Source organism: Mandrillus leucophaeus, unplaced genomic scaffold (genome assembly GCF_000951045.1).
Source record: "Mandrillus leucophaeus isolate KB7577 unplaced genomic scaffold, Mleu.le_1.0 Scaffold1297, whole genome shotgun sequence".
In the NCBI taxonomy this organism is placed as follows: domain Eukaryota; kingdom Metazoa; phylum Chordata; class Mammalia; order Primates; family Cercopithecidae; genus Mandrillus; species Mandrillus leucophaeus.
This window is the reverse complement of record NW_012101251.1, coordinates 480,343-552,083: the sequence shown is the minus strand read 5'-3', so window position 1 is coordinate 552,083 and position 71,741 is coordinate 480,343. Positions and strand designations below refer to the sequence as shown.

Genomic DNA, 71,741 nt, shown 5'->3' with positions numbered 1-71,741 from the left:
TGGTATACGCTAGAGAAGTATTTGCTAATTAAACAAGAATAAGTGTATAAATACAGTACAAACAACGTACTTTCTATAGAGGCCACTACAGCCTTAAGTGAAGTGCCCTAGGCCCTCTCCGATGTGCTGCCCTCCAACCCCTTTCTGATTGTCATATAAATGTTGCCCAGGAGCAGGAAGACATGTGCTTGGGAACTTTGGTTTGGGCCTGGCTCTGCCACATTCCTTGCTCTGTGAACTTGGCCAAGTTATTTTACCTCTGAGCCATAGTTTTGTTATTTGTGAAATGAGACTAATTTCCTCCCGGAGTTGTTCTGAACATTCAATCAGATAGTGTCTGGCAAGAGGTGATGAGGGCCTGAACTGGATAGAGGTCATATATCATCAAAATCACCTTCTTCTTTATCTGAGTTGTTTCTGGTAAACATCGTTGCTCTACATTAATGAGAATTACTAACATTTATGGAACACTTACCCTGGCCTTGTGCTATGTACATCATTTTATTTAGTCCTCAAAATAAACCTAAGCCTCTGAGAGATTAAGTAACATGTTCAAGAAGATCACACTGTCAGTCAGTGGCTGAGCCAGGATCCAAGTCGGGACTATCTGATTCCCAAGTCCATGCTAATAACCCACCATGCTACATGCAGGCCTCCAACTCCAGCTTGGCTCATAGGACCCAGGGAATGTGTGTTATATTTCTTTAGCACCCTTCCCCCATCCATATATACACTCTCTCCAGTCACCCACCAGCACCAGGCATAGTAGGTGCTCCATACACATTTACTGAATGAGTGAAAATAAGTCACTATGACATCCTTTTATAGTGATAAAAGTCCTTTTCTTCTTGAGCTGTCCCTGGTGGGAATAAAAGCAGCTGGTGACCCTCCTTCCCACCCCCTAGCATCCTTTCTGATAAATGATAATGTGGGATGCCTCCCTCCTTTCCCCATGGGAGAGTTAGGCTTCTTGGCATCAGATATCCACAATAGACACAGTGATGACTCATCTTCAGTGTGCATTTGGAGCAATGTCAGGACCCCTGGAGCTTTTTAGGGCTCTGTTAATATGCATCAGTAGGGTGATTTCCAAATAATGACGTTGGATAGATGTATTTGCTGGGGGTGCCCTAACAAAATACCACAAACTGGGTGGCTTAAAACAGCCCAAGTTTAATCTCTTACAGTTTAGGAGGCCATAAGTCTGAAATCAAGATGTCATTAGGGTTGGTTCCTTCTTGGGGCATCAGGGGGAAAATCTGTTCCATGCCTCTCTCCCAGTTTCTGATGGCTGCCAGCAATCCTTGGCACCCCTTGGTTTGTGGATGTGTCACTCCAATCTCTGCCTCTGTTGCCACATGGCGTTCTCTCTGTGTGTCTGTATCCCAATTTACCTCTTCTTGTAAAGACACCAGTCATAGTATTAGGGCCCACACCAATCCAGTGTGATTTTGTCTTAACTTGATTACATTTGCAAAGACCCTATTTCCGGATTAGGTCACAGTCACAGGGACTGGGGGCTAGTCTCTGTGAATATCCTTTGAACATATCCTTTTGGGGGACATAACTCACAATAATATGTTTGGGGTAGAGTGGAGAGGAGATGGAAAATGAAGGGAGGGAATGAAGAGAAAGGAGAGGTTGTTCATGAGGGGCAGATCACATGAACAGAATGAACTGTGACCAAGGGTTCCTCAAGAATGGGCCAGACTTTTTCTTCTAGGCCAATTCCATTCTTTCCCAAAGAAGTCTCTAGCTCACAGACTTACAATACCAGTGCTGAAAGGGACGTTGGGGAGTCATTCATTCACTCAACAAATAATTATCAAATATTCTTTGAGGAGCTGGGCAGAGAGAAAATATGTGGTCTGAAGAAACTGTGGCCCAGAAGGTGGATGTGAATTGTCTAAGATCACACATCAAGTTAGAATACAGCCAGGAACAGAACAAGGTATGTCAAACAGGGTATGTCAAACAAGGTATGTCAAAGTCCAGACCTGAGCCCTTTTGATGACTACTAGGAAGGTTATCAGTCCCTCTGGACCTGAACCTTTGGTGCGTAGACAGATCTAAGTTTTTAAAAGATGTTTGTGTTCTGAGGTGCATGACCAACTTCCCCGAGCTTCCATAGGTTGGTCCAGTATTTGAGAGTCGTTGGAGCCTTGGACAAAGTTAGAAACACACCCTCTCTAAAAGTGCAATTCTTCTCATTGGTCTAATTAATTGCCTAATCCTTGAAACATCATCTCTGGGTGCAACAGCAAAATTGGGTATAATGGAACTCCTTGGGGCAGAGACAACATCTTGTTCATCTTTTCTGTCCCCAGTGCTAATACAGAAACCATGGTGGAATCAGCCCTCAATAACCATTTGTTCAATGAATGAAAGAGCATTGCTCCAGTTAGTACCAAGGGCTATTTATGTCTTACTGTTTCTATATCCCATGCTCAGTGGCAGTGCTGAGTTGGTTTAAGATACCTGAATTCCACTCTCAAAGTCACAGTTGTTTTGACGTGAATATTCCATTTACTGCTACATCATTAGAAGAGATGGTATTTTGATTCCATTATTGGCTGATACAAATATTATCCTGCCTCGAGCTGTCATGATGTGAGATATCAGTCTGGAGCAGTGAGCCTGAAAACTGGGGCAGGCCAGGGTCAGAGATGGGGTCAACCCAGCAGGAGTTGTCAGATCAGAGCAGGGGTGAGAAGGAGGTCAGACTGGAGATCAAAGTCCAGGAACTAGGGCAGGTACTGTCAGTCCTGACTCTCCCAAGGACGGGGGCCTGCTAGCCAGAGCCCCTTGGGAAAGCGGCTCATAAGCAGGTCCTCTGAGCAGGCTTTCTGTTTGAAGGTCCTCAGAGGGTTCTTTGTAATTGATCTGGGTTTGAGGTCCCCCCTCACAAGGGGGATATAATCAGTCAACATTATTCCGCAGACCTTATGTTCACATAATCAGATAAACTTTAAAAACCTGGAAACAACCTTGTTTATTCTGGCCATATGGCTCTGGGCTTACTGCTGATTTTTAGATGCACAGTTTTAGGTCTGATTCTGGCTGTGCATCAGAATCACCTGTGAAATTTGTTAAAATACGGATTTTCAGGTTCCACCCCCAGAGATTCTGATTCCCTAAATCTGGGACGGGCTGCTCACATCTTGAGAGGCAGTGATACAGTGGCTGAGTGTGGACACTCGGGCCCGGCTGCTTAGGTTTTTGATGTTTTTCTCACTAGACCAGTGAACTTGAGTGAATTTCTTAATGCTTCTATGCCTCAGTATCTTATCTATTAAAGGGAATAATAATAATATTCAGCTCCTTGGTTTGATGTGAAGATTAATGATTTAATACCTGCAAAGTTTTGGAATACTAAGTGCTCAATAAATAATGCTTACTATTGTTATTTTTCTTTTTTACCAGGCTCTACAAATGACTTAGAAGCACAGTCCTTCCTTCACTCATTCATTCATTTGTTCTAGAACTAAATACTGAGTACTCCTACCTGCCAGGACCCAGGCTAGATATACATAATTCTCCCCAGCTTTTTGTTTCATTTTATTTTTGGAGACAAAGTCTTGCTCTGTCACCCAGGCTGGAGTGCAGTGGTGCAATCTCAGCTCACTGCAACCTCGACTTTCCGCGCTTAGATGATCCTCCTGCCTCAGCCTCCTGAGTAGCTGGGACTACAGGTGCACACTATCATGTCTGGCTCATGTTTTGTATTTTTTGTAGAGATGGGGTTTCACCATATTGCCCAGACTGGGCTTAAGCCACCTGCCTGTCTCAGCCTCCCAAAGTGCTAGGATTACTGGGTGAGCCACTATGTCCAGCCTCTCCCCAGTTTATGGCCTACCTGGGAAGTCAGTATTGGGAAGCACTGTTTTACTCATTACCTTTAGCTCTCCAAACGCTTATTGGATTCTGAGGCTCTGGGCTTCACCTCTGGTGTCCCTTAGGCACAATGACCTTCATTTTATAATCTTGAAATAGAGCAAAGTGGAAAAAACATAAGAATCTATTGGACTTGGTGTTGCATTTTCTAGTTGCATGGCACTGAGCAAATCATATGCAAAAGACCTTCTGTCTCCTGCCTTCCCTGAATCCCTGTTCTAGAAATGGCCTTGCTCCTCTTGTATCTAGAAGGCTGGGAGAACAGTCAAATACACCTGTGCTTCCACCCCTCACCCCAGGCCACAGATGATTGGTCAAAGTGGACACCTGACCCAAACTAAACCAATCATATCCCATCTCTAGGCCCCTGAAGCCATTCTGCCTGACTCTGGTTGCTCTCTGGAAAGGAGGTGGTATAAATGCAGGAGCCGTTGGCTGCAGACATTTTCCACCATGCATACCAGAAAATAGAGCCAGTCAGTCTTCAGTGAGAAAGAAAAGTCAATGCTTGGGTTTTTCAGGGTGCTAAGGTTCCAGATTGCTTCCCTAACCCGGGGCCCAGCACCATCTCCAGCCTTGAATTCTGTGACTCGTCAATTGCCCTTATAGTAGTTCCTCTTTGTGCTTAAGTCTGATGTAGGGGGCATAACTTGTTTTTACCTGATGCCTGGAAGTCAGGCTTTATCCCCAACAGCTGGTCCTCCCATGCTCAAGATGTCTGTTTCCCAAGGGCTGCTTAAGGGAGAAGTAAATTCAGGGATCCTGGTCTGGAGTCTCGAGACCAAAAAGCCCTAGACCAGCTCTGGGCCTCTGTTGCTGTTTTAATAAGCTTTTGGGCCAGGGATCTTTAAGCACAGAGAGGAGGAAAGGGCCGGCCTGAGGTCTTGAATACTAGTTGGGTGTCTGGCCAGGCTTCATGGAGGGGATTCTTATTTCTAACATTCCCTGTCCAAAGAAGAATCTTGTGAAGAGCCATAGTCTCTTCTGCTGCCTGTCATGCCCAGGGCCTGTTCTGATTCTTCATACTCACAATTCCTCAGACACTGATACCCTTTCCAAATTGAGCTGGATTTCCCATACACACCTGGAATTGGTGCTTAGGACTTATCTATCTCTCTTGTGACTGGGGGCTAAGACGTGGAGCAGGAAGGTGAAGTGCAGCTGTTTCCATCCCACTATTAGGTAAGCTTCTGGTGTTTTCCTTATTTTAGGCCTGCCTCTCCTAGCATGTCACGGAGCTGATTTATGTTATCTCCTCCAGCACCTCTTTTGATCAGTTACATATCAGTTCCTCCATTTTCCAGACAAAGCTGACATTTAGCTGGTTTGCACCAGTATAGCCTCAGGTGCTTGTGAGTAGCAAAATATTTTTCTATTGATTGCTGCTCTAAGCCCTCTAAGCGCCCAACTCCAACCTTCCCTGACACTCCCAGTTCCTCCCCCAGGATCCCTCAGACCTCTGCAGCTTCCAGCAACTAAAGAGTTAATAACTGGCACAGCAGGGACCTCCAGGGTCTCTACAACTTTGTCTTGGACACTTCGCCTGCTTTCTGATCCATTCCTGTCCTGCCTTACTTGTCAGATATTTTAAATATCCTTATTTACAGATAAGGTTAAGAGAAGTTAACTTAATTCATTCTTTCACATGGTCATTCATTCATTCAGCACATTTTTGTTGAGTGACAGCTTTCTGCCAGCCCTGAGCTAAGTGTCGAGGATACAATGCTGAACCAAAGTGTCATGGAAGAGTCCAGCTTGGTGCAGAGACAGATGAAAAATTAGGAGCTAAGTAGACAAACATATACTAACAAACTGACTAGTGCTCCAAAGAGAAAGCATGGACAGAATCATGTAGAGACTCGCTTTTAGACGAGAGACCTTTGAAGGACTTTAGAAATTAACCAGACAAACAAAGGGCAGAGCTGTTCGGGCACAGAGGGCACAGCAGATATGAAGAATATGGCATTAGGTGAACTTGCCCAAGATTACCCGGCAGAGAAGGGAAGGGCTTGGTTCTGGGTCCTGGTCTTCCTGGCTCTGAAGTCTCTGTTCTTTCTGTCCTCCTGGGTTGTTTTGCCTCTGCCCATTCAGCCCCCTTTCCTCAATCCTTGGGTGTGGACCTCAGATCTGCAAATCACTACTGTACTACCTATACCATAAAAAGTTACCCTTGGCCAGATGCAGTGGCTCACGCCTGTAATCCCAGCACTTTGGGAGGTTGAGGCAGGAGGATCATCTGAGGTCAGGAGTTCCTGACCAATATGGTGAAACCCCATCTCTACTAAAACTATAAAAATTAGCTAGGCGTGGTGGTGCATGCCTGTAATCCCAGCTACTTGGGAGGCTGAGGCAGGAGAATCACTTGAACCTGGGAGGCGGAGGTTGCAGTGAGCCGAGATTGCACCACTGAACTCCAGCCTGGGTGACAAAGTTAGACTCTGTCAAACAAACAAACAAACAACAGTAACAAAAACTACCATTGTAATATATAGCACAGCCGTGCCTCAGCCAGAGGCCTCCTGCTACCTCAAGCAGGTACATATTTCACCTAATTGAGCCATCCAATCTCCAGAGGTACAAAAGAATGTTAGAAAAGTTACACAAGGACAGCTGTCTACAAAGCTAAACGCTGGTAGGGGTGGAAGAAGGCACTTTCACTCCCCCACATAGTGCCTGCTCTGGCACCAATTCTGCCCACAGCTCCTCTGAAGGCAGTTTTATGCATGATCCTGATCCACCTTCTCCACCCCTGGGCAGAGCTGAGTAGCCCAAGTGTGGGTACCAGGCCCCAGGGCAGGCAATCTACAGGCACGGAAGAAGCAAGAACAGATGAGCTAACCTCACAAATCTGAACCAAAGGAAGACTGCTCGCAGAGCAGAAAGTGAGGGCGTGGAGCAGGAGGGAGAGAAGGCAGCAGAGGCACCAAGGAAACATGGCCTGACTTTCGGCAGACACTGCTGATTGCCTCCCAGTATCTATTATCCTCAGTGCTGACAAGTGTTTAACAATGGGCTCTTGGTGTGTGGAGGGTGTGGCAGGGGCGGAGCCCAGATCTGTAGTGTTTGCCAATTTCTGTGGTGTAAGTATTCCTATCAAGGCTGATTTCAAGTCATGACAATGAATGCAGAAATGGGGGAAAAATGCATGCCATTGCCTTTCATGAGCCTATGACAGCCAGCTCCAGGACAGAAGACACCATTGAATTTCCTCCTCCTTCTCCTCCTCTTCCTCCTTCTTCTTCTCCTCCTCCTTTTCTTTCTTTCCTCCCCTTCTTCCTCTTTCTCTTCCTTCTTCCTTCTCATTCCTCCTCCTTCCTCCTCTTTTTTCCTCTTTCTTCCTCTTCTGTTCTCCCCCGATCTTTCTCCTTCTTCTTCCTTCTTTCTTCTTTTTCTAATGGGAAGCCTTCTTCTAGTTTCATCAGGGCATGTGGCTACTTGGCTAGAAACTACATTTCCCAGCCTCCTTATATTATGTATGGCCATGTAAGTATGATTTGGGGAATGAGCTGTGAGCAGAAATGATATGGGCAACTTCTCTGTCACATCCTTCAAAGGATCACTGGGGGCCCTACTTACTTCCTTTCCCCCTTCCTGAGGGTGGAATGCAGACATGGCATAAGAGAGGACAGACCCAGAGGGGATAGCAGGAGCAATAAGTTAGAGAGAACCTAGGTTTTTGGACAACCTCATGGGGTAGAGCTTCCTAACAACCTCTGTACCATTTCATGAGAGAGAGGTATTTGTGTGCCTTACTAAGACTCATATTAGATTGGTGCAAAAGTAATTGCGAGTTTTGCCATTGCAAGTAATGACAAAAACTGAGATGGCTTTTGCACCAACCTATTTTGGAGCCTCTTTATTATGGCAGCTTACCCTGAACACCAACTAGTACTTAGCTCTAGAGCTACCTGGGGTTTGATGCATTTTAGGGATATCTTCACCACAAACCCCACCTTCTCTTTTAAAGTGTTCCAAATGATTCGTTTATATTATAACCAAGGGTTATTAGTCAGCATTTGCTAATCTGTGCTACAGAAACCACCCCAAAATCTCAATGACTGACAACCACAAAGATTTTCTTCCCACTTATGTTAATAACAGCTGCAGATTATTTAAACTTCTGCTGTACGCATCCTCATATTCTAGGTCTCAGACTGAAGGAGCAGCTCCTATGTCAGTCTGAAGACAGCAGGAAAAATGCAATAATTGAATCTTGCAATGGCTCTTAAAGCTTCTTTGGGACCAGTGAAGTATATACCCTCCATAGAGAGACACTGCACATCTTATTGCAGTGGGCAGGGACGGGCAATCCCTTTTCTGAAAGTCCAATGAATAGTTGGGAATAATAATACTATCTACCACAAGAGTCTAAAATGAAACTCAGGCATCCCATGTTAGGGCAGGTGCTTTTATTATTGCCATTTTACAGGTGAGGAAACTGAGGCTTAGAGAGGATAAGGACCACACAGTTATATAGTTTTACACTTGCTTTTAGAACAGGATGTTTCTGAGAGGTTCACCTCAGTTTTCTGCAATGGATCCAATTGTTATTTAAAACAAAACCAAACAACCTTGTAGAGACTAGAATACCCTCTGCTTTCTAAAGTTTATGTTTGGGAGCCAAGCTCAGGGTTCTGTAAAGAGCTTACATCAGCTCAGCATGTAGAAAGAGAGGAAAAGGCCACAGAATATGAAGTTAGGGTCATTGGGGGCCGGTTCAGGGTCTCTGCCACTGTATCCCTCTTCAAACTCAGAAAGTTGTTTAACCTCTCTGATCTAAGTGTCTATACATGGAAAGGCTCAGAGCATGCAATTAGTAAGGTCTTTCCTGGCTGTAAGATGCTAATGTCTAATTTCACCATTCCGAGTGAATTCTTTATTTTAAAACTACCTTGAAAGATAATTGTGATAAACTGCCAATTTCTGGTCATCTGCTCATTCAATTTAGCTGTTCAATCAAAAGTTGATAGTGTGCTGTCTGTGCCAGGCTGTGCTCTAGGCACTGGGGGTAGAGGAATGAGTCAGACCTGGTCTTTTGCTTCCAGGAGTTCATAGTCTGTTGGAGGAGACAGACAAGTATATGGATAATGGTAAACCTGAGATATATATCTTAATTACAAAACAGAGTGATCAGAGCTATAAAGAAGATGTACAAGATGCTGTATCAAACTAGGAGGAAGTGGCTTCCTCGGGCTGGATGTGGTGCTAACCAGTGAGGGAAGATACAGGGAGAACAGCAGGTAGAGGGATGAAGATGATGAGTTCAGGCTGGGAACTGGGGGACATAAGGGAGGAGGTGCCTGGCAGTCCAGTGGATAGCTGAGACTGAGGTTGGAGGAAGGTGTAGGTTCAGGATGTGGATTGGGGTCATTTGCAAATAGGTGGTCACTGAAGTCACAATAGCACATGAGATTGTGATTTTCCTTCTGTACATTATCCCTGGATGTTGAGCTAAGAACAGGGTCCTGAACTCCCAGCGGCCTGACCTCACAAGGTGGCCACACATACCAGTATTTCCCAGGGAGGGCCCTGAAAGGGATTGACCTAAGCTGGGTACAACAGTGTACATGTTGGCCCTGAAGGAACAAACGTGCAGCACCAATTCTGTTTTATGGCCTTGTCTGATGCTGGAACACGTAGAGAGGGCACCAGGTCATCCTCGGTGCAACAGGGACATAAATCAGGCAGCGTCCTGCTTCCTGTGGCCCCAGCCAAGGAGGACAGGACCTACCCAGCCCTAACTGGGATCAATTACAGGCCATTCCTCGGCCAACCCGAGCTTACTTCCACAGAGCTATGCAGGCCTGGCCCCAGGAGGCCCTGTGGAGAAGCAGCTCTTAGACTGTGTCTGTGACAGGATGCAGAGCTCTAACTTGGGCAGGGCAAAGGAGACAGAGTTTCTGCCTAAGTGAAAAGGGTAAAAATGATAATCAAACAATGATGTCTCCTTCCATTGATGTGATGGGCCAGGTACATGCCAAATACTTTACATTAATTTCATTTTAAACTCAATAACCTTCTAAAGTGGGTTTTATTGCTGAAATCATTTTACAGATGAATAAACAGGCTCAGTGAGATGGAGTGATTTGCCCAAAGCTACCCATTAGGAAGTGTTGGAGCCCCCAATTCATACCCGGGTCTGTCTGCCTCCAGAGACTGAGTTTAAAAAATGACAAAGAGACAGCAGGCCTAGGCAACCTGTTTTTTTGAGTCAAATAGGTTTGGATTCAAATCCTGACTTTGCCATTTTCTAACTTTGTGATCTGAAGCAAGTCAATGTCCTTCTGAAGCCTCAGTTTTTTTCTTCTATGAAGTAGGGAGAGCAGAACCTAGCTGGCAACATTATTATAAAGATTAAGAATAATGTATATAAGATGTATATGAATGCTTGATAAATGGTAATGTTACTATCACCATCACCATCCTTATTCTTGCCTGTTATCTTTGCTTACCATGTTCAAGTAGATGACAGAGTGCATGCAAAGCTTGCAAGCATGAGAGAGGCAGCATTTTTGGAGAGCTGAATCCAGCCTTACTTGATTATGAGAAAGAGGGGTGCACTCTTGCAAGTCCAGGGAAAGGTGGTGTATTTTAGGGATAATTGTGGATCCTATCTGATATGGTTTGGCTGTGTCCCCCACCCAAATCTCACCTTGAATTGTAATAATCCCCATGTGTCAAAGGCAGGGCCAGGTGGAGATAATGGAATCATGGGGGTGGTTTCCCCCATACTGTTCTCGTGGCAGTGAATAAGTTTCACAAGACCTGATGGCTTTATAAATGAGAGTTCCCCTGCACAAGCTGTCTTGCCTGCTGCCGTGTAAGACATGACTTTGCTCCCCATTCACCTTTCACCATGATTGTGAGGTCTCCCCAGCCACGTGGAACTGTGAGTCAATTAAACTGCTTTCCTTTATAAATATTACCTAGTCTCAGGTATGTTTTTATTAGCATCGTGAGAACAGACTAATATGCTATCTATGGAAAGCCAAGAGCAGAGACTGGAGCCTGGAGGTGGCACTGGACCCAAGGTGGTTCTGGGTCCTCTGCAGGCTGGATGCACGGTTCACCTCAGATGCAGTGAGCCTGCACATCACGTGCTGCTTCAGTCTTTCCTGCTGGAACCTGCAGGAAGTTTTGGTTTCCCTAGCACTTGGGCATGCATGTGGTCCATTGTAGCTTCATTAGCTCTCTCTACATTGTAAACTTCAGTCTTAGATCCTCTCGGTAAGTGGCTCATTATTTGTTACTTTAGTTCAGAATCTACGAGAGAGAACCTAATTGGTCTAAGCTCACCATTTTATGCAGCACGAATCTGAATGAAGGAGGCATTCATACCTGAATAAAATCAGGCTTCTGTGGGGTAAAAAGAAAGTAAGGGGTGGAGGATAGTTGCTGGGAAGGCAATCACCAGTGACCACTACGTTATACAAATCATTATTGAATCACAAATGGTGATAAGCACTTGGAAGAGGTACAGGGTGCTAAAAGAGAGGGTAACAGGAGGACCTAAATTATACTGGGTGTCAGGGAGGAGGTTTCATAAGGCCTATAGATTGCCTTCCTTACAGCCAATACTCTATTACCTTGAGTACAGGTCAAGCTGCTATAACAAAAAAGTCCCCAAAGTATAATAGCTTAAATGAGATATGAATTTATTTTATAGTCCAGAGAGGAGCAGTCCATGGCTGCAGGGCCAGCTCTGCTCCAGGGTGTCTTCTGGGGACCTGGTTGGTGAGTTGATGCTACTACCCTTAACATGAGGCTCCCACCTCTGGCTCCACAGCACAAAGATGCTCACATCCTAGTGGCAAGAACTCAGGGTGTCATGCCCAGCTGCAGGGGAGGATGGGGAAGCTAGAGTACTACTGGACATCTGTATTCTCCAGTAAAACTCCGTAGGGGATGTTGAACAAAAGGAAGGGATGGAGGCTCATTGAGGGCAATCCCAAGCCTCTGCTATGGGTATCCTGCCCTTCGGGGAGGAGATGAAGAGCTCAAGGGCTTTGAAATAGTTAGATGCAGTAGGGAGGCCCAGTAAGATGAGGACAAAGGGAGCCCACTGGGCTTAGCGTTTAAGAGTTTCTATGGCCTCAAAGGGCAGGAGCCAGTCTGTAGGGTTGAGGGTGAGAAGTGAAGATATGGAGCTGGAAGAATTAGACAACTCTTTTGAGTCATTTGGAAGAGCAGGGAAGGAAAGAGAGACAGAAATAGCCAAATCTAGAGCAAAAGAACAAAGGAGGGCTTTCAAAAACCATTTGGGAGAACTTTGAGAATGTTTGCAGGCAAACAGAACTATTTTAGTAGAAAACAGTTTGAAGATGTGGGAAAGAGAGGAGTCAGTACCCCATCGAGGCAGCTCTCAGAGTAGGCAGGAGGGAATCAAGCACGAAGATGGAGAGAGAGAAACATTTCTTCTGAGATGAGAGGAAGGCAGTGAGGACAGATGGGGAAGTGGTTACATTTGTGGATATGGGGTGGGGAGGTGAGTCAAACAATCTCTGCCCCATAGCTCTTTTTTTCTGAGTAAACCAAGAGGGAGGGGATTCCTGGCATAGAAGGGGCAGAGGGTTAATCAGCAATGAAGAAATCTGTGCAGCCAGGCCTAGATTCAGTCGGGTTCAGGGTCATGTGACTTTGACTCACATATCCATAGTCTATCAAAGCCAGCTCAATCTAGCTTAGAGAAAAAGTATGAAGTTTTTTGTTTTTGTTTTTTGTGTTTGAGATGGAGTTTCACTCTTGTTGCCCAGGCTGAAGTGCAGCAGCGCCATCTCAGCTCACTGCAACCTCCTCCTCCTGGATTCAAGCAATTCTCCTGCCTCATCCTCCCGAGTAGCTGGGATTACAGGCATGCACCACCATGCCCAGCTAATTTTGTATTTTTAGTAGAGACAGGATTTCTCCATGTTGGTCAGGCTGGTCTCGAATTCCTGACCTCAGGTGATCCACCTGCCCCGGCCTCCCAAAGTGTTGGGATTACAGGCGTGAGCCATCGCACCCAGCCTGGAGTATCTTAATACCAAAGCCAGGAGGGCCTCTGGGCTTCAGGAAAAACCTGGATCCAGGAACTGGATAGTTCTATGCTCTCAGTGGGGTTCCATGGCATATGGGACAAGGAGGAAATGTGAAGAGTAGCCAAGCTTGAGATACCCCTGGGGATGCAGGAGTTCTAGAACCTTGAAAGGGAACTGAGTTTCTGCCCTGATTCAGGTGTGGGGTTGAAATACCAACATCTGAATCTAAATTACAGTATAGTTTCATTTGTAGCCATAAGCTGGGGAAGCTTGGAGGACATCTAAATTACATTTTGGGGAGCGTAACAGTAAGGATTCCAGCAGATAACAGTTGACACCCTCACACTGGGTAACCTGAGAAAAGTTTAATGAAGAGTCTTTACAAATATGTGAGCAGGATTTAGCAAAAGCACAAGAGACAGTGCAGAACCTAGGGCCGGTGACAGCAAAACTAGACCTGAAAGTGTGAGAGGAAAGATAAGTTGCTTGAACTCAGAGAGGCCTCTGTGGAAAGGGCCACCCGGCAGGAGCTGAGATCTTCCACTGAGGGATGCAGCAGCCCATGGCAGCCTCGCAGGGGCGTCAGAGGAGTCCATAGTTCACCCCTATCCTCCTCCCGCCCTCTAATCTCCTGCCAGTGCTCTCACTGACTAAGCCCAGCAGGAAGCCAGAGGATAAGAGAGCTCACTGATGTGGTTGGTTCCTAGAGTTTATGTGCTTGGCATCCAAAGCAAGGTGGAAAAAGACAGAGAGTGGGTCTAGAGGGGCAAATGGAAGAGCCCAGGAGGCTTATTAATGGTTGTGCTTTGCACATACACCATAGATGCATTATCCTTGTCTGAATGCCTGACTGTGGCTTGTGACACTAACAGGAAAGCTAGAGGCCTCACCTTTGAGGGTGAAGAGCTCTCCAATAAGAGAAGGGTTCTGGCCTGGATTTACAAGGTAGCAGAAGAGAAAGTTTCTGAGAAAGAACTTAAACTTTGTCCATGATTAGGGGTTAGTTACGAACAAGTATGTTGGGCCAACTGGGAGAGAAGGAGGCAGCGACAGAGGGCAAATTGGAAGAAAAACTGTGAGGTAGAATCCATTCAACTGGATATGCAGTGTGGTTGACAGAATAACGGCCCCCCAAAGATGCTCACTTCCTCATCCCTGAAACCCTTGAATACATGACTTTACACAGCAAAAGGGACTTTGCAGGTATAATTAACTTAGGATTTTTTAATGGAAAGATTACCCTGGATTATCCAGGTAGGCCCAGTGTGATCACAAGGGACCTTATAAGAAGAAGGCAGCAGCCTGGGTGACAGAGCAAGACTCCGTCTTAAAAAAAAAAAGAAGAAGGCAGGAGGGATAGAGTCATTGAAAGCGATATGAGAACAAAAGTAGAGACTGAACAATAATGGTGACACAATCTATCAAATCCTCTGGGATACAGCAAAAGCAGTGCTAAGAAGAAAGTTAATAGTGTTAAATGCCTACATCAAAAAGTCTGAAAGAGTACAAATAGACAATTTAAGGTCACACCCCAAGGAACTAGAGAAATAAGAACAAACCAAACCCAAACCCAGCAGAACAGAAATAACCAAATGAAATTGAAACAACAAAAACAATACAAAAGATAAATGAAACAAAAGGTGCATTCCTTGAAAAGATAAATAAAATTGATAGACCATTAGCGAGATTAACAGAGAAAAGAGAAGATCCAAATAAGTTCAATTAGAAATTAAATGGGAGCTATTACAACCAATGCCACAGAAATACAAAAGCTCATTCAAGGCTGCTATGGACATCTTTATGAGCACAAACTAGGAAACCTAGAGAAGATGGATAAATTCCTGGAAATATACAACCGTCCTAGATTAAACCTGGAAGAAATAGAAACTCTGAAAGACCAATAACAAGCAGCAAGATTGGAATGGTAATTAAAATGTTACCAACAAACAAAAGTCGAGGACCAGATGGATTCACAGCTGAATTTTATCAGGCATTCAAAGAAGAATTGGTACCAATCCTATTGACACTCTTCCAAAAGAGAGAAAGAGGGAATCCTCCCTAAATAATTCTATGAAGCCAGTATCACCCTAATACCAAAAGCAGGAATGAATATAACAAAAGAAGAAAACTACAGACAAATATCCCTGAGGAACATAGATGCAAAAATCCTCAATAAAATGCGAGCTAACCGAATCCAATAGCATATCAAAAAGATAATCCACTACGATCAAGTGGGTTTCATACCAGGGATGCAGGGATGCTTTAACATCCACAAGTCAATAAATGTGATACACCACATAAAGAGTAAACAGAATTAAAAACAAAAATCACGTGATCATCTCAATAGATGCAAAAAAGCATTTGACAAAATCCAGCATCTCTATAATTAAAACCCTCAGCAAAATTGTCATAGAAGGGACATACCTTAAGGTAATAAAAGCCATCTGTGACAAACTCACAGCCAACATTATACCAAATGGCGAAAAGTTGAAAGTATTCCCCCTGAGAACTGGAATAAGACAACGATGCCCACTTTCACTACTTCTATTCAACACAGTACTGGAAGTCCTAGCCAGAGCAATCAGACAAGAGAAAGAAATAAAGGGAATATAAATCTGTAAAGAGGAAGTCAAACTGTCGCTGTTCACTGTTGATATGATTGTATACCTAGAAAACCCTAAAGACTCATCCAAAAAGCTCCTAGAACTGATAAGTGAATTCAGCAAAGTTTCAGGATACAAAATTAATGTACACAAATCAGTAGCACTGCTATACACCAACAGTGACCAATCTGAAAATTAAATCAAGAACTCAGCTCCTTTTACAATAACTGCAAAATAAATGAATAAATAAATAAATAAATAAAATACTTACGAATATGACTAATCAAGGAAATGAAAGACCACTACAAGGAAAACTACCAAACACTGCTGAAAGAAATCATAGACAACACAAACAAATGGAAATACATCCCATGCACATGGATAAGTAGAATCAATATTGTGAAAATGACCATATTGCCAAAAGCAATCTACAAATTCAATGCAATTCACATAAAAATATCACCATAATTCTTCACAGAATTAGAAAAAACAACCCCCAAATTCATATAGAACCATAAAAAAGCCCACATAGCCAAAGGAAGACTAAGCAAAAAGAACAAATCTGGAGACATCACATTACTAAACTTCAAACTATATTATAAGGCCATAATCACCAAAACAGCATTGTACTGGTATAAAAATAGGCACAAAGACCAATAGAACAGAATAGAGAACCCAGAAATAAAGCCAAATACCTACAGCCAACTGATCTTTGACAAAACAAAAGCATAAAGTGGAGAAAGGACACCCTGTTCAACAAACGGTGCTGGGATAATTGGCAAGCCACATGTAGAAGAATGCAGGTGGATCCTCATCTCTCACCTTATACAAAAATCAACTCGAAGTGGATCAAAGACTTAAATCTAAGACTTGAAACCATAAAAGTTCTAGAAGATAACATCGGAGAAACCTTCTAGACATTTTGGCTTAGGCAAAGACTTCAGGACCAAGAACCCAAAAGCAAATGCAACAAAAACAAAGATAAATAGATGGGACTTAATTAAACTGAAAAGCTTCTGCACAGCAAAAGAAATAATCAGCAGAGTAAATAGACAACCCACAGAGTGAGAGAAAATCTTTGCAAATATGCATCTGACAAAAGACTAATATACAGAATCTACAAGAAACTCAAACAAATCAGCAAGAAAAAAAAAAAAACAAACAATCCCATCAAAAAGTGGGCTTAGGACATGAATAGTCAATTCTCCAAAGAAGATAAACAAATGGCCAACAAACATATGAAAAAATGCTCAGCATCACTAATGATCAGGGAAATGCAAATCAAAACCACTATGTGACACCACCTTACTCCTGCAAGAATGGCCATAATCAAAAAATAAAAAAATAATAGATGTTGCTGTGGATGTGGTGAAAAGGGAACACTTTTACACAGCTAGTGGGAATGTAAACTAGTACAACCACTGTGGAAAACAGTGTAGAGATGCCTTAAAGAACTAAAAGTAGATCTACCATTTGATCCAGCAATCCTGCTACTGGGTTTCTACCCAGGGGAAAAGGAGCCATTATATGAAAAAAATACTTGCATACTGTACACCTGTACAGATACACTGTACTCAGTGTGCAGTCTTTTATCCTTCATCCCGCTACCCTTTCCCCTGAGTCCCCAAAGTCCATTGTATCATTTGTATGGCTTTGTGTCCTCATAGCTTAGCTCCCACTTATGAGTGAGAACATGCAATATTTGGTTTTCCATTTCTGAGTTACTTCACTTAGAATAATGGTCTCCAATTCCATCCAGGTTACTGCGAATGCCATTAGTTCATTCCCTTTTCACCACATCCATGCCAACACCTATTATTATTATTATTATTATTTATTATGGTCATTCTTATAGCAGTAAAGTGGTATTACATTGCGGTCTTGATTTGTATTTCCCTGCTAATTAGTGATGCTGAGCATTTTTCATCTGGGTAATAGGTGCACTAAAATCTCAGAAATCACCACTGAAGAACTTATCCATGTAACCAAACACCATCTGTTCCCCCAGAAACTGTTGAAATAAAAACAAATAAAATATAAAAGAAAATCAAGTTTCCCAAATTTTCAAAAAAAATTTGGATTACAGAAAAGAAAGAAAAACCATAAACAACAAAAAAATAAAAATAAAAAGTTTCTGCATAGCAAAAGAAACCATCAACAAAGAGAAGAGACAAGCCAGAGAATGGCAGAAAATATTTGCGAACTACCCATCTGATAAGGGATTAATAACCAGAATATAGGAGGAGCTCAAACAACTTTATAAGAAAAAATCTAATAATCCAGTTAAAACATGGGCAAATTGTTTGGATAGACATTTCTCAAAAGAAGACATACAAATAGCAAACAGGCATATAAAAAGTGTCCAACGTCATTAATCATCAGAGGCACGGAAATCAAAACTACAATGAGATATTTCTCAGCCCAGTTAAAATGGCTTATATTCAAAGGACAAGCAGTAACAAATGCTGATGAGGATGTGGAGATAAAGGAACCCTCATACACTGTTGGTGGGAATGTAAATTAGTACAATCACTATGGAGAAACAGTTGGAGGTTCTTCAAAAAACTAAAAATTGAGCTACCATATGACTCAGCAATCCCACCGCTGGGTCTATACCCAAAAGAAAGGAAATCAGTGTATTGAAGAGATATCTGCATTCCTATGTTTGTTGCACCGTTCATAATAGCCAAGATTTGGAAGCAACTTAAGTGTCCATCAGCAAATGATTGAATAAAGAAAATGTGGTACTTATACACAATGGAGTGCCACTCAGCCATAAAATAGAATGAGATCCAGTCATTTGCAATGACACAGATGGAACTGGAGGTCATTATGCTAAGTGAAATAAGCCAGGCACAGAAAGACAAACATTGCATGTTCACACTTACTTTTGAGGTCTAAAAATCAAACAATTGAACTCATGGAGAGAGAGAATAGAAGGACAGTTACCAGAGGCTAGGGGGGTTGTGGAGGAGGTTGGGATGGTTAGTTCATACAAAAAAATAGGAGGAATGAATAAGACCTAGTGTTTGATAGCACAACAGGTGACTATAGTCAATAATAGTTTAATTGTATACTTTAAAATAACTAAAAGAGTATACTTGGCCAGGCGCAGTGGTTCATGCCTGTAATTCCAGCAGTTGGGGAGGTTGAGGCAGGCAGATCACTTGAGGTCAGGAGTTTGAGACTAGCCTGGCCAACGTGGTGAAACCCTGTCTCTACTAAAAATACAAAAATTAGCCAGGCATGGTGGCAGGCACCTGTAATCCCAGTTACTTGGGAGACTGAGGCAGGAGAATTGCTTGAACCCAGGAGGCAGAGGGTACAGTGAGCCGAGATTGTACCACTGCACTCCAGTCTGGGTGACAGAGGGAGACTCTGTCTCAAAAACAAACAAACAAACAACAAAAGAGTATACTTGGATTGTTTGTAACACAATGAATAAATACTTGAAGGGATGGATACCCCATTTTACAAGTTGTGATTACATATCACATGCCTGTATCAAAATATCTCATGTACCCCATAAATATATACACCTACTATGTACTCAAAAACATTAAAATAACAAAAAAGAAAAAAAAGAAAAAAAATAGAGGACAGAATGGGGCCACAAGCTGAGGAATATGAGGCCTCTAGAAGCTGAAAAAGCCAAGGAAGTGGATTCTCCCCTCAAGCCTCCAGAAGAATGCCCATTTTGGACTTTTGACCTCCAGGGCTGGGACAGAATACATTTATATTGCCTTTAGCCATTACATTTGTGGTAATTTGTTATAGCAGCAATAGCAAACTAATACATCCAGTTATTATTAGGTCTCTCAAACATATTAGGGAGTCAGTAAATAGTAGCTGAATGAATAAAGGAGTCTGGAATGAACAACAGAACTCAGCAGAGGATCTGAGGAATGGAGGTGGGTTGTGGCTCTGGGTCCAACATCTGTATGTATCTGTAGATGTGGGGAAAAATAGCCATCTTTCTTTCTTTCTTTCTTTCTTTTTTTTTTTTGAGACGGAGTCTCGCTCTGTCGCCCAGGCTGGAGTGCAGTGGCGCGATCTCGGCTCACTGCAAGCTCCGCCTCCCGGGCTCACGCCATTCTCCTGCCTCAGCCTCCCGAGTAGCTAGGACTACAGGCGCCTGCCACCATGCCCAGCTAATTTTTGTATTTTTAGTAGAGACGGGGTTTCACTGTGTTGGCCAGGATGGTCTCCATCTCCTGACCTTGTGATCCGCCCACCTCAGCCTCCCAAAGTGCTGAGATTACAGGCTTGAGCCACTGCACCCGGCCGCCATCTTTCTAGATAATGTACCACCTCAGGACTTAAGCAATTCTGCTGTGGTTCTCCTCTAAGGGGAGGCAGATCAGTTTCTCTATCCTTTTTGGAATAAAAAGGCAAGGTCCAGGATCAGGGTCCCAGGCATTGATTTGCGAGGGGTGGCAGGCAGCAGTCGTGTAGAACTTGAAGAGGCAGCCTAGAGCAAGTGGTGCCATATGAGCATCCACCACGTGGAGCACCAGAGTGAAGTCAAAGGCCAGCGTGGAGGAGGTGGTGCGAGCAGTGGCCCTGCCTGCCTCAGACAGTGCAGGAATCCCAAAGACACTGAGGAGCAAAGCAACCTCGTGATGGTTCTGAGTCCTGCAGTTACCTGGTTTGTGCACGTGGCAATACTGAGCTAGCACGATGTGTGTCCAAACGCTGTTGTGGCCTTGTTTGAATGAACGAGGTCTGTGGCCTCAAGATCAACCCTGTAATACAAAGGGAAGGAGCATGTTATGGATCATATTGTGTTCCCCCAAAAAAGATGTGTTGGAGTCCTGACTCCAGCACCTCAAAATGTGACCTTATTTGGAGGTAGAGTCTTTGTAGAGGCAATTACTTTAAAATGAAGTCATTAGGGTGGACCCTAATCCAATATGATCAGTGTCCTTATAAAAAGGGTCAATCTGAATCCAAAGCTAGGCCACATGGAGGGAAGACAATGTGAAGAGACACACGGAGAAGATGAACATTGACAAGCTAAGGAAAGAGGCCTGGAACAGAGCCTTTCCGCGCAGCCCCCAGAAGGAACTGACCCTTCTGACACCCTGATCTCACACTTCCAGCCTTCTGAACTGTGAGAGAATACATTTCTGTTGTTTAAGCCACCCAGGGAGTGGAACTTTGTTACAGCAGCCCTGGAAAACAAATGCAGAGCCATTCTCCCCTGTTGTGCTTCCTGGCACTGCACATCATCCTGGGGGCTCAGAAAGCTGTGAGGCCTGGCAGGTGAAGCACCAGGCACCCCATGGAGCAGCAGGAAGTGGCAGCTGTGCATGCCCTGCCCAGCAGCAGAGTGGGAGCAGCACACTGCCTGGGGTCCCTGGCAGCATGGCTGCAGGCATCTGCAGAGAGCAGCTGTGTGAAATCAGGCTCAGAAGGGTGGATAAGCTCCGCAGAGGAGTGTGGAGAGACCCTGGGGGTCAGCAATGCAGCAGTGCTACTGTGGGAATGGACTTGCTTTTAGCACAAGTGAGACCTGCCCTGGGAACCCATAAAACTTGGTAAGGGCTGGGTGTGGTGACTCGAGCCTGTAATTCCAGCACTTTGGGAGACCGAGGCGGGCAGATCATTTGAGTTCAGGAGTTCGAGACCAGCCTGGCCAACATGGTGAAACCCTGTCTCTACTAAAAAAAAAAAAAACACAAAGATTAGCCAGGCCTGGTGTCAGGTACCTGTAATCCCAGCCACTTGGGAGGCTGAGGCATGAGAATCACTTGAACCCAGGAGGCGGAGGTTGCAGTGAGCCAAGATCGCGCCGCTGCACTCCAGCCTGGGAGATAGAGCGAGACTCCGTCTCAAAAACAAAAAAACAAAAACACACAAAAAACAAAAAACAAAACTTGGTTGGGACACTTTCCAGGGGGCTGGAGATGATCTGATTACTGAAAATTGCTTTCACAAACTCCCACAGATTGTCCCGACCCCTCCTCCCCTCTCCTCCTCTCCTCCCTCTCCATCAGCCGCTGGAGGTAGCACCTCTCCTCCTCCTTCTCCCATATTCTGGGACTTCAGTGCTCAAAGTCACCGTGCCCTGCATATTTCTGGGAGTGCTCTCCCCCTACCCCTAGATCTCAAGCCTTTAGGGAAGTGGAAAGAAGCTCTTCCCACAAGAAGGTTTTGGATCCTGTTTTAGATGAGACTGGCTGAAGTGAGGCCCAGAGGAGAGGAAGGAGGTGCCTGGGAATTGAGGTTCTGGGGGGCCAGGGAGGAAAAAGTGGTTTAGACAGAAGGAACAGTATGAGAAAAGGCACAGAGGCGGAGTTGGATGCCGCATATTGAAGTTCAATGCTGTGGTAGCAAGGGATGCATGTGAGGATCTGACAGAAGATGGGCAGGAGGAAATAAGGGGCCAGATATGACTGTAGTGCCACCTGGTGCTGGAAGGAGTCAGAGCCTGGCCTGAGATGACATTCTGCTCTGGAAGAATTAACTGGAGTCACTAGTGAGTAGCTCAGGATGCCTACCAACTAATGATCCATTTCTGTAGCTGGCTTTCCAGTGTACAAACTGCTTTCGCAATTTCCCAGTGTTCTAGCTCCCTACCTCTGTATAACACACCAACCCCAAACAGCAACATCCATTTGCTCTCAGACCTGTAACCTGGGCAGGGCTTGGCAGGAGCATTTCATGTCTGTTCCATTTGGCATTTGCTGGGACAACTGGAATCACCTGAGGGCTGTCACTCACAAGTCTGGCAGTGGATGCTGGAACCTTAGCAGGGGCTGTGAGACAGAACATCTCCATGTGGCCTCTCCTTGTGGCCTGGGCTTTTTCACAACATAGTGACTGGGTTCCCAGGGCGAGTGTCCTCAGAGTGAGAGCCAGGAGGAAGTTTTCCTAAGTTGGCCTTTGAAGTCTTCTTGTACCACCTCTGCCGCATTCCACTCATTAGCAGCTGGTCACTAAGGCCTGCTTGTGTGCAAAGGGAGAGGAATTAGACATCACCATTTTTTAAGGGGAAAATCAAAAAATTGTGGACATGTTTTAAAAGCACCATGCCCTGTGAAGTAGGCGCTGTTATCTCTGTATTCCAGAGAGGCTGGGTGACTCACCAAGATCACACAGCCACCAAGAGGCGGCTGTAGTTCTAACCACAATATACATACATGCATGCACACATGCAATGTGCCACATAATGTATACACATACATACATGTGCACACAGGTATCAAGTGCCTCCTATGCCTAGCACTTTCCATCATTTGACGCAGTCACTTGGGTATATAATAGTCGTTTTGTTTTGTTTTGCTTATTTATTTTGAGACAGGGTCTCGCTCTGTCACCCAGGCTGGAGGGCAATGATGCAATCACAGCTCCCTGCAGCCTCTATCTCCTGGGCTCAAGTGATTCTCCCACCGCAGCCTCCTGAGTAGCTGGGACTACAGGCATGCACCACCACGCCCAGCAAATTTTTGTATTTTTTTTGTAGAGATAGGATTTCACCATGTTACTCAGGCTAGTCTCAAACTCCTGGGCTCAAGCAATTTACCTGCCTTGGCCTCACAAGATGCTGGGATTATAGGCATGAGGCACCACGCCTGGCCTATAACAGTCATTTTAAACTGAGTGCTTTAAAAGTTGAACTAATTCTTCTAAATCTGTTCTCCCACAGTCTTGGCATCATCCTTGGCTTCTCTTTCCTCACATCCCACGTCCAACTCATCAGCCAATGCTGTCAGTTCCGTCTTCAAAATATATCCAGAATTTAACCATGTCTTAACCCCTTAATCCCAAGTCTATCACCAGGGTTCAAGCCCACATTATCTCACACCTGATTTATTCCAACAGCTCCTCAATTATCCCTCTGCTTCTGTCCTCATGCAACCACCACTATCCCCAGCAATTCTGCTCTTATCATAGCAGCCTGAATGATTCTTTGATAGTATAAACAGGCTTCTGTCACTCCTCTGATGAAAACCCTATAATGACCCCATTTCTCATACAGAATAAAAGCCAGAGTCCTGACAACAGTCTTCTGGCCCCACCCTGAGTGGCTCTGACTTTATCTGCTATCCCTCTTCTGGCTCATTCCACTTTAGCTGCCCTGGCCTCCTGGCTTCCACCTCCCACCTTAGAGCCTTTGCACTTGCTGCTTCCTCTGCCAGAGAGCTGGGTGACTCCCTCTCCATTCTTCAAGCTTCTGTTCAAATGTCACCTTATTAGAGAGGTCTTCCTGGACACATTACTTAAAATTCTAACTTGATTCCTACCCTTGTTTCTCTCCATCCACCTTCATTGCTTTATTTTTCACCATATCACTCGTGATTATATTATATATTGTTTATTAACTTAAAAAATTGTCTGTTTTCTCCCATTAAAAGTAAGCTCCACAGTCTCAGGGATTTTAGATGTTTTGTTCACTGCTTATTCCCCACCTAGCACAGTGCCTGGCACATTTGTTGGGTGAAATAAAAACTACAATTGTGCTTCTGTCACCTTCTCCTTATAGTTCTAAAAGCTTTGATGTGTGTGTTTTGTTGCTCTAGTGATAGAGCTTTTATTATTTCCACATGATCCTCTTTAATCACTTAATAATTTGTCTTAAATTCTACTTTGTTTTCATATTATGGTTATTATTACCAAGTTATGTCTTTTTATTGTTGGAAAGACTTCAAAGAGTTTTGTTTCATTTTAGGTTCAGAGTCATGTTATCTGCTAAGAAAATAGGGTGGGAGAACAGAACCTCTTAATGGCCTGGGAGAATTGTTTTGTCTTAGGAAAAAGTTCCTAACGTGGTAACTCATATGTAAAACCATCAGTCTTGTAGCATTAACTCATGGTTAGTAAAAACAGACACACACACGCACACAAACAGACACATCTACAAACAACCAATCTTCCGGAATACAAAAAACAAAATCCCATCACAGGTGGGCAGAGCTTACCAGGGAAAGAGAACAGCTGTTGCAAAAGCCTTTAGGTGGAGGTGGGCGTGGCCCTTCTGATCAGCAGAGAGAAGGCCAAGTGTGTTGGGAAACAGAGAGAGAGAGAGATGGGGGCAGTTGCATGGTTATTACTCAATGGTGGGCAAGAACCGGCTCAGGGAAGGCATTGTAGGTCAGAGAAAAAAAATTATAAATGTGATGGGAAGCCATTGAAGGGCTTAAGCAAGAAAGTGCTGTGATATGGTTTATATTTTTATTTATTTATTTATTTATTTATTTATTTATTTATTGAGACAGAGTCTCGCTTTGTCACCCAGGCTGGAGTGCAATGGCGCGATCTTGGCTCACTTCAACGTCTGCCTCCCGGGTTCAAGTAATTCTTGTGTCTCAGCCTCCCATGTAGCTGGGATTATAGGTGCATGCCAGCATGCCTGGCTAAATTTTTTTTTTTTTTGTATTTTTAGTAGAGACGGGGTTTTACCATGTTGGCCAGGCTGGTCTCAAACTCCTGACCTCAAGTGATCTTCCCACCTTGGCCTCCCAAAGTGCTGGGATTACAGGCGTGAACCACTGCGCCTGGCTACAGTATGTTTTTAAAAACTCACTCGAGATTCTGTGTGGAGGATGGGTTGCAGGGGGCAAGAATGAAAGCAGAGAGACAAGTCAAGAGACCACTGCCATCATCCAGGCAAGAGATAATGGCCCTGTGTCCTAGGAGCCTAGCCATGGAGATGGGCAGATGTGGGCAGATTCAGGATAGGTCCTGATGTGGCATCAACAACAGGGCTAGCTGTGGGGATGAGCAAAGAGAGGAATTGGGAATAAGTTTCAGGTTTGTGGATGGAGCAACTAAGTGGATGGTGTCATACTGTGTGCTGAAACTTCCCCTGATATGGAGACACTTGGCGGGGAGCAGGTTGGGATGGACACTGCAGGGCTGGAAATCAGGAGTTTGCTTTGACTAAGTTAACTTTGAATTGCTTGTTTGACCTCTAAGTGAAGATGACAAATAGGTAGTTGGGTATGAGTCTGGAGCTCAGGGAAAAGTCAGTGCTGATGACAGTGACTTGTAAGTTATTGGCAAATAGATGGTATTTAAAAGCCATGAGACTGGATGAGATCACCTAGGGAGAGAATGAAGAGACGAGAAGGGAGCCTAGTGTTCCCTGGGAATATGCTCATGTTTGGGCACAGTTGAATGAGAAGCAGCAGATGAGGGAGTTAAGGTCCAGAGGCAGGCTCTGCCAGAGACCAGACCAGGGTCTAGTGGGGCAGACAGAGGTGACAAGTGACACCACAGTGAATTGGTGGAGCTTGTAATAATTCTTGGAGATCCCTGGGAATGGGAACATGGTAGGAGACCTGATTTCCTAAAGGTGGAGAGCTGAGATGATGGCTGCTTACACGTTAAAAGGAAATGTGGCCTGCTGGCAGAGGAAACAAAAAGACATCTGAGTCACTGCTACTGCTCTTGTTATGGGTTTGTCATCCCCATCCACCAGGAGCAGGGACTCTGCCACCTTTGCCTGAGAAGTGCCCAGCTCAGAGTAGCTATGGCCTGAATGAGTGAACAGAGTGAATGTCTAACAGGCCTTGTTCACATGATCTAAAGAGGGGACTCTAAATAATAAAATCTGCAGGTCAAAAGGACAAAAGATCCTGAGAAACCAGGACCAGGTGACTCCTGAGAGTCCAACCCACTAGCCCTTTTTGGGGATGGAAGAGTGGTGTGCTTTGCCGCTCCCTTGAGTAAGAGAATATTTTGCTTCTGTTCCCAGGACTGTCAATAACCCCGTCATTCCCAGGCAGAGCATCTCAGCAAGCTCACAGGATAGAGTAGGAATCACATGGAGAGAGATACCCCAGCTGGCTTCTCCTTCCCTCTGAGATCCCACAGTGGATCCCCTGGGGACTGGGAGTGGGGAGAGCATCAACATGTGAAGGGAGGTAAGGCAGGTCTGGGGGGTGGTAGGGGGTGGGGGATGAGTAGGACTAGATCAGGAAGGAGAGGAGCTTCTGCACCCACCTCAGCTGGCTTTTGGCTTTAGTTCAGCCTGGTGTTGCCTTGTTGTTCCTCCTCAATGGAGAGAAGAGAAGGTTGAAGCGGAGATGAGACAGTGAAACTATGGCCTGGCTGCTGGCTCCACTCCCTGGTTTCAGTCCGTCTCCAGGCCCAGCTGAATTAGGGTCCCATGAACACCCACATACTCTCCCAACAAATTCTGCCTGGGTAGTCTGAATTTCTATTTCTGGACAGAAGAGGAACCCCAACTCAGACAATAGAGTAATCCGGTTACTCTCGGCCTGGCCTCTTTCACTTCCCCAAAAGGGCTGATGCTGCTGCCTCCCTGCAGGTCTATATATAGGGAAATCTCTGAAAGTTCTGCCTGGCTGCCCCTGGCTGCATTCCCATTTGTTCTGCAGATGAATAAAAATATCTCCTTGTTCTACAGCTTTTGTTGAGACTTCTCTGCCTATTCTCATGATGTTTGGAATAACAGGAAATGAGGACATCCTTTCCTCAAGGCTGTCTGGGAATTACACCTGAAAACACCAAAGTCACAAAGGCCATGACAACAAAGGAATTTGCAGTCAAATCCCAACTGTCCCCTGGATGCCCAAATGAGGAAGTCATAACTAAGATTTTCTCACTTTTTGCAGAGGAAGAAACTGTCTCGAGGACTTTGGCCAGTCACTGTCCTTCCTTGGGCTACAGTTCTTCATCTGGAGAACTGGGGTCAGGGGGAACATGCACACAGAAACTGGATGGTTAGGATTAGGAGAGAATGTAGTGGGGCACGCAGTATCTTCTCAACAAATGCTATTTTTATTAGTAAAAGGAATTCTGGTTAGCCAAAAAAGGGATTCTGGGAAATAAAACATTTCTGGTTATGTTGTTTAAAGTGCTTATCAGACTGGGCATGGTGGCTCACATCTGTAATCCCAGCATTTTGGGAGGTCAAGTGGGTGTATCACTTGAGGTCAAGAGTTCGAGACCAGCCTGGCCTACATGTTGAACATGTTGAAACCCCATCTCTACCAAAAAAATACAAAAATTAGCCAGACCTGGTGGTGCACACCTGTAGTCCCAGCTACTCGGGAGGCTGAGGCAGGAGAATCGCTTGAACCTGGGAGGCAGAGGCTGCAGTGAGCCAAGATCTCGCCCCTGCACTCCAGCCTGGGCAACAGAGTGAGACCCTGTTTCAAAATAAAAATAAAAATAAATACATAAAAAAGTGAGTGGGAGGACGACATGCACGGATCACGAGGTCAGGAGATGGAAACCATCCTGGCTAACACGGTGAAACCCCGTCTCTACTAAAAATACAAAAAAAATTAGCCAGGCGTGGTGGCAGGCGCCTGTAGTCCCAGCTATTGGGAGGCTGAGGAAGGAGAATGGTGTGACCCCAGGAGGCGGAGCTTGCAGTGAGCTGAGATTGCGCCACTGCACTCCAGCCTGGGTGACAGAGCGAGACTCCATCTCAAAAAAAAGAAAAAAAAAGTGCTTTTCAGGCTGTCTGGCACATAGAAAGGTGCCAAAAATGGTAGTTTTATGAAAAATACTTAGTGGTGGGACAAGGACTGAAGTGAACTCAGGCCCGTGAAAACCATTTGAATTGGTGGTGGAGCTGTGGATAAACAGTTTCTTCTTCTTATTTAGAATCCTAATATGGTTATGCAACGACATTGCTAAACACTTGTTATGAGTAGGGATTCTGTTTGCTGACCGGTTAACCACTCCTAGCAAGTGTGGTCACTTGGGTTTGTCACAAGTCTGTCCTCCAGGAGGACAGGAGCGCCTAAGTGGGACTGGGGAGCACTGAGTGTGTGGAAAAGGGGGTGGCGGAGACAGAGGGTCAGAAGCGTGTGTGAGGAGAAAGGAGCCGCTGAGCATGGAGGGAGGGGAGACAGGTGGATGGAGACAGAAAAAGAAAGGCCCCTCCAGAAGGTGGCCTGGACCAAAGCGAAGATGTCTGTTTTCATTTCATTCAATTTATGATTTTGTTTATTTGCAATGCTGGTTTCTCAGTTCTCTTTCTTTCCAGAACAGTTCTCTCTGGGCAGCCCTGGCCGGACCGCAGCATGAGAATTGATCTGCCGTCAGCCTCCTTCTGTAAACTTCTCACGCTAGCCTCAGGTGAGGATGGTGCAAACCTAGTCCTCTGGGTATGTGTGGGGAGCGATGGGCGAGGGGGCTATGGGTGGGTCTTCTGGGCTCTGAGGGCTTCATTTTACTTCTCAAGTTTGAGAGTGGATCTGTTTGCTGCTACTGACATCCCATCCCCACCCAGCCTGACCATGACCCTGGGTTCTTATCCCAGCTCTGCCACCTGCCTTCTGCTTGGCCCTGGAAAAATCCCCTTCTTCTGTCTGGGCCTCAGTTTTCCCATATGAAAAGGAAGGTGTTGGACTAGATGAACTCAGAGGGTTTTTATGGCTCAGGCTGTCTGTAAGTCTCAGACCCCTGAAGGGTATGGCTGGGCAAAGGAGAGAAACATGAACAGGAGTCCCAAAGGATTTCCCATCAAACACTGCATACCCCGACATCCCTCACTTGGGAAATTAGGGTAAAGCAAATCAATCTCCTGGCTAACATTACAAGGAGAATGAGGCAGTCCCATTCAAGTATTTCCTTCCTTTCTGCTTGACTGCAAATTCCACTCTTCTCACTTTAAAATAAGTAAAAGCCAGGCCGGGCATGGTAGCTCACTCCTGTAATCCCAGCACTTTGGGAGGCTGAGGTAGATGGATCATCTGAGGTCAGGAGTTCGAGACCAGCCTGGCCAACATGGTGAAAACCCGTCTCTAGTAAAAATGCAAAAATTAGCCAGGCATGGTGGTACAGGCCTGTAATCCCAGCTACTCTGGAGGCTGAGGCAGAAGGATGGCTTAAGCCCAGGAGTTTGAGGCTGCAGTGAGCCATGATTGCACTACTGCGTTTCAGCAGAGCAAGACCCTGTCTCAAAAATAAAATAAAATAAAATAAAAGGTACTCCTAGAGGGAAAGGAGCTACATATGCCCATCTTCTCCCATAAACTCATCAAGAATATAAGTCCCACTTCCTCCCAGAGGAGTTGTGAAGGGATGAAGACAAGCCAGAGGGTTATACTAATAGATGTCCCTTCACATGGAAGAAAACATCAGAAGTAGGTAAGAAGCATTCTCCCCTAACCACACAGTTCTAGGCATGTATCATGAACTCAGTAAGTTTCATACAGACTAGTGGGTATTTACCGTCACTTTGGCTGCCCTGTATCTGCAGACTCCGTGAAATACTCCAAAATCCTTCTCATAAGTTCATTTTCTGCTTTCATCAGCTAGAATCAGTTTCTGTTGCACATAACAGAACCCTGACTGATGTAGAAATTTATATAAGAAGTGGTTGTTGACAAGAGACCCTCGGGAAAAGAGGGGGAATCTGAGAACTGGTTATTTGGGCCTGTTGGGACTGAGGGCAGTGAAAATCCAGCATCAGACAGTGGGATTCTGACATATTGAGCACATACTGGTGAAAGAATCAGGTTAAAATTTCTAGTCACCTGGAATGACGTGCCCCGTGAAAGCAAGCCTCTAAGAGGCAGCGTGGCCATCGCTGTAAAGCAATCTGAGGCCCACAAAGATTTCAAGGGCCATGAGGCAGGATGGTTGCTTCTAGTTATAGTGTACAAGCTCATATCATAACGCCTCAGCTCAAGTGTTTACCTGAAAGCTAGGGAGCTTTTATAACTGTGGCCGAAGAATCTCAAGGTTTTTTTTTTTCCACCCCTGGGAGGTGATTGAATTGTGGGGGCAGACCCCTCATGAACGGTTTAGCATCATCCCCTGGGTGATGAGTGAATTCTCGCTTTAAGTTGACTGAGATCTAGTTCTTTAAAAGTGTGTGGCCATAGAGGGAAACAACAGACACTGGGGCTTACCTGAGAGTTGGTGGGTTGAGTCGGGGGTTGGTGGTGGGAGGAGGGAGAGGATCAGGAAAAATAACTAATGGGTACTAGGCTTAATACCTGGGGGATGAAATAATCTGTACATCAAACCTCCATGACACCAGTTCACCTACATGACAAACGCGCATATGTATTCCTGAGCTTAAAAGTTTAAAAAAAAAAGCATGTGGTGGCTCTCCCTTCTCTCTCTTGCTCCCACTGTTGCCATGTGATGCTCTTGCTTTCCCTTTGCCTGTTGCCATGAATGTAGCTTCCTGAGGCCTCACCGGAAGCTGAACAGATGCTGGTGCCTGCTTCTTATACAGCCTGCAGAGCGATGAGTCAATAAATCCTCTTTGTAAACTACCCAGTCTTCGGTATTCCTTTATACCAATGCAAAGAATGGCCCAATACAGGGCCCTTCCTTCCTCGCTGCAGCCTGGAAGAGCAGGAATGGAGCCTTACAGTCTTCTGAAGTTTGGGCTTTTTGGAATCTTCCATTTGGAACACTGCAAGATATCCATGAGAGCAACATTTCCATGTATTATTTTGCTTACAAAACTTCTGCTTTTCAAAAAACCCTGATTTCTTCCTACTTTCTATTAGGAGTAAGGAGAGCAAGTAGTAATGAGGGATGGTGAGGTGTGAAAGTCCATTCTGACATCCATATGTTGTTTGCAGTGATCTTATGAAGCAGACAGTAGTATCTTTATTTTACAGCTGAGGAAACTGAAGTTTAGAGAGGTGAACCACCCTGCCCAGAATAATGACAGCGTGGGTTCCTAGACCTGTGATCCCAAATCTTGTGCTCAGAAACAGGGCTTGCTTCCTTTTTTTTTTTTTTTTTTTTTGAGACGGAGTTTCACTCTTGTTGCCCAGGTTGGAATGCAGTGACATGACCTCTGCTCACTGTAGCCTCCGCCTCCCGGGTTCAAGCGATTCTCCTGCCTCAGCCTCCCGAGTAGCTGGGACTACAGGAGGCTGCCACCACGCCTGACTAGTTTTTGCATTTTTAGTAGAGATGGGGTTTCACTATGTTGGCCAGGCTGGTCTCAAACTCCTCACCTCAGGTTATCTGCCCGTCTCGGCCTCCCAAAGTTCTGGGATTACAGGCGTGAGCCACCTCACCCAGCCTGCTTGCTTCCTTAAAACAGAGAAGTGAGACCTGGACCCCATCTCACCATTAGTCTGCCTCTTTTTGTTCCTGACCGTTGGAGCCTCAGCTATAAGTATCTCCTTATCCCACTCCTCCATTCAGCTCCCTAGCAGTTCTACCGTTGGTCCTCTGACCGTGGTACACTGGGGGCTGAGTATCTTTTCACTGTTTTGAGCATTGTGTATGTGTATTTTGGAGGGGGAGGACAGGGTCTGGAAAAGGGAAGGGGATAGAGTGGGATTCTGATCCTGCTTCTCTGTGGACTAGATTTGGTGCTGAGATGGACAGGCACTTGCTGTTGCCTGGTCTGCTCCTGTCCCTTCCTCTGGCCGCAGGCTGGACCATCTCCAATAGCCTAGTGACTGAAGGCTCCCGGCTGTTTCTCGTCTCCCGCTTCTTCCTGATTTGCCTCTTGGACTCCAGCCTGCCCTTTCTCACCACATGCCTCTCAGTGATCAACTTGGTGTGGGCCTTGAAAACTGTGCCACAGAATGTGGAGGGTCTGTGTCAATCTGGTTCCACTTCTGCTCTGCCTCAGGATGCCTACTCTGGCTTTCCTGGGCTCAAGGTCCTGGGGTTGAACCTGCCTCTCACCCGGCTCCTGACAGGGGCTCTCTGGGGACTGGGGCAGCTGCATCATCTCTTTCATAGCTCCCACCATGGGAGGATTCATCTTCCTTCCGCTGATGCCTTTGGTGACCTGAGATCCCTCCAGGACCTTGCTTTCTTGGGTCCCTTCCTGGATGGGAACTTGGATGTCTGGTTGCCTCCCAGTCTGTGATGGCTGTTGATCAGGTACAATTTCCTTCAGAGTGTGGGGGTGCTGGCTGATTTCTTCCCAGATCTGGTGCATGGCCCCTCCTCTGGGGATTGCCTGGGCCTTGGACATGTTGGACCTGTCATTCAATAGTAGGCTGAAGCTGGCCAGTCCTGGAGCCCTCCAGGGCCCCAAGCTGGGGACTCTGAATCTGGACCACACAAAGATGAAGGCAGCTGCACTGGTGGGACTGGGGTTGCAGAGATTGGATGCCCTGTGACGCTCACTGACATGGATGAGCTGCGTGCCAAGACAGTTGCCCATTTTGAGCTGAAGGAGCTGAATTTGGGGATTAATCGGACAGGGCACGTAGCCCTGGAAGGCCTGGCTTCCTGTCACAGCCTGAAGAGCTTGGGTCTTCAGAGCAATGGCCTGATTGAGTTACCACGAGGTTTCCTGGCTGCCATGCCCAGGTTTCAGAGACTGAACCTGGCTAACAACCAACTGAGGAGCGCCATGTTGTGTGTGAATGAGACAGAGTTTGTGTCAGGATTGTGGGCCCTGGATCTGTCCAAGAATAGGCTGTGTACCCTGTCCCCAGTCATCTTCTCCTGTTTGTCCCACCTGCGGGAGCTGCTACTTCAGGGGAACCAACTGGTTTGCTTGAAAGGCCGGTATTCCAGGGCCTACCGAGGCTACAGACCTTGCACTTGGGCAGTAATCTACTGGTAACCCTGGGTGAGGGCTGGCTGGCTCCTCTGCCTGCATGACCACCTGGTAGACACTCACATGGTGCAGAACCCAACCTGGGACTTCCGGGGCCCAGAAAGTCTGCACAGCTCGAGAATATAGTTCCCCTTTGGTCCTGCTGGAGTAGCATTTTCCCTGCCCACAAGGCTGACTAGCTTGGAGCTCCATGCAGTTTCAGGCATGAAGCATTGGAGGTTGTCTCCTAATGCCTTTCCAGTCTTGCAGATCCTGACTTTAAAGGGCTAGGGACTGCAGCTAGAGACCCAGAATTCTCCAAGATCTTCCCTGCCCTTCATCAACTCTCCCTGCTTGGTGGTAGCTTGGAGCCCCTCTCTCCCCAGGACACCTCCAACTTCTTCCTCTGGCAGCTACCCAGGCTCAAGTCCTTGAAGGTATGGGGAGATGGGCACAGCCCTAGACCCTCCTGCATCACGGGACTGCCCAGCCTACAGGAGCTGAAGCTGTAGGCACTGCAGTCTCAAGCACGCCCCCGCCCAGTGTGGCTTGAGGAGCTGGTGGGTGAGCTGCCCAGGCTTGACATGCTGCAGCTGTCGCAAACAGGATTGGAGACACTGTCTGCTGCTGCTTTCGGGGGCCTAGGCAGTCTCCAGGTCTTAGTACTAGACAGGGAGGAAGACCTTATGCTGGATGACAGCCTCCAGGAGCACAGTCCTCGGATGCCCCAGTACATCTATATTCTGACTTCATCCTTGGCCTGCCAGTGTGCCAATGCCTGAGTGGGGCCCTGGCTTTAGCAGTCCCCCAGAACATACATACATGTAGTATCACAGCAGCTGTGCCATGCAGAAGCTGGGGGCCACTCAAAGAATCTCCTTTTCCCTTTTCTCTGGAGCCACTGCCCCAAGACTTCGGGGTTGGAGCTCTTTTTGGGCAGCTCTGCCCTGCTGCTTCTGCTGGTCTCCTTGCCCTTCCTAAAGGAGGCCAGGAACTCCTGGATTATCTATCTCCAGGTCTTGATCAGGGTTTGTTTCCAGAGTCTGAGGAGTTGGAAGGGTGAAGGCAAGAGGTTCCTTTATGATGTGTTTGTGTCCCACTGCAGGCAAGACCAGGGCTGGATGGTGCAGGAGCTGCTGCCTTTTCTAGAGGGCTGCTCTTCAGCTGGCCAGGGGCTGTGCCTCTGCCTCCCTAAGCATGATTTTGAGCCAGGCAAGGATGTGGCTGGCAATACAGTAGACAGCATGGCGGGCAGCCGGGTCACACTCTGTGTGCTGAGTCACCAGGCCCTGCACACCTCCTGCTGATGCCTGGAGCTCCGCCTGGCCACCTCCTTTCTGCTGGCTACCCCGCCCCCGCCCCCCCAGGGCTACTGCTGGTCTTCCTGGAGCCCATCTTATGCCACCAGCTCCCCTGCTACCACAGATTGGCCTGATTGCTCTGCCAAAGACTATTGTATGTGGCCCAAGGAAGATGAAAGAAAGAATGACTTCTGGGCTTGGTTAGGGAGCAGTCTGGAGCAGCCTAGAATAGGGTAGAATGGGGTGCATGTGTGTTGGAAGGTGGGGGTAAGAAAAGCAAGCCAGCTTGGCAGGGAGATAGTGAGTATGTGTGGGCTGTGAGACTGAATTCAGTTTTCAGTAGAAGGTGGGGCTACTGTGTGTGCAAGGGAGGATCAAATAGGAACACAGGTCTTGGGAAGGCTCTGGAGGCTGAATGAGAAAATCTGGGAGATGGCAGGTAGCCATGTGGTTTGCAATGTAATCTCAAGATCTCCAAATCCTCAATAAATGTACTAAATCCATGAAATACTTGGCTTGATTGATTTTTTTTTTTTCTTTTTGAGACACAGTTTTGCTCTTGTTGCCCAGGCTGGAGGCCAATGAGGCAGAAGGTGAAAGGGTTGGATTCACAGAAACTGTAGCCCAGAGGAAATAAGGTTGGAAATTCATGGAGAGAGAGGGCAAAGAGAGAGGCCTTTGGCCAGTCCTAAGCTGTGGAATGGGGTCCAGGCCAAGTTCAACCAGATCTTCAAGGGGCCAAGGGGCCCCTTTTGCCATGTGGGTTATAGAGGTACTGGCAGCTAAGGATCAAAAAGCTGGGATGCGGCCAGGCGCGGTGGCTCACGCCTGTAATCCCAACACTTTGGGCGGCTGAGGTGGGCTAGTCAGGAGTTCAAGACTAGCCTGGCCAAGATGGTGAAACCCCATCTCTACTAAAAATACAAAAAAATTAGCCGGGCATGATGGCACGCACCTGTAATCCCAGCTACTCCAGACGCTGAGGCAGAGAATTGCTTAAACCTGGAGGGGCGGAGGTTGCAGTGAGCTGAGATCGCGCCACTGCGCTCCAGCTTGGGTGACAGAGCGAGACTCCGTCTCAGGGAAAAAAAAAAAAAAAAAAAAAAAAAAAGCTGGGATGCTGCCCAGGAGACAATAGACTGATTGCCTGTTCCCTCAATAAAAACCTGAAAGCCTGTTCCCATCTATCTCCAGTTAAGCCTCATAGCAACACTGGGAGGAGGAGCCTACCCCCTTGCCACTCTGTACTCTGACTATGCTAGACTACCTGTAGGTCCCAGGACACCATCACACCTTTTGCCTCTGGGCCTTTGCATATGCTGTTCCTGCACTGAAAAATACCTTTTCCCTGGAGAACTCCTAAGAATTATTTAAGATGCAGTTCAGCCATCATTTTCTTCAGAAGCCTTTCCTGATCTTCCAGCCTAGGTAGCAGTTGCCTCTGCGCTCCCACAATTTCCTGCCCCTCCTTTTCTCAAAGGACTAATCACAGGTCTGAAAGCAATAGAAGCGGTCTCCAAAGCTGAGTGCACGAGATAATCATACTAGGGTTGCAAAGAAACTGTTATACCTTCTATTTCTATTTTTTTTTAAATCTCACTTTATTCTGAAGCTAGACTGCCTGCTTTTCTAGCCATGTGCCTTTAGCATGTTATTTAACCTCTCTATACCATAGTTTCCTTTTCTGTAATATGGGATAGTATTAGACTCTCCCTCAAAGGGTTTTGGATGTATTAAATGAGTTAATACATATAAAGCACTGAGAGCAGGACCTAATAATGCATTGCAAATGTTCAAGGAAAGTTAGCTATTACAGGCACATCATTTACAAGTAAATAAATACACGTATGTTGGGAGTGTGTGCTCAACTTGAAAACTCGAAAAGGCTTCACTCATAGGAGCGCTCTATTGGGAAAGTTTAGAGATCAGGCCCTGGGCTGAGAGACGAGGTTTGCTTCATCTCTGCATCCTTAGGGCCTAGTGTCTGCCCAAACCAGAGAGAATGCTGGTAGACAAATGCAGACAGAATGCTTGCAAACCAAATCCTGATGGGTGCTGAACCAGAGAGAATTTGGAACAGGTTCAGGCTCTGTTGCTTATTTCTACATGGCACTAAAGGGCACTTGGCCCCTTGGGGCCTTCCTTAGTTTTCTTCTTCTGGAGAATGCCAGACTTTAATTAGACAAAGGCTAAGGGAAACCACAGAATAATTCGAGGCTGGATTTAGGGCGAGGTGCGCCCTCTTGTGTCCTAATGGTGTCCTCTCCTCTCTCTGCACACTGGCCTCTCTTCTTCCTCTTAGGGCAGATGATGCTGAAGTGGACACGTCCTCACCTGACCCTGCAAAGCTGCCTCCCCAGCTTCAGATCCTGACACTCTCTCAAATGTTTCCGGTTCCCTTGACACCCCACACTGTTGCACTGTCCCTCCCCATCTCAAACCCTCTTACTTCCATATACGGTCTCTTCCTCATGCAGTGTAGGACCTTTGGAGTCACATGCCCACGGGGTGACAAATCCCAGCCTTGGTTCTTATTGGCTCTGTGATCTTGAGCAGGTCACTTCATTTCTCTAAGTCTCATTCCCTCTTTGTAAAGCGGAGCAAGCAATACCAATCTCATAGGGCTACTGTGAGACTTCGACACCAAGGAGTATTTACAGGTTGTTATTATGTTTACTGAGTAAAATCACGTGAGTTATTACTACAAATAAGTTGGAACATGTTTCACAGAGAAGGAATTTAAACTAGATCATTAAAACTAAGAATTCTCCTATTTTAATACTAGCCAACATGCATTGAGCCTTTACCAGATGCTAGGTATTGTCAATTTTCCCTAAGCCACATAACAATTGTGTATACAATTTGTATACAATACAAATAATAGCTAATGATTAAGTATTTTATTGTATTTTCTATTTTTTAAAATAGAGACGAGGTCTCACTATGCTGCCCAGGCTGGTCTCGAACTCCTGGATTCAAGCGATCTTTCCGCCTCAGCCTCCCAGAGTGCTGGGATTACAGGCACAAGCCACCGTGCCTGGACTAGCTAATGATTATTAAACACTTTCTGTGTATCAGACACGTGTCACGCTCTTTACATACCCTCTCCCATTTATTCCTCTCAACAACCCTCTCAGGAAGAGGCAAGCATTATCATTCCCATTTTACAGATGGGAAAATGGAGGCACAAAGAAGCTAAGTAATTTGCCCAAGGTTTCACACTAGCGAGTGGTAAGACCTGCATCCTTCATTTGAAAGTAAGAACTTTCAGACACAAGCAGCTTGACTTCAGAGACTTTTACCTAAATCGTCTCATTTAACCTACACAACACCCTGTGATGTAAATTCTCTTACATTACTTGCATTTTATAGATGAAAATTCCAAAGACAACATAGATGCAGTAGTTTGTTCAAGGCCATATAGCTGGGAAGTAGTTGAGCTGGGATTTGGATCTGTGTCTGACTACAAAGCCCACATTCTCAACACCATATTAGATTGTTCATGCCCCAAAGTATTCACAGTGGTACAGAGCAAACGCATTTATATGAGGATTATTCTGTAATAATGATTAACATTCTTCCAACACCTACAAAGTGCCAAGCTCTGTACTAACTGATTTACATAATAATAGCTAACAATCGTTGTGCATTATTAGGAGCCAGGCCCTGAGCTAATCGTTTTAGGTGTATTAGCTCACTGAAGGTTCACAAAACCCTGTGACATGGATGTCATTACTACCCTCATTTTAAGGGTGAAGAGAACGAGGTTCAGAATTCTTCCAAAGGCACACAACTTAGCTGTAAGCTGGAAATTGAAGCTACAACTGTCCAGTTCTCTCCTGCTTATAGGGCTGGTCACCTCTAGTCACTCTCTCTTCTTATTTCTTATTCTGTCTGCTTTGATCTCTCGGGGTCCGAGGCTCTCACTTCGACTCCTCAATAGAACCCGGCCCCCTTCTGCTCGAGTGCCCTCCCATTGGGCAGTGCTGTTATTCGGGAGCCTATGGAAAAGGCCGGGATCGCAACAGGTCCCGCCCCCATGTGTCGCGCCCATTCCGACTTGTTCTAGTGCCAGGGTCCGTGAGAAGATGACATATCTATTGGCTGAAGACGTCTGAAAGGCAGCAAACGGAGGGGGCCGCCCACCGGCGCTCGCGCGGTTCCTTCTGGGAATTGTGGTCTCAGACGTTCCATTCCCGGGGTGGCGCCGCTCGGACTCCGCGTCCCAGCATTCCCTGCACCAGCCCGGGAGCACTTCCGCCCTGTTGTGAAGTGGGTGTCTCGGTGGGTGAGTCCGGGTGGCGGGGCGGGGGCAGCTGAGACGCAGGCTCTGGGCTGGAGACTTAGGAGGTGGTGGTGACACAGGGGACTGGGGAAGGTGAGAGTGGAGAAAGAAGCTTATATGTGGGGGTGGAGGGTGAGGGACGGTCAGAGGATGTAGCGGCCGGAGATGGGAAGGGTCATACAGGGGTCGGGGATGAGGAGGCGACAGAGGGCCCTGGGAATGAGGAGGGCCTTAGAAAGGTCTGAAGGTAGGGGGTTGAGGGAGGTTTTGGAGGTGGGAGAGCCACAGAAAGGTCTGGAGACCACAGAGGAAAGGATAGAGGGTCTGGGGCCCTGGCAAGAAGTGAAGAGGGCCTGAGCTTGAAGCCTGACCTTAAAAATAGTGTTTCAATCTCAACCTTCCCGTCTAGAACAAGCATATCTAATTTGTTACCTCCCTAATGATTGTTACCTCTGGAACCCAGTGGATGGGACTGGCTATTGTGTTCTGCCCCAAACCTGCACTTCTTTCCTTATGCCTTATGGAAGTCACTGGCACCATCATCCCATTTACCTACCTACCTACCTACCTACCTACCTACCAACCTACCTACCTACCTACCTACCTACCTACTTACCCTCTGATTCCTCTTGCATTCTTCCACGTCCAAGGATCTTCCGGTCTTTCAATTTCTTTAATTTATTTTCAGTCGGCCTCTTGTAGGGTTTTTGCAGAAGCCTTTTCAGTTTCCCAGCATGAACACACACATTGCACCTAGTGTTATCTGTTTAACCTACAAATCTGATTATGCCTTCTGCTTGAAAACTTTCATTGCCTCCCATAACCTGTAAAGTCCAAACACATTGTCCTTCATAAACTCCTTTTGCAGCCTAATCTTCATGCACCTCACACTCCAGGGCTGTCAAGATTTTCCTCATTTCCTGGGTAGGCCATTTGGTTTTCTGTCATTATAAACGCTGTTCTCTCAGCTTAGAATATTCTCTCCTTGTCCCTCACCTTCTTTGCCAAGAGAACTACTTTAACTTAAAAAAAAAAAATTCAACTCTTACTTTGCTCAATTTCCTTAAGCAAGTTAAGTCACCCCCAACCCTCAGCTTCCATAAATTCTCCTATTACCACATTTGATCATAATTATCTGTGACTTGTGTGTCTCTTCCACTAGACTGTGAACATCTCCAGGACAAGAACAGTGTCTCAGTCACCTCTGTTTCCCCATTGCCCAGTCTAGAGCAGTAAACACTTGATGTAAAGCAGTAAATACTTGATGTATGTGTGAATGAAGACCATGCAGGGTAAGCTTTGCTATGCCAGCCTTGAAGACTTCTATTTCCAGTGGATTTCCAGGGCAGGAGCTTTAGTCTTCCCCTGCCTGGCAGGGCTATCTGCTGGAAGCTGAAGCTGATTCATTGCCAATGGGAGTTTAAGCCAGGGGTGACAAATACATGGAATGTGTGCTGCCAGTGCCCCTTCCTGTGTCCCTGGCAGTCATGGCTAATTGGTTGGTTCACAGCACATATTCACACAGTACTCAGAGCCCTCAGCACACTACTCTAGGCAGCCACTTCCAGTTGATTGAAGTTTCTGCTTTAAATGAAACCTATTTGCTCTCCCTAACTTAAGCCCTTATGTGTGAGGTCTGGTCAGCCTGCTTTAAGCCATAGCTTGGACTGTCAGCCAGATGGGCCTGACAGCCTTTGAGAGTACCCAGTTTTTTCTCTTTGGAGGTCGAAGACCAGTCTTGGCCTTTCCCATGGAACTAGAGAGCATCTTCTCTTCCCTTTTCACTGAGTGGGCTCCTCATGACACATTCATACTTACTACCCTAGGAGTCAAGATGCCCCTCAGCTTCCCTGTGTGTGTAAAGAGATCTTGATTTTGATGGCAGTCAGCACTTATCCCTCATGACCTGGGAGCCTCTGTACTCTTTCTAGGTCTTTGTGGATAGTGAAAGAGAGCTTTGAGATCACTTAGCTGAAGCTAAGTGGCAAAGCGACAGCCCATGCTGAATGAAGTCCACCATCATGCTTTATTTAATCTCGTAGTGTGTGAAATAATTTTGAGTTGCTTGCCAACATTTAAAAATCCAGAGTGCTAGCTTCTTTTGGAAAAACTAGCAGGCCTAGGAATATTCTGGGCATATGTTCCCCTGGCACTCTATAGTTGGCTGTAGTGCCCACCCAGTTCACTTCAGTCATTGACTCATTTACATTGCTAGGTCCTTATACCCATTTAAACTTGTAGCCACTGACTCTAGTTTCCTTCCCCCTTGCTCTACCCCGTCATACTAATTAAGGAACCTAGGGCAGCTGGTGAGTAGGATCAGGCTGTAAGCTGCAGCCTAACTAGGCAGCCACAGGGGCTACATGACTTGTCCAAAGTAACACAGCTGATTAGTGGCAGGAGTGGAATTAGAACCCCAGTCTGCTCACACCTGCCTTAACGTTCTTTCCACTCTCATCTTAGGAGTTTGGATGACTAGCACATATAGAGGAGGCTATAGGACGTGGTTAAGAAAAATGATTAGAGAAAAGGGATCTGGGCTTAGACCCTAACTCTGCCACTTGCTAGTTGTGTAACCTTAAGTGAATCTTCATAAACACTCAGTTTCCCTTTAGATAATTGAGGATATAGTACAGTCATACCTTAACAGATAATGATATTCTAAGGGTGAAAATCACTTTAGCTAAAAATTACAGTTAGCTTGAAAATCCTTTGGCAAGGAGCCATTTCAGAAACGAACACGCTGCCTTTCAATAAATAAACTAATCAGCACAGCCGGGCTTCTTGTTTGAACATTAGATGAGAATTGGCTTGTGTTAGGGACTGTGTAATATGAAAGACACTTTACTCACCCTCAGTGGAAAGAGAAGCACGAGGGAATCAAGACCAACCTGGTGAATAGCAAAGTCCTTGGTGCCATCACCACATGCTTATTCTCGAACAGATAGTGAACGGAACTGTCTGCACTATTTAAATTATGCTGTTTCTCTCTTTCTTTCTTTTTTTTTTTCTTTTTCCCGAGACGGAGTCTTGCTCTGTTGCCCAGGCTGGAGTGCAGTGGCTTGATCTCAGCTCATTACAACCTCCGCCTCCTGGGTTTAAGCAGTTCTCTTGCCTCAGCCTCCCAAGTAGCTGGGATTACAGGTGCGAGCCACCATGCTCAGCTATTTTTTTTTTTTAATTTTTTTTATTTTTAGTAGGGATGGGGTTTCACCATGTTGGCCAGGCTGGTCTTGAACTCCTGACCTTGTGATCCACCTGCCTCAGCCTCCCAAAGTGCTGGGATTACAGGTGTGAGCCACCACGCCCAACTCTCTTTCTTTCTGATCTTTGTAGTGGAAGTTACAGGTCAGTGAAATGCAGCTCAACACCTAATGAGACTCCAGTTGCTGCCTGGAGGATTCAGTGAGATTATGAATGTGGAACACAGCGCTGTGCCTGGCACCTTGTGGGCACTCAGTAAAGGGGTACTCTTAGAAATTGGTGGTCCTAATGAGGCTCGATATTCCTGGTTCTCTGGGAACCGAGGAATGCCCCGGTCCATTTTCCCTTGTTCACTTCTGTGTGAAGTCAACCGGCTGTTGGCCGACTCTGTTGGCCTCTCTCTCCCCACAATAGCCTGCTATCCATACTTCAGTCTAACTTCCTTAGACTGGAAAAGGTTATGGTGATATATGGTCCCTGGGGCTTTCCGATTTCTATTTGAAACAAACCTTTGGGAGTTTCAAGTCTTTCCAGGAGAAAATACCTATTATCTGAGACTCTGAGCTTTGGGCCTGGTATGACTGCTAATTGCCTATTTTGTTGTGGTGTCCTCTTTATGCAGGAATGCAATTGTCTTTGCTTGCTTATTGACTGTCTGTCTCACTAGACTGTAATTTTCTTGAAGGTAGGGACTGTCAGTCCCAGCTACTGTTAGATCTGTAGCTTCCAAACAGGGTTTAGCAAGTACTCTCTAAATGATTGATGAATTATTCCTTGTGTGAGAGGGTGACAGAAATATGTTTGAACTCATGCATCAGTAAGGTTGTGGTTCAAAAAGAAATTTCATGAAAGGTGAATTCTTTAGTTTAATATAAATTATGGATCATCCGTATCCCATCAGGCTTTTGATATACCAGGTTTATTATTTTAATAAATGGTAATAAAACTTTTTAATGGCCCTGCTATTTATCAGATACTGGGTTGAGCACTGTGGATACAGCAATGAGTAACATACAATACTGGTTCTAGTAATATAGTCTAATGGGGCTGTCACATGTAGCAACTGGTAACTACAATAGTGTAGGATAATACCTATATTAGAGGTATGTACCAATTGCTTTGGGGATATAGGATTAGGGAGGCGATTCTCGGAGAGCAGGACATGAAAAGGGCATGTCAAGGAACTCCTATCAAAGGAGGTGACACTTGAGCTGGTAGTTGAAGGATGAGTAGGAAGTTGCCAGGTAGTCATGAGTGGTGCTTTAGGCCTCTTCCTAAGTATATGGAGGCCTTTAGGGCAATACTTTAATTTTTATTACCCTTGCCTTGTTTCTCTTCAGTCCGGTCAGATTGCCCAAAATGAAAAATACCACCATCTCTCCATTCGCAATTCAGTTATGTCGTTCCTACTTGGAAGCAGCTAATGATCTCCTTTGAGTGGGCATTTTTTTATGTCACCCAGACTTGTTGGGACAACACAGTGAGCTCAGTTTTTCAGATAACCCAGCATGGGTGCCATCAGAGAGGCTGTAATCTCCTTGGGGACAACATAGATACACATATCCTTCTCATACAGTGTCTCATACAGTGTAGAAAGTGGTAAGTGTCACAGAGACATGGAAATAAAAGAGAAAGGAATTCCTTTTGGCATGAGCAGGACGGTCATTTATTTTTTATCTAGTGTGCACAGAAAGGGATTAATTGTAATTCTTGCTTAATGATACACCATCATCATTAGTCGATCATTCATGACTTTATCATTTATTCAGTACTCCCTATATGTGCTGAGCACTGTGCTAGGTCTCTTGGGAAGCTAATAATCTAGTGGGTAAGAAAATTACAGTAAAGGATGATCAGGGCTATGGTAGAGAAAATGTAAGATGCTATGGGAGCTTGCGGTCGAGGACTGAATCTTGTTTCAGGTTGCAGGGAAGGCCTCATGGAAAAAGTGCAATTTAAGCTGAGACCTTGCTAGCTGAAGGAAGGGAGGAGCCCATTCCCAAAGGAGACCTTCCCAAAGAGGGGAAGGTTCAGAGGGCAGCTTGGTGTAAGATCTGGAAGCTGTGCTTCTGGAGCACCATGACTAGTGGACCATGGTAAAGAGATGAGTTGGAGACTTGGGTAAGGCTTGCACTTTAAAACCTGAGGGAAATGGGAGATCACTGGAGGGTGTTTAGCAGGGAGGTGGTGTAGTCAGGCTTTGATCTAGTTTGGTTGTTGTGCCAAGAATAGAGCAGAGGTTGGGGTGAGGTGAGTGGAGGCAGGGACGTGTTAGGAGACTGATCAGGTGGAAGACATGATGATTCTCTGCACTGAAGTGGTAGCATTGGAGTTGGAGATGCCAAGTGGACACAGCGTGGTGATGAATTGATTTGGATCTTAGAGAATGATAATGACCAGGTTTCTGGTGTGGAGAACTTGATGGCAGTGCCTTCACTGAAGGGGGAGCTTCAGAAGGCAGACATGATTGCAGGAGAAAATAACGAATCCAGTTTTTGACTCATTGAGTTTGAGGTGCCTAAGGGACAGTCAAGTAGAAGTGTCATGAAGGGGTTTGGATTTTGGGGTCCGGAGATCTGGAAACAGGTCCTTGCTGGAGTTTTAGGAGTCACGTATAGGGATGGTGAATAATGCCAAATGGGTGGGATGACCAGGGGATAGCATGGAGTTGTTGGATTTTGCAAGGAGAACATCAAGCTTTAAGATTCGGGAAGAAAGGCCTTATGGAGGGGGTGACATTTGGAACCCAATTTGAGGGAAGGTTGGACTTTGGACATGTGTAGGAGGGAGGAAGTCTATACTGGGCCAGATCATGGAGGTGTGGGATGCCAGGCTAAGGTGTTCAGTCATGACCTAGAGGATTGAATACTGTACTGTCTTCCTCCAAAGTGGGAGGCTCAAATGAGATATTAATTGACATTTTGTGAACACTCACTGTGTGTCAGACACTGGTCTAAGCTTTTTATATATATCCCTCATCTAATCAGCCCAGCAATCAAGTAAGGTAGGTGCTACTGGCTTTGGTGCGGGATTGTGGCCTCACTTCCTGCCTATAGGAAAGGAGCATCTCTTAGCACTTCTGCCCCCATGCAAAGGTGACGGAAGGTATGGGGTAAGGGGGATAATGAAGCTTCTGCATCCTTTTGCTTACACTCTATCATTTGTCTTTCTACCTTAGAGCTTTGGGGAGCAGTCCCTTTTCTAGGAGCCTCTTGAAGGACTCACCATAGATGCAGGAAGACATTGGATGAGGACAGCACAGCTGAAGTGAGGCGTCTAAGGTAGACAATGGCTGTGGCCCTGGAATCGCAAGCCCAGGCGTCTCTGCAGCCAGAGCCTGAAGAACTCCTGATTGTGAAACTGGAAGAGGACTCATGGGGATCAGAATCCAAACTCCGGGAGAAGGACCGCGACTCTGTCTCCAGCCCAGAGGCCTCCCGCCGGCGCTTCAGGCAATTCCAATACAGGGATGCAGCTGGACCCCATGAGGCCTTCAGCCAGCTCTGGGCTCTTTGCTGTCGTTGGCTGAGGCCGGAGATCCGTCTCAAAGAGCAGATCCTGGAGCTGCTGGTGCTGGAGCAGTTCCTGACTATCTTGCCTAGGGAGGTCCAGACCTGGGTGCAGTCACGCCACCCTGAGAGTGGTGAGGAGGCTGTGGCCCTGGTGGAGGATTGGCACCGAGAGACCAGGACTGCAGGACAGCCGGTGAGACAGTCTCTTCCAAGGAGTGGGTCAGGCAAGGCAGTGGGGTTGTGACTAGGTTAATAATTGCCAAATTCACAATAAAAATAACAATAGTTATTGAGAACTGACACTTATTGACCACTACTGTATACCAGTGTTCTAAGTGCTTTACATGTGTTAACCTACTTAGTCCTGTCAACAATTTAATGAGATAGGTACTGTTATCCTGATTTTACCAGTGAGAAAACGGAGACAGAGAAAAGATAGGTAAGTTGCCCGGGTCTGAACAGCTGCTAGATGGTAGAGTCAGGATTTGAACTCAGGCATTCTAACTCTAAAGCTTGTATGCCTAACCACTACTCCAGACTGCCTCCCACTACCATATTCACAATATGATTAACTTGTGTTTTATACCTAACAAAACCTTTTTACATATGTGATCTCTCTGAGTGCTTATAGCAGTAATGTAGATAGACAGAAATAGTACTGTTGCCCCCATTTTATAGATTAAACTAAGAACCAAGAAGTTGGCCAGGAGTGGTGGCTCACACCTGTAATCGTAGCACTTTGGGAGGCTGAGGCAGGTGGATTGCTTGAGCTCAGGAGTTCAAGACCAGCCTGGGCAACATGGCGAAACCCTGTCTCTACAAACAGTGCAGATGAAACAAAACAAAATGCCAAGTGGCCCACAAAGGTCATCAGTGAGTAGACCAGAGCCTAAAGCCAAATCCTTAGGTTCCAAGGTCATTGTTCTTTCTACCGCATATCAGATGCCTCCTCTGCAAACCATGGGAATTAAAATACCTTTGAGCCATAAGGCTCAAATGAGATATTAATTGACATTTTGTGAGCACTCACTGTGTGTCAGATACTGGTCTAAGCTTTTTATATATGTCCCTCATCAACCCAGCAGTCCAGTAAGGTAGGTGCTATTATCATTGCCATTTGTCAAATGGGTAAACACAGATGGAGAGATCAGTAACTTATCTAACTTTATATAACTGTGTGATAGAGCTGAGGTAAGGGAAATGAAAGTATGGATTTAACATTTGCAGTTTCAACAATTTGCAAGTGACCACCGAAGGCCCATGATGTAATGCATAGTTTTGCTATGACACAAATTTTGAATCCTGCTTCAAAGCTGGTATATGTAGAACAGATCCTTTGGCTGGATCCAGAACCTTCATCTAAACATGACTGTTTTTCTCCACTTGTTATAGTTAGTAATTCTTGTGATATTTTACTTACCCACATTTTGCTGGGGGAAATTACAGGTTTGGGAACATATCCCTTGCAAATGGCAGGGGTTTTCTGTACATTTAAACTGTAAAGTTCTATACAGTGTGAGATTGGGGGAGCAAAGTTTAAGAACTGTGACTTTGTTCTTTGGATTCCTTTACAAACTGATTGAAGAGATAGGGAGAGTAATATATAAAGTTACAGAACTAAGTATAAGAGAGCGTGCCTTATTTTAGTATACCACCCCACCCCGCTATATTATTTCCTTTAAAGAAACCAGCTATTTGTCTTAAGTGGCAGTGAAGAAACAAATGGGAGTTTTAGGGCTTCAGAGTTGGAAGATAAAGAACTTGAGACCCAGAGATGAAAACTGATTTAAATCAGGGTCTTTATAATTCTTCATCTGTAAAATGAGAGGGTTGGACTAGACCAAAGGTTCACAAATTATGGCCCTGTGAGCTGACCAAAAGTTGAACTGCTTCTAAAATTGAGAAGAAAATAAGGTAATGGAATCTTCTCTATTATGTATTTTTGTTTTTACTGTGACTTTTTTTTTTTTTTATTTTTAAACTTTCCTACTTGCTCCTGAGTGCTCACAAATTTCAAAACAAATGGACAAGTAGCAGAGGAGCTTGTTTTTTTCAGGTGCAAATGTAGCTTACGATCTTACGTTGCAAGATATATAACTTAGTTACATTCTCTGCAAGTAAAATTTTTCAAGTCTTAATAACAGGATGAAATATAGTTATAATATTCGTCACAGTGAACCACCACCTGAAAAAGGTTGGTGCCTACAGGACTAAATGTCCCCTAAGATAGTTTCCTAAAAGGGATCTTTCAGCTCTGCTATTTTGTGATTGTTACCTTGTTTCTTCTGTCATCATCATCTTGTTGAATCCCCCTCTCCCTCAGATGCCCGCTCCATCAGGTGCACAGGGATTTTTTAAAAACAGGCTTTATTTTTTAGAGCAGTTTTAGGCTCACAGCAAAATTGAGGAGAAGGTACGGAGAGTTCACATCCCTCCCCCACAAACCTCCCTAACTATCAACATCCCTGCACCAGAGCAATGCATTTATTACCATTGATGAACCTACATCGATACATCAGTATCATCACTCAAAGTAGCAGTTTATGTTAGGGCTCTTAATGTTACTCATTCTGTATGTTTTGACAGAATGTATAACATTAAAAACCCTATTATAAACTGTATCTACCATTATAGTGACGTAGTAACATGTGTCTACCACTGTAGTGACATATAGAGTAGCTTCACTGCTGTAAAAACCCTCTGTGTTCTACCTGTTTATTCCTCCTTTCCCGCAACCCCTGGCAACACTGATCTTTTTACTGTCTCCATAGTTTTGCCTTTTAAAAAATGTTACATAGCTGGAATCATACAGTATATAGCCTTTTCAGATTGGCTTCTTTTACTTAGTAGTATACATTTAAATTTCTTCCATGTCTTTTCATGGCTTGTTAGCTCATTTCTCTTTAATGCTTGATAATATTCCGTTGTGTGGATGCACCACAGTTTATTTATCTACTCACCTACTGAAGGACCTCTTGGTTCCATCTAAGTTTTGGCAGTTATGTATGAAGCCGCTGCAAATATTCATATGCAGGTTTTTGTGTGGACATAGTTTTCAGTTCATTTGGGTAAATACTAAGGGACATGATTGCTGGATCATATAGTAAGAGTATGTTTACGTTTGTAAGAAATTGCCAAACTGTAGTCCAAAGTGGCTGTACCATTTTGCATTTTTACTAGCAATGAATGGGAGTTCTTGTTGCCCCACATCCTTGCCAGCATTTGGTGTTTCGGATGTTGGCCATTCTAGTAGGTAGATAGTGGTATTTTATTGTTGTTCGAATTTGCAATTCACTAATAACCTACCATGTTATACATGTTTTCATATGTTTACTTGCCATCTGTATATTTTCTTTGGTGAGGTGACCGTTCAAGTCTTGCCCATTTTTAAATTGGGTTGTTTGTCTTCTTACTGTTGAGTTTTAAGAGTTCTTTGTATGTTTGGGGTAACGGTCCTTTATCAGATGTGTGTTTTGCAAATATATTCTCCCAGTCTGTGGCTTGTCTTCTCATTCTCTTGACAGTATCTTTCATAGAGCAGAATTTTTTAATTTTAATGGAGTCCAGCTTATCAATTATTTCTTTCATGGATTGTGCCTTTGATTTTGTGTCTAAAAAGTCATTACTATACCTAACATTATCTCATTTTTCTCCTATATTTTAGGAATTTTGTAGTTTTTCATTTAACATTAAGGTCTGTGATCCATTTTGAGTTGATTTTTGTGAAGGATATAAGATTTTTTTTTTTTCATGTAATATCCAGTTTTAGTATCATTTTTTGAAAACATTATCTTTGATTCACTGTATTACCTTTACTCCTTTATCAAAATTCAGTCGACTGTCTTTATGTGGAACTATTTCTGGGGTCTCTATTCTGTTCCATTGATCACTTTATTCTTTTGCCAATACCACACTGTCTTGATTACTGTAGCTTTATGGTAAATCTTGAAGTCAGGTGTGTCAGTCCTTTGGTTTTTTTCCTTCTCCTTCAATATTGAGTTGGTTATTCCAGGTCTTTGCTTCTTCATATAAACTGCACATGGCCAGGTGCAGTGGCTCACACCTGTAATCGTAGCACTTTGAGAGGACAAAGCAGGCTAATTGCCTGAGCCCAGGAGTTTGAGAACAGCCTAGGTAACACGATGAAACCCCATTGCTATTGAAAAAAAAAAAAAAAAGCAAATGAACAAAAAAGACTTTACAGTTTGTTGATATCCACAGGATAAACTTCTGTGATTTTGACTGGGCGTTAAATCTGTAGATCAAATTGGGAAAAGCTGACATCTTGATGACAGTGAGCCTTTCTATCTGTGAACATGCAATATCGTTCCATTTATTTAGTTTTTCTTTGACGCCTTTCTTTTTTTCCACATGTAAATCTTCTACATATTTTCTTAGATTTATGCCTAAATACTTCATTTTTTTTTTTTTGGAGGAGAATGTAAATGTTATTATGCCTTTAATTTCAAATTCTACTTGTTTCATTGTTGGTATATAGGAAGGCGATTGACTTTTGCATATTTGCATATTTGTACCCTGCAACCTTGCTATAACTGCTTATTAGTTCCCAGAGGTTTTTTTTTGTTGATTCTTTCAGATTTTCTACATAGACAATCATGTCATTTGTTAACAAAGACAGTCTTTTTCATTCTTCCCAATCTACGTACCTTTTGTTTCCTTTCTTATCTTGTATTAGTCTGGACTTCCAGTATGAAGGAATAGTGAGAGAGAACATCCTTGTGTTTTTCCTGGTCTTAGTGCAAAAGCATTATGTTTCTTACCATTAAGTAGGATGTTAGCTGTAGGTTTTCTGTAGATGTCCTTTATCAAGTTGAGGAAGTTCCCCCCTATTCCTAGTTTGCCAAGTTTTTATCATGTGTATTGGATTTTGTCAAATGCTTTTTCTGCATCTGTTGATATAATATATGATCATGTGATTTTTCATTTTTTGTCTGTTGATGTGATGGGTTACGTTAACTGATTTTCAAATGTTGGACCAGGCTTGCATACCTGGGATAAATCCCACTTGGTTGTAGTGTGTAATTTCTTTTTTATACATTGTTGGATTTGATTTGCTAATATTTTGTTGAGGATTTTTGCATCGTTTTTTTTGTTTGTTTGTTTTTGAGATGGCATCTCGTTAGTTCTGTCGCCTAGGCTGGAGTGTAGTGGCATGATCTCAGCTCACTGCAACCTCTGCCTCCCAGGTTCAAGCGAGTCTCCTGCCTCAGCCACACGAGTAGCAGGGACTACAGGCACCCGCAACCACACCTGGCTGATTTTTGTGTTTTTAGTAGAGATGGGGTTTCACCATGTTGGCCAGGCTGGTCTCGAACTCCTGACTTTGTGATCTGCCCGCCTTGGCTCCCAAAGTGCTGGGATTATAGGTGTGAGCCACCGCACCTGGCCGATTTTTGCATCTTTGTTCATGATGAATATTGGTTTGTAGCTTTCTTGTCTTGTAAGTAATTTCTTTGGTTTTGGTATTAGGGTAAATGCTGGCTTTATAGAATAAATAAGGAAATATTCCCTCTGCTTCTATCTTCTGGAGGAGATAGTAGAGAATTGTTATAATTTCTTCCTTAAATGTTTGGTAGAATTCACCAGTAGACCCATTTGAGCTTGATGCTTTCTGTTTTGAAGGTTATTAATTATTCAGTCAATTTCCTTAATAGATATGGGCCTATTCAGATTGTTTATTTTTGTGTGAGTTTTGGCAGATGGGGTGGGTAAAGGAATTGGTCTTTTTCATCCAGGTTATCAAGTGTGTGGCCACAGATATTCCTTTATTAACCTTTATGTAGTTTATAATATTCTTTTATTATACTTTCATTGTCCATGGAATCTGTAGTGATATCTCTGTTTTCATTTCTGATATTAATAATTTGTCTTCTGTCTTCTTTTCTTTTTTATTTTTGAGACAGATTCTTGCTCTGTGACTCCGGCTGGAGTGTAGTGGTGGGACCTTGGCTCACTGCACCCTCCGCCTCCTGGGCTTAAGCAATCCTCCTGCCTCAGCCTCCCACGTAGCTGGGACTACAGGACCACACCACCAGGCCCAGCTAATTTTTGTATATTTTTTGTTGTTGTTGAGATGGGATTTCACCATGTTGCCCAAGCTGGTCTTGAACTCCTGGGTTCAAATGATCCACTGCCTTGGCCTTCCAGAGTGCTGGGATTACATGTGTGAGCCATCGTGCCTGGACTGTCTTTCTTCTTAGTCTGACTAGAGGCTTATTGATGTTATTAATCTTTTCAAAGAACTAGCTTTTGGTTTTGTTGATTTTCTGTATTGATTTCCGGTTTTAAATATCATTATTTCTGCTTTAATTTTTATTTCTTTTCTTCTGCTTACTTTGGATTTAATTTGCTCTTCTTTTTTCTAGGTCTTATGTTGGTGTACCTGTGTCCCTGGACTCTGACCTTTGCCAGTGCTTCCCAATTTTTTCCCCATCTGAGGTGGCACAGGATGCCTAGAGGGGGCTGCATTGGGTATTTCTCATCTTCCATGTGGAAGAGTAGAGGGAGCTGGAATCGCATATTTCTCTTCCGACAGTTAGGTTAGGCTTTGGTAAAACAGTTTCTGCTGAGGACAGGCATTACTAAGAAGAGCAGCGTGCCCTGGCATATTTCAAAATGGTTCCTTTTTCCTGCCATCTGCCATAAGCAAGAAGAGATTTTTCTCTGATATTAACTGTGAGGATCTGGTTGAACTCCTGGAGATAAAACTTATGAAAATGTGCCCCTGCTCAGTAATTAAGTGCCCTGGAGTTTTTACCTCTCAGAGTTGTCCGCACTGTCCTTCCAGCAGTTCGTCAATTACAGTTTAGGTTTTTCTCCCTGGCACTAGTTCCCACAGACGCTTCTGCTCTACTAAGTTGTGATTCTCTGATTCTACCTGTTTGTCTCTCCAATTTTGGGGAGAGTGGTTTGTGGCCTCACTTCTCTGACAGCTCTAAGAAGAGTTGTTGATTTTTCAGTTTGTTCAGCTTTTTACTTGTTACTATAGAGTCTAGAGTGGCAAATTCTAGACTCTACAGACTTCTTGGAAACTAGAAGTTTGACCTACTAATTTTTTGCCTTCTGGTTGTCACTTGAATCTACTTCTTTCTGTGTCCAAAACTACTATCCATGGAATCAGAGTCTTTGCTTAGGGATGGTAATGGTTGGAGGAACTGGGGTTGAGAGTAAAGATTGTTGTTGAATTTAGTCACACCGTTCCTCTGTAGATTATAATGATAACAAAGTGAATTTTTTTTAACATGACCATATAAGAAGATTGATTGATAAGCAGATGTTTTCTCCCTGTGAAGTCACACAGGACACTGGTGGATCTTCTTATTTGGAATGGCCCTTGATGCTCGTGGCCCATTCCTATATGTCTTCTCAATGGTAAAAATCCTTCTCTGTGAGTGGATTTGGATTTTCAGGCCAACCAAAAAAGTTTTACAGCTAAGTTTGGCAAACTCAGTAAGTTAATGAAGATAGTTGTTGTTATTTTGGTTCGAAAAAATAAGACTCAGAGCAGTATATCTAGTCATAAGTTTTTGTATACAAAAGAGGGAAGCTAAGAATACACATTTACATTTGCTTGTATCTAGAAAGAAACTCTAAAAGAATGAAGAACATGGATTTCCTGTGATGAGAAGAGGGGAAAAGAACAGGATCGACGGGATGGAGATGGATGGGGGTGGGGCATTTTCACTGAATATACCCCTGTATGTATTTTCTGTTTTTAAACCATGTGAGTCTATTATCTATTGAAAAAAAATTGAAATACATTTTTAAAAGTTAGGTGTTTTTATAAAGTATTGAGATTGTTATATTGTTGAGGTTTTACAGCCAGGATAACACCTTGACCTCTCTACCTCTGAACTTGGAACCAGCTGAGAAATAGAGATAAGAAATTAGCTGTATGATTGATGAAGTTGACTGGGTAATGTTATTTTAGTTGATTATTCCTTTTTGTTTTAAATATCTTCTCTATATCTCTGAGTACCTTTTTCTTTTTGCCTGAAATCCAACATTGAAATGAAAATTGCCACTTCCTTTTTCCTTTTGAGTTAGAGTGCCTTGTCTTTTGCGTGTCCTTCTAGTTTAAGATTAACAACACGTACTTTTATCTTATTTTAAAATTCCAGCTAATTTCTTTTTTTGAGACAAGATCTCACTCTGTTGTCCAGGCTGGAGTGCAGTGGCATGATCATAGCTTACTGTTACTTCAAACTTCTGGGCTCAAGTGATCCTTCTGCCTCAGGCTCCTGAGTAGTTGGGGGTACAGGCATGTGCCACCATACCTGGTTAATTTTATTTATTTATTTACTATAGAGGTGAGGGTCTTGCTGTGTTGCCCAGGCTGGTCTTGAACCCTTGGCGTCAAGTGATTCCCCTGCCTCAGCCTCCCAAAATGCTAGAATTACAGGCATGAGCCACTGCACCCAGTCTCCATCTATAATTCTTTGCCCTTTTTAAAATTTTTATTTTAAAAATAGCTTTGTCTTTCAGCAGAGATATTTAGAGCAATTGCATTTGGTGTTATGATTTTATCTTTTTTTCCTGTTTTTATGCTTCCCTTTGCCTTTTAATATGCAACTTGGTAACTTTTCTCTCTCTTTGATCACTTAAAAACTAAGCAACCTATTTTTGATGCTTATGGGTTATTTTGTAATGTTACACAAATTTTACATAATTTATCTCTGTGGATCAAAAATGTTTTAAACAGTGGCACTCTCATTGAAACACTTGGATAGCCACCGTGTGTTCAACAGACAGTTCTCATTTGGTGGTATAAATGCTGATCTACCTACCGAACTCACTCTGATGGCTTTCTCATCCTACTTCAAGTCATTTTGGATCTTAAAAGAGCCTGTTAGCCTCTGGACCACAGTTATACTCAAAATACCGAAGTGGATCTTACTGAATTGATGAGTGGGAATTTTGGCTATTTGTGTGTAGGAACTGGAATTGTATACAGAAGAGACCAGGCCCTTAAAGACAGGGGAAGAATCTCAGAGCTTCCAGCCGCAGCCAGTGGATCCCTGGCCTGAGGGACAGTCCCAGAAGAAGGGGGTGAAGAATACATGCCCTGACCTTCCCAATCATCTAAATGCCAAGATGGCACCACAGCCTTTGAAAGAGAGTGGTGAGTACAAGAATCTGAGAACATTAGGGAATGAGGCCTTCTGCAGGGGAGAGGAATGGGAGGTGAGGAAGGGTGCATGGGGAAGAAGGATGTGCAGAATTCAAGGCAAGGGATAGGCTGTAGTGTGGTGGGCACACTTACTGAGAAGTAAGCAAGCGTCGTAAAGAGGCTGTGGCTGTGGGTGATGCCAGCATGCCCCACTGTAGCTGGAGTCCTGCAGCAGGTGCAGGCTGGGACAGGAGTGGGTGGTGACCACAGGAGGTCAGGGCTGGCCTGACACATGGCACACCACTCACAGCAGCTTAGGAGCTACACACTCTAGAAGAGAAATAAAGGGGAAGTCTGCACTGGCCATAGGGATAGCCCCAGCTTGATCCAAGTGTGACTTTTGGAAAGCCAATCTCAGAGGGAGGTGATTTTTTGGGAATCAGAGCTTGGGTTTCAGAGACTTTTTCTTTTCCTCAGCTGTCCTCACTCCCCGAGTCCCTACTCTCCCAAAGATGGGGAGCGTTGGAGATTGGGAGGTGACAGCTGAGTCCCAGGTAAGCTGCTATTCGTTCTTCCTTTCCTGTCATTGCTGCTCCTGTGCTCTTGCCCACCCAGTGTTCCTCCTCTCTCTCCATGACCTCTACTCAGCAAAAGGGCATGAGGCCCAGGGTGTTAGCCTTTGCCCTTCACCCCCAGTCTGCTGCGCCCCAAACATCCCCAAACACATGTATGTACCAAACGGCCATCCTGCTCCTTATGATGCCAGCTTCACACATGGTATCCCTCTGTTCCCATCATCTTTCCTGGGGCCTGCTAGGGTTCCTAGGCTGTTGTCAAAGGTCAGTGATGTTTGGGGTCCTTGTCTTGTGCATCTCGTAGGAAGCCCTGGGCCCTGGCAAACATGCTGAGAAGGAGCTCTGTAAAGAACCCCCAGGAGACGACTGTGGGAACAGCGTGTACCTGGGTAAGGAGATGTGTCCTCTGAAGGTGATGTTGTCATGCTTCTGATACACTCAGTTCCCAAAGAGGGTTTTGCCACTCCTTTAAGAATCATGGCTCTGCAGTCTCTGGAATTTCAGACATAGGAAGAAGACTTGCCCTTTGTAGCCAGCACTCTCATGGCAGGGATGGAGGCTGCCTGGAGATGGGGTGGCAGGATGGCTTCCAAGAGCCTGCCCTCTCTGGGCATATTAACTTCCTTACCTCAGTCCATTCATCACAGACCAGGGGCCAGGCCTGGCCTGCTGTCTCGGAAATCTGATTTTTTTTCAGCATTGTAAATAGGATCTCTCTCTCAGGCAGACTTCAGTGAACTAAACCTATGAGACCAGTGAATTAAACCCAGAAGGAATAAATGTCACAGAGTCCAAAATACCTGAAGCCCATATAACCAGCACAGACTCCTTTCTCTGTGGGCACTCCTATGTGGCAAGTCAAATAATAGGGAGCCGTTTCCCTGTGGAGCCCGGGATCACTGTGCGGGGAGTTAGACACGTGAATAGCTGAAATAGAAGAGACTCTGATAGGCGTGACTCATGGTAAGTTTAGATACCGGAAGCTTACTGGCTACTTGCTTGACAGTGGAACCCCTTTTTACACATGGTATCTGAGGGAGATAGTGTTCAAATGAACAGACTTTGGGAAATGCTGAATTAGATTGTCCCTATGCCTTTCGAAACCCTTTTCATCTAGTTTTCTTCAAGTATTTATTTTAATTAGAGGCTTCCTATTTTGTTAGGGCTGGGAGCTGTTGGGATAGCAGTCCTTTAAACATAGCTAACTTTTAAAATTAAGGAAATTTATTTTCTCACATTATTAGAAGTCCTGAGGAGGACATGCTCCAACCACAGTACAGATTAGCTGAGCAATGTCCTAGTGGGTCTTTGTTCTTCTTTCTGTCTGCCATCCTCAGTGTTAGCTCCATATTAAAGCTGTTTTGTTTCATGGTCAAAAGATAGATGCTGGTGGTGGCAATGGATGCCTAGCAGGACAGAGACTTACTAACACACACACACACAGACACACACACACACACACACCCCCCTTTCCTCCAGCTGTGGAGTTCAGTCTGATTGGGCCAGTTTAGGTCATGTGCCCATCTGTGGACCAGTGAGTCACTCTTATATGATGTTTCATGTTTCATAACAACAACAACAACAAACAAATGAACCGAGCAAACAGGTCACTTAACATTTCTCATATGGTGGTCGTGTTACCTCTTCTCTCTCCCTATTCCTGCAGACATTTTATTGGATCAGCATGGGAATTTCTCGTCAGCCTCTTGCAAGGAAAAGATAGAAGTTTCAGGGAGATTTTGGACAAACATGCTGCTCAGCAGACTGTTTCTACTCTGTCATTTCTCTTCTTCCTTTTGTAGGAGTTCCAGTTTCAAAACCAAGTATCACCTCTGAGAAAGAGCAAGGACCAGAGTTTTGGGGTCTAAGTCTTACAAATTCTGGGAAAAGGAGCGCTGCAGCTTACAGCCCGGATAATGAGCCAGCTCAGGCATTGACCTGGAGGGATTCAAGAGCCTGGGAGGAACAATACCAGTGGGATGTGGAGGACATGAAGGTGTCAGGTGTTCACTGGGGCTATGAGGAGACCAAGACTTTCCTGGCAATTTTGAGCGAGTCTCCTTTCTCTGAAAAGCTCCGGACTTGTCACCAGAATCGCCAGGTATATCGGGCCATAGCAGAGCGGCTAAGGGCAAGGGGCTTCCTGCGGACACTGGAGCAATGTCGCTACAGGGTCAAAAACCTCCTACGGAATTACCGGAAAGCCAAGAGCAGCCGCCCACCAGGTACCTGCCCCTTCTATGAGGAGCTGGAGGCCCTGGTCAGGGCTCGGACAGCCATCAGAGCCACAGATGGCCCAGGAGAGGCCTTGGCACTCCCCAGGCTCGGGGATAGTGATGCAGAGATGGATGAGCAGGAGGAAGGGGGCTGGGAGCCTGAAGAAATGGCAGAAGACTGTAACGGTGCTGGCCTGGTCACTGATGAGTCTACCCAGGCGCCCAGGATTGCAGGGGCCCCAGCCCTGTTCCAGAGCCGTATTGGTAAGAACATCGGGGTTTAGTCAGATTCAGATTCCAACCCTCCTACCAGCTAGACTGCTATTCCCTGAGGTCAGGGCACAGGCTGCAAGTCTGGATTGAAGCCACTAGAGTGAAGAGCTACGTTCTTTAGGTCATCCTCAAACTCCAACTCTCTTTTCCCGTGACCAAGTCTCTTTGCAAAAGTCTTCTTAGTTATAGAAGGAAACATTTTTAAAGCCTTAAGGGGCCTCAAAGAGTGAATCTGGCATTTCCAAAAGTGTGTCACTGGTAGTATGGGATGGTCATCGACGTTACATGAATGAACTTGAAATTCTTGTATTTATATATTTCTCTTAATTTGTATGAGTGCATCAACCTGTGATTTCACAGATAGCAAATTTAGGTAAAGAGTGATGGCGAGTGAAATATTGAACAGATAATGGCAGAAATCATGACAGCGTAGACTTGAATAATCAATGTCTGGGAAACACCCAGTCATTGTAAAGGTGCAAACATGGAAGTCCAAGAGATGAGGCGTCTTATAGACACACAGGTAGGAGCAGAGCCCGGATCAGAGCCCGTGGCTCCTGCCTGCCGGTTTTACATGGTTGCCTTCCTGGGCTACATCACTTTCCTGCGGAGGAGCTGAGACTAGACCACCTCCTTTTCATTCCTCTGCAAAGGAGGAAAGTGTGTCCTCATTTGGCCTTTCTTGCAGGACTATTTGAAATTCATTTATGTCTCTAATCTTTAGGAATTCTTAGTTTTCATGTTTTATTAAAAGGAGAATTTATGGCCAGGTGCTCACGCCTGTAATCCCAGCACTTTGGGAGGCTGAGGCGGGCAGATCATGAGGTCAGGAAATCAAGACTATCCTGGACAACATGGTGAAACCCCTTCTCTACTAAAAAAAAATACAAAAATTAGCTGGGTGTGGTGGCGCACGTCTGTAATCCCCAGCTACTCGGGAGGCTGAGGCAGGAGAATTGCTTGAACCCGGGAGGTGGAGATTGCAGTGAGCCGAGATTGCATCACTGCACTCTACCCTGGCGACAAAGTGAGACTCCATCTCAAAAAAAAAAAAAAAAAAAAAAAGAATTTATAAAATAAATAGAGGACAGGTATTGAGTGAATATGGGGAAAATCACATGCATCCCGGTTACAGGCTTTTCCCTGAACTAATCAGCAAAGCCAGGGGCATGGGATCACCTGATATAACTGATATAATATGACTACCCAAGTCCTCACCTTCAGCCAAGACTTGAAGTGTTAATAGAATCTCTTAGAAGAGAGTGAGGGTGGGAAGCTCTGGCTGACTGTCCTAGCATGCCCCTGAGAAGCAAAGGGATATTGCCCAGGTACCTGGATAGTTTCTGACATGCCTATGTTCTAGGTATTTCGAAGGGCAGGTGACTCTATTCTCTGATGACCTAGGCACATCTCATTAAGTCTCACAGTTCTCAACTCTTCACTCCTGACAGCAGGTGTGCACTGGGGCTATGAGGAGACCAAGGCCTTCCTGGCAATTCTCAGTGAGTCCCCATTCTCGGAAAAGCTTCGCACCTGTCACCAGAACAGCCAGGTGTACCGGGCCATCGCAGAGCGGCTGTGTGCTCTGGGCTTCCTGCGGACACTGGAGCAGTGTCGCTACAGATTCAAAAACCTCCTTCGAAGCTACCGGAAAGCCAAGAGCAGCCACCCACCAGGGACGTGTCCTTTCTATGAGGAACTGGACTCACTGATGAGGGCTCGGACTGCAGTCAGGTCCATGGGGACCGTCCGGGAGGCTGCAGGTCTCCCTAGGTGTGGGCAGAGTAGTGCTGAGACTGATGCCCAGGAGGCCTGGGGTGAGGTGGCCAATGAAGATGCTGTCAAACCTCCAACCTTGTGTCCTAAAGCCCCAGACATGGGTAAGCCTGGAGTAACTGGATGTTCTCAAAATCTGTGGGCATGTGGAGAGAGTGAGGAAGCCAGGCTCATTACCTTTTGTCTCTTAACTAAAAGAGAGAATGGTATTGAATAGGAAAAAGATATCAGATTATCCAGTCTTAAGCTTTGTGTGAATCAGTCAGTCAGTCAGTCAGTCATTCTATCTTTTACTAGGTGTATCTGGGCAGTTAGAGACTTTATTCAATCCAGTATGACACAGGATATATGGAATGTACTAGAAGGAGGAGGTGTTCATGATTGAGTACTAAGATAGAGGAGTTTTCCAGGGAAACAGGTTGTCTATGGCTGCTGGGCTGAGCCCCATGGCTCACTTGGTGAGGTCACCATGTCCCAGAGTCCATTCCTCAGCTCTGCAGGACAGAAATATTTGTATGTACCAAAACTTGATCAATTTCATGTTAGTCACATTTATAAGATGTGAGATATAAGATATAAGAATCAAATTCATGTTAGCGAAATTCACAGATGTACGATACAGACACACACCCACACACACATATGCTAACTAATGAATGAAGAAAAACTGCATTTCTGTCCATTTTTTCAGGTTTTGAAATGAGGCATGAGGATGAAGACCAGATTTCAGAGCAGGACATTTTTGAGGATTTGCCTGGAGCCTTATCAAAATGTCCTACAGAAGCTGTTTGCCAGCCTCTTGACTGGGGAGAAGACAGTGAAAATGAAAATGAAGATGAAGGGCAGTGGGGAAATCCTTCACAGGAACGGTGGCAAGAAAGTTCTTCTGAAGAGGACTTAGAAAAACTTATTGACCATCAAGGCCTGTACCTTGCGGAGAAATCCTACAAGTGTGACACATGCATGAAGAGCTTCAGTCGGAGCTCCCACTTCATCGCCCACCAGCGAATCCACACAGGTGAGAAGCCCTACAAATGCCTTGAATGTGGAAAAAACTTTAGTGACCGCTCTAACCTCAATACCCATCAGAGAATCCACACTGGAGAGAAGCCCTATAAATGCCTTGAATGTGGGAAAAGCTTTAGTGACCACTCTAATCTCATCACTCACCAGAGAATCCACACGGGGGAAAAGCCCTATAAATGTGGAGAATGTTGGAAAAGCTTCAACCAGAGCTCAAACCTTCTGAAACATCAGAGAATCCACTTGGGAGGAAATCCTGACCAGTGTAGTGAGCCCGGGGGAGACTTTGCCCAAAGCCCATCTTTTAGTGCTCACTGGAGGAATTCTACAGAGGAGACGTCTCCTGAACAACCTCAAAGTATCAGTAAGGACTTGAATTCTCCTGGACCACACAGCACAAACTCAGGGGAGAAACTTTATCAGTGTTCTGAATGTGGAAGAAGCTTCTCTAAGAGCTCTGCCCTCATTAGTCACCAAAGAATCCATACAGGAGAGAAACCATATGAATGTGCCGAATGTGGGAAAAGCTTCAGTAAGAGCTCCACCCTGGCCAACCACCAGCGCACCCACACTGGAGAGAAGCCGTATAAATGTGTGGACTGTGGGAAGTGCTTCAGTGAGCGCTCCAAGCTCATTACACACCAGAGAGTACACACAGGAGAGAAGCCCTACAAATGCCTTGAGTGTGGAAAATTCTTCCGTGACCGTTCTAACCTCATTACTCACCAGAGGATTCATACGGGAGAGAAGCCGTATAAGTGCAGAGAGTGTGGGAAATGCTTTAACCAGAGCTCCAGTCTTATTATTCACCAGAGAATCCACACAGGGGAGAAACCCTACAAGTGCACAGAGTGTGGCAAAGACTTCAACAACAGTTCCCACTTCAGTGCTCACCGGAGAACCCATGCAGGAGGGAAGGCATCGTAGGGGACAGTTTTCCCAACAACAAAAGAGGACTCAGTGTGTATATCTTATATCATAAGATGTATGCTAGAGAGAAACTTTCCAATATTTAAGCTTGGTGTGTACCCAGGGAAGTTATCTAGGTATAAACCAGGTAATTTGGAAGTGAATTACAAATACTAAGGATCCAGATTTGAAGGCACTTTGCTTAAGTGTAATTTGTTTTTCTTCTGTAAAGACCCACACGGAATCCTCAGACTGTCCTTGTATTTGCTGTCATGTAAGAACTATGTCAGTATTTGAGCCAAACTGGCAACTTAGGAGATTAGAGTTAAATCAGTGGTCTTGAGCAGTGATTCCAAGCTCTCACTGTGCCTTCACACTGTCCATGTGTAATCCAGCCCATCAGCAGTGGTTCTCGTACTTTCTTAGTGGGGGCATATCCTTGGGAGAATGTTGAGATTCTGGTGAGAGAGGAGTTGGCCTAGAGCAGGCCACTGTGAGCTCAGCACAGAGTAGGAAGAACGGTGACATCGTTACAGAATCATTAATAGCAGCAATGGCTGGTGTTTATTGAGCTGTTGCTCTTTGGCAAGCTCTGTGCTAAGAACTTTGTATACATCATCTCATTTAATCTTCACAACAGCCCCAGGAGATAACTACTAACTTTCTCCCTATTTCCTAGAGGCTTGGAAAATTAAGTAACTTGCACTGGTCACACATCTGTAAGTGGGAGAGGCAGGATTCAACAGATCTGTCTGTCTTGAGTCTGTCGTGCTCTTATTGCTATAATGAGTTCCTATTCATGTTAGGTAGCTTAGGGGCCAGAATCTCAATGCACTTTGTAGACACACTTCCTGTTATAAAATTTCTACATTTTGAATTTTTTAAACAAATATGGAAATTGAGAATCCCTAAGGATTAAAGGACTTGGGATATTCAGAATTGGTGAAATGATTTGAGCAAGGATGAGCTATTATCAAAATACTTGATGCGAGTTTCCATCTTCTCAATAATATGGGTGAGAGATATAGGTGGGTTGAGATTGGGAAAAATATGTGGCCTAAGTAATTTTTCTTCCAATAAGATACTGCTTTGGCTAAGGAAATGGGATCTAAGAATTCTCTTTTTTCTCAGGGGTCAGTCCTGCTTCTTGCCACACTTGACTGATTGTAGGTTAACCCTAACAGAAGCCTGGGGTCCCTATATTTTTGCCTGTCTGGCCTTTCCTTTTGGCAAGCAGAAGCTTTATTCTTGGTCCCCATGCCAGGACTGAGGTGGAAGGTGCTGGTATGTATGGTTCTTGGTCCCCATGCCAGGACTGAGGTGGAAGGTGCTGGTATGTATGGTCATCTACTGAGAGGGCCTTGACCACTGTTCTGCGTTCCAGGTTCTTGGCACAATTTTACCCTGAGCCATCCTGTCCCAGGCCTGCCCAGGGCTTTCTGTATGTTGGCCCTTCACACTCGCCTCCCACATGGACAGGCTAAGTAAGAAAGGTTCACATAGGATGGTTTTAGCATTTGCAGCACTTTGGCCTCCAGAGTTTCTCCTTAGAAGGGTTTAAAACTGTTGACCAAGGACTTCAGTTTCCACAGGACTTTAAAGGAAAATCCCCCTCCTGCCATCCTCTTATGACACTGGGATGTGTTCATAACCTGCTTGTTTCATGGACTGGGGAAGTACCTATCAGATAGTGGATGTGAAGCAGCCTTGAAGAATGGAGCTTTTATTAACACACAAGGAAACCGGTGGAGAGATTTGCTACTCCCACAGAGTGAGATCCCTTCTTAACCCCTTCCCCTGCTTCAGAACCTCCCTTCCCAAGAACCAGCCCCACTAGGATCACCGTCAACTCCCTCCCAGTTTACCTTTCCTGGCCCACATTCTCTCTGCGAGGCAGGGGTCATGGGATGAACCCTGGGTAGAAGTTAGCAGATGTCAGTAACTGCAGTAATACAGTGATATTGTCTAATAATGTGAGCTGAGAGGAAGGATCCTGAGGTGAGGGAGAGGGAAGGAGTTCCAGGGAAAGGCACTGTTGTATGGAATAGCATGGATTCAGGGTGGGGGTGTATGATGGGAGGTTGGAAACAGGGAGCTGGTATTAGAGGGGTGCTGGGGCAAGGTCACTGAGTACCTCACATATAAATGGAGTGTCAACACCAGGCCTGGGGCAGTGTTCAGATGTGCATGGTTGAAATCTGACAGCTGAATGGAACTTGGATATGCTGCAATTAGGATGGCCTGTTGGGACACTGTTGTGATATTTCAGCTAAAGGCTAGGGTCTGAACTAGAGCAGTGGTGACACTGAGGAGGAGGGAATGAATGGGAGAGATCTCAGAGGCAGATGGGAGGACATCAGAGGAAAGCTAGAATGCCTTTGGTGACAGGGTGGAGCATGTCCTTATTCAGAATTGGGAGCACAAGGAGGAAAGGCTGATAGAGCAGGAGGGCAGAAGATGAGAAGTTTAGTTTTGGATGTCTAGAACTTGAGGTGCGTAAGGGAAATCATGGTGATGCTATGCATTTGGATGTCGGCTAGAAGCTAGGGGAGAGGCTAGGACTAGAGATCTGTGTATGCAGAGTAGTTAAACTAATGAGAAAGGAAGAATTTCAGATTCAAGTATTGGGCCTAGGACAGAGCCACTTGATAGTGCTGAATGGAGAGGAAGATGGCCCTCAAAGGAGATCTAGACCACTCCCTACTCCCACCCCCCACCATCATTTTTTGGATCCTGTCTTCCTTGTAACTGACCCCTGAATTCTTCATTGTAGCCCCGAGTTTTCTGGAGCGCTCACTGTGGAAGCCAGGCTGAGCTCTGTGTGAATGTGAAGTGATAATCCTCTCCACTTGGTTACCCTTTCCCCTGGACTTGGTAGTGTGTTAGTGTCTCATGTCTTTAGGGAAGAGTTTTGATGTTTATTATCTGCCATTCTTGTCTCATGAATCTTAGGTGAGGTTCAGTCATGAAAGCAAGGCCGGTGTGGGCCAGGAGAGAAAATGGCTCAGGTGGTCCCTTCCTCCTTGTCTTACCCGACTTCCTTTGGAAGAAGCACTCTTTCGGGGGGCCGCAGTGTTCCAGGCCTGACCCTCCAGTAGGTCTGTACTGCTCACATAAACTGACATCTGGTTTTACCCACCCTGAGCTTTGCTAGTGTGAGTCTGCTCTTGGGAGTCTGTAGAATGGGTGGACAGTTTCTCAGCCTTCCTGGCCACAGGTCAGACCCTGGTTATGGAAAACCAAACCAGCAAATGCTGCCCTGGGAGGGTGTTACATCCTGTGAGCTACTAAAGGAAGGATTGTCTCCCCAGATGGCTGCCTCCCCTTGATTTCTTCACCTTCCACCCCAAGAAGGGCATTGGCTCCTCTGAAGTGATCAAAAGGTACTTAAAAGACCTTAGGCCTTCCATTCCCCAGACTCCCAGGAGGCAGCAGACCCAAAGGTAGGGGCAGGGAAAGGAGGGGCCAAGACTTTTTCAGATACTCGTTTTTTCTTAGGCCTTGACCTCAGCAGCTGAACTAATGGTCATGGCTGCCTCAGCCTTATTGTCCCCTGTGGCCTCCTCCCAGAAGCAGTGTAAAGCAGCTAGGCTCCCTCCATGCTAAATAGTATAGTCAGGAGCTCTGGCTAGTCCTTCCTGCTTCATCTTGTTCTGGGGCCCCCGGTGGGGGTAGCTGTCTGCTTTCGGGCTGCAGAAAAGAATTGAGTCACTTTCTGAAGGGGAGTAACACCCTTTGGGGACAGGGGTGCAGTTTTGAAGTAATGAAGGCAGTGATGTCTGGAGTGGGTGTGGGCGTTGCAGGTGAACTTGCCTCACCCAGGCTCTTCTGGGTCTTTGTACTCCAGAGTTCTGTCCTGGGTTTGCTTCTTCATTCACTCTGTTTCCCTTTCTTTTCCTTTCTTTCTCTCTTTTCTTCTATGTAGATGCTAATGACTTCCAGATCTATCTCCTGCTGTGGCCTCTCCTCTTAGGAGCCCAGCTGTCTGCCAACCAGCTGTGTTTGGGTGACTCCTGGGCCTCTCAAAGCCCCCGTGTCTACCATCACCCATCATGGGGCTCTTGGCCTACCCATCCAGCACATGCATTGATGTACACACTCAGTGGCTCCCACCCAGCCTCCCCTGCACATGCCTGGAGAGACCTACCCATTCAGACTCATCCTGGACTCGGTTCTGCCAATACTTTCTTCCTTCTAAGAGCATTTCCAGTTGGGCTGGGGTTACCCAGCTGCCTGAGAGGTCTCTTTCTGAATGGAGTCAATATCTAAAGTCAAAATTAATCATTCAAAATATTCCCTTACCTCATTTTTTTCTTTTTTTTTTTTTGGAGATATGGGGGTCTTATGTTGCCCAGGCTGATCTTGATCCTCCCAGCTCAGCCTCCCAAAGCTCCCCTGACCTCAGTTTTGATCCCATCCTCCATTTGGACATCCCTCAGCTCCCCCACCTGTTAATAGCAAACACCAATCTCAAGCCCCTGCCCCAGTCTGCTACAAGGGGTTAGTGCTCCACGCAGCAGGAGCTCAGGGAAGGCTTTGCAGGAGAGGAGGGATTTGAAATGGGCCTGGAGGCCTGGGATGGTAGACACTGGAGCCTTTTGCCCCACAGCTCCTGGCTATTTCTTCACACTCCCAGCATCAGTATTACTACTACCATGTCTTTAGCATCATTTTGCCCTCCCTCTGACTTTCAGCAAGCCTGCACTTACCTCCAAATAAATGCCTGTTTTTGGGGGGCAAAGGCACGTTCCTTCCTTACCTTATTGTTGCTTCCCCCACCCCATGCTGCAGCTGAGCGGGTGACCTTTCTCCTCACCTCCGTGTGCTGCATCTCTCACCTGGTCTCTGTTAGGAACCCTACAGGAACCTGCACCCCGGTAACCCCATTTTATGCTGCTTGGAGAAAGAGACAGAGAGTTTGAGAGGTCCCAGTTCTTTTCGGTGTGTGTTCGGTTCCCCCACTCCTCAAAGCTGAGAGCTTCTTTGTTTTAAGAGCCACTTGGTTAAGTCAAGAGCATTAGATGAGTAAAAAGAAGAATCCAATTAGATAATTATACCTATACATGCTATAGTCGACTAGGGATTCACATAGACATTGATTTTCTAATCAGGGCACTGTTGGTGATTCTTTCTGTGTGTAAAGATGCTTCTGATCATGCCTGTCATTACATGACACTTACTTCTAAAGTCACTTTTTTTTTTTTCACATTTTCATTGTAGAAAAATATCCCATAATTGTGCCACCTTGAGGGTGAGGGCCACAGGATGGGGGATTAGGAAAACAAGAGTCACTCTCTAAGCTGGTCCTGGAGCAGCATTACGGATGTGTTGGAGCCCAAGCAGGAGAGGAGCCACAGGCCAAGGCTGGCAGAGCTGTGATCACTAGAATCTCAAGTCGCTGGGGCTCACGGAGCCCTAACTTGGTGGCAGGTGACAAATGTGGAACAGAGGAGAAAGGAGTCTTCTCCCTCCACATAGAACACACTTGGCTTCAGTGCTTTGTGGGGATTCATGGACCACAGAGAAGCTTCCACATATTTATAGGCACTGGGGACCAGCAGGAAGTGGTGGTGAGACACTTTGCAATCCTCCACTGCAGACTTCACCCAGGGGGCCAGAGCAGGAGAGAATCCCTCTGTGGACAGCACTTGAGGGGAAAGGGCTTGTTCATGACCGTGTATGGAGGTCACCAACCCAACCCTGTTCCTGAAGTTTCCAGAAACAGATGGAGAGGTAAGTCCAGCTAGGCTGGAGCACCAGCATCAGTAGTAGGGGCAGGAGCTCGTGCTAAACCTGGCTGGTGTGTCCTAGAGAAACAGGAAACACAGGTGTCATCTCGCAGGACTTTTCTCAACCAACTAATTTCTTATGGAAATGAGACATTTGTGATTGATTTTAATTTCCTCTTGGGGACTGTGAAATTAAAATGGATGAAATTTTGTCCACCAGGAGCCTCAGGGATTTAATATCCAATTCTAAAACCTGAACAGGCCTTTTTGTTTTGCAATTTGTGGACCAATCCCTGGCTTCATTTTATTTGGCTTTGCTTTCACTTCCCCATTTTCTGCTATTTTCTTTTTCTTGTGCTGTTATGTACATCTCTTAAAGCTGGTCAAATTGTATTTTGGGATGGAATGGCCTGATAAGTTAATAAATTATATTAAACTGCCAAAAAAGGAATGTGTTTTGGATTCTTCTGGCTTCTTCCTGGTTACACCAAAAGCATGGAGGAGAAAAGGAAGGGAAGTCACCGAGACACAGGCTGTCAGGGAGATTGGGGCCAAGGTCTCAAGCCCCTTGTTCTGGGCGGATGTCTTCTTTTCATTGTTCCTTGTGGTCGTTCAGACATGGGTGGCTCTTCAGGCATGTCCACAACCCCAGGAGCCATGGCCTCTTGCTCATACCAGTGGCATCTCGGTCTGCTGGTCCCTATGCATCTACTTTGATATGTCTCTCAGAATCCCTGTGCTAGGAAGACAGAGGTGTCTGAAATCCAAATACCACAAGGATGATTATGGATGAAAAGACAGGAAAGAGTTCCCAGAGGGCTGAAACTTACCTGATTTCTCTCATTTGCTTCCTGGTTCAGGAACAGAACTGATCACACTTTGTACTTGAGAAAGAGGGGAGAGCTGGAGGGTCTTTATATTCTTTCCTCGCCTTCCTCCACCCATTCTCCTCCTGACAACATTCAAAAGACTGTAGCTCAAGGTTGAAGTTTCCTAATACATGCTCACTCTTTTGTCCTTATTGAACGGGATATAGGCAACTTTGCCTTTTAGGAGCTTAATATGGTTTGGTTGTGTCCCCACCCAAATCTCATCTTGAATTATAGTTCCCACAATCCCCATGTGTTATGGGAGGGACCTGGTGGGAGGTACCTGAATCATGGGGGTGGTTACCCCTATGGTGATCTTGTGATAGTGAGTGAGTTCTCATGAAATCTGATGGTTTTATAAGTGATTTTTCCCCATTTCGCTCTGCACTTCTTTCTCTTGCCACTATGTGATGAAGGACATGTTTGCTGCCCCTTCTGCCACGAATGTAAGTTTCCTGAGGCCTCCCCAGCCATGTGGAACTGTGAGTCAATTAAACCTCTTTCCTTTATAAATTACCCAGTCTCAGGCAGTTCTTTATAGCAGCGTGGAAGTTGACTAATACAGCTCTGTTATCACTGAATTTTGATTGTGATTTCGTTTTGCTCACAATCCACTGAGAACCTGTTTTTTTCTTGTAGGGGTCGGATCTCAAGTACAGGTGTTACTAGTGGTTGGCATGTACTAATATTCTGCATGTCTTGGTACAAAGATGAGATCTGGGAGGAAATGAGTCATGGTCTCCCTGAGGAGCAAGCTCTGGGTCTTGCTTACATGTTTTCATGTAACTTCTTTCTAGCAGTTACTCCAGGCTGACCAGACCCACAGGGCTTACCTTCCTGGAAGACAGGACAGAGATCACAGACTCCTTATACTCCATGCTCTTGCTGTTAGCTGTAGTTTGACCACAAGTGCAGTAAGGCATACAGGTCAGTTACAAATGTCAGGGTCCACTCAGGCTGGCCAGCCAATTCAGGCAGGAACAAGAACTGTTATCTGAAGGGGTCCAATGTAGGTAGCCAGAGAGCTGGCCAAGGCCAGTACAACTGAGAATGTAATACTAGGAAAAAGCCCTACCTGAGGGAGATGCCTCATGGCTGGGGCTGGCCATCTGTTGGCCCCATGTCAAGAAGCTGCTGGGGCTGGGTGCAGTGACTCCCACCTGTAATCCCAGCACTTCTGGAGGTCTGAAGTGGATGGATCACTAGAAGCCAGGAGTTGGAGACCAGCCTGGGCAACACAGTGAGACCTCATCTCTACTAAATAAATAAATAAGAAACCTGGCTTTCTCCAGAGGATCCCACCTCCCTGCAGCCCTTTCAGATGGAGGCTGCTTATTTGCATATAGCCCAAGTTCCTCCTGGTGGGAGGCGGGTTTGCTGTTCTTTCTCCTCACTCCTTGCGGCTGCCTCCAGATCATAGCTTCTTTCCTCCCTATTCATTTAACCAGTAATTGACAGCCAATAGCTATAAAGAGCCTAGGGGCCAGGCATGCTGCTAAGGACCTTGGGTGGATGATATCATTTGAGCCTCAGCACAAGTCAATGAAATATTGTTGTTGCTATCCCCAGTTTACCACAGAGCCACAGAGGCTCAGGTTAATAACTTGCTACTTCATATATTGTCTCAAATATATGAATGGAACCAACCATATATGAAGTTCCTACTTCATATATTGTCTCAAAATTTTTAAGAACAGCTTGTTTGAATCTGAATTCAAGTTAATGTCATACATCACAACTGGATTTAAGATGAGGTAATTTTCACTGAGGAGTTTTCCAGAATATGTTGTCAATTACATCATTATGGTATCATTGAACTTGTTTCTCTGTCATCTGTATTTCCTGTAAACTGGTATTTAGATCCAGGGTTTAAACAGATTCAAATTTGATATTTTTTTTTTGGCAAGAATACTTCCTAGGTGGTGGTTGTGTACTTCCATCAGAAGGCATATAATGTCTGGTTGCCTTGCTTTTTGTGATATTAGCAGTCATTTATGATCATTGCCAGAATTTATTTTAATAAAGGTTTCAAGATGGTGATAAATTCTATTCTTCATTTACTGGCTGCAATACTTTTATAAAGAGACTTCTCTTCTTAATATTTAGTTACCCTGACATACATTGCATACAAAAAGCAGGATGAATTCTTGCTCTTCCCTCCTTTTACTTACTGGTTATCAAAATATAGCTGGTTTCTTAATATTTTCTGTAAGTGACTAATGAGTTTTTAAAAAATGTTATTATTTGTGTTTATTTCAATAGCTTTTGGGGTCCAAGTAGTTTTTGTTACATGAATGAACTATATAGAGGTGAATTCTGAGATTTCAGTGCACCTGTGTGAGTTAGTGTACATTGTACATAGTGTGTACTTTTTATCTCTAGCCCCCCTCCCAGCCTCCGCTTTCTGAGTCTCTGAAGTCCATTGTATCACTCTGTATGCCTTTGCATACTCATAGCTTAGCTCCCACTTATAAGTGAGAACATGTCGTTTTTGGTTTTTCCACTCCTGTGTTACTTCACTTAGAATAAAGTCCTCCAGCTCCATCCAAGTTGCTGCAAAAGACATTATTTCATTGATTTTAATGGCTGAATAGTATTTCATGGTGTACGTATACCACATTTTCTTTGTCCACTCATTAGTTGATGGACACTTAGGTTGGTTCCACATCTTTGCAATTGTGAACTGTGCTGCTCTAAACATACATACACAGTGTCTTTTTCATATAATGACTTACTCTCCTTTGGGTAGATACCCAGTAGTGGGACTGATGGATCAAATGGCAGATCTACTTTTAGCTCTTTAAAGAATCTCCGTACTGCTTTCCATAGAGGTACTAATTTACATTCCCACCAGCAGCATCTAAGTGTTCTCATTTCCCCACATCTATGTCAACATCTATTGTTTTTTCACTTATCCATAATGGCGATTCTCGCAGGAGTAAGGTGGTATTTCATTGTGGGTTTTCTTTTCTTTTTTTTTCTTTTTTGAGACAGAGTCTTGCTCTGTCGCCTAGACTGCAGTGCAGTGGTGCGATCTCGGCTCACTGCAACCTCTGCCTCCTGAGTTCAAGCGATTCTCTTGCCTCAGCCTCCCGAATAGCTGAGATTACCGGCACCTGCCACCATGCCTGGCTAATTTTTGTATTTTTTAGTAGAGACAGGGTTTCACCATGTTGGTCAGGCTGGTCTCAAACTCCTGACCTCAGTTGATCCACCTGCCTCGGCCTCCCAAAGTGCTGGGATCACAGGCGTGAGCCACTGGGCCCGGCCTCATTGTGGTTTTAATTTGCATTTCCCTCATGAATAGTGATGTTGAGCATTTTTTCATAGGTTTGTTGACTATCCATATATTTTCTTTTGAGAAATGTCTATTCATGCCTTTTACCCACTTTTAAATAGGATTATTTGTCTTAAAAATATTATTATGAACTTATAGATGCAAACACAGTTACGTTTCCATCCATTGCCTTTATTATTATTATTTTATTTTTCTAGATTTAGGGGTACAAGTGCAGTCATGTTACATGGATATAGTGTGTGGTGGTAGAGTCTGGGCTTTTAGTGTATTTGTTGCTCAAATAGTGTATATTGTCAAATTCTCCTCTGTGAGTTGGGCCAGCAGTGACAGTGCCAGTTTCTCCCACATTTTTGTCAACAGTGTGCTATCTAGCTTTTGGATTTTTGCTGATCTAATAGGTAAGGAATAATGGAGTGAAAGTGAGTACTTTTTCATATATTTCAAGATTTTTGCATGTCTTTTCTTTCATAGTCTTTGAATGTTTGTTTATGGTACTTTCAGACTTATTTTTCTAAATTTTTAAGAGTTATTTACATATAAGGGATATTTGCATGAATGTTCCATGTATGCTTCAAAAGAAAGCATATTCTCTAATACTGGATTACAGAGTTTGACATATATTCATATTCATAAAAACTTCCTTATGATTATTTTGGTTAG

General features: G+C 44.9%; 1 protein-coding gene across 2 annotated transcripts; it reads left to right on the top strand.

The window, feature by feature from the left end:
* The first annotated feature begins 38,469 nt into the window (after nt 1-38,469).
* Nucleotides 38,470-62,234, top strand: ZSCAN20 (zinc finger and SCAN domain containing 20). Of its 2 annotated transcripts, none has more exons than XM_011972534.1 (8): nt 38,470-38,566; nt 44,950-45,476; nt 54,239-54,425; nt 54,891-54,967; nt 55,293-55,377; nt 56,791-57,468; nt 58,929-59,357; nt 59,945-62,234. In XM_011972534.1, the coding sequence occupies exons 2-8, from the start codon at nt 45,060-45,062 to the stop codon at nt 61,201-61,203; spliced, it is 3,132 nt and encodes a 1,043-aa protein (XP_011827924.1). In that variant the 5' UTR covers nt 38,470-38,566; nt 44,950-45,059; the 3' UTR covers nt 61,204-62,234. The 2 variants fall into 2 exon arrangements, with proteins under 2 accessions (XP_011827924.1, XP_011827925.1); XM_011972535.1 differs by having other exon boundaries at nt 38,510-38,570; nt 58,932-59,357; nt 59,945-61,377.
* Nucleotides 62,235-71,741: the final 9,507 nt, after the last annotated feature.

Coding starts and splice junctions, on each gene's coding strand:
- ZSCAN20 (XM_011972534.1), top strand. CDS start 45,060: ATGGCTGTGGCCCTGGAATCGCAAGCCCAGGCGTCTCTGCAGCCAGAG. Junction 54,968..55,292: donor AGGTGACAGCTGAGTCCCAG/GTAAGCTGCTAT, acceptor TGCATCTCGTAG/GAAGCCCTGGGCCCTGGCAA. Junction 57,469..58,928: donor CCTGTTCCAGAGCCGTATTG/GTAAGAACATCG, acceptor CACTCCTGACAG/CAGGTGTGCACTGGGGCTAT.